Genomic DNA, 54,151 nt, shown 5'->3' with positions numbered 1-54,151 from the left:
CCCTTAGTCTGTTCCAGGACAACTTGGTAAATCTTGTGAAAAGTAATATAACTCCATTACTTATTAGTGGATAAGGATATACTCAAATACCAGAAGTAGTTTAGGGGAGCACAGATTGTTGTTGTGCAACTGCTATGGTTTCCTTCCAGTTGTTTTTTTCTTTCCAGGTGGTGATCCTGAAAGATCTCAAACACAATGATGGGAATTTCACAGAGAAACAAAAGATAGAACTGAACAAGGTAACTGTTTCATGTAGCAGCTAGACACTACAGAGTGAAGGAAACTAATTAGTGAACTCATACCCCCAAATCCATGTGTGTGTGTATGTCCATCCCACAGGCTACTGTTGCCTGAGGGCCCCTCTGTTTCTTATGGGGGGGGGGGGGCTTCTGTACAGTTCTGATTCTGCACTGCAAGTCATTGAAGTTGAGGATGACTGAGATCGCTCATGAACTTGATAGAACCTTGTTAATCCACATTTTTATAATCAATGCTAAAAATGATGCTCTCTCTTTCCTCACTTCATACCAATCATTTAATAGTGGAGTGTTGTAGTCAAATCTCCTATTACTAAGGGCTAAATGCATCTCCGCTGTATACAAATACATCTCCATTAACTTTCACAGAGTTATACCCTATATTAGGGTTTAATTTGGCTTTAATACTTCATAGTATATTTTTAAAAAAATTAAGCACATTTTTACATTAGGGACAGATACATTGTAAAGTATTATAAGTAATTTAAATGAAACTGCAATAGCCTAACTAAATGAACGAAGTACATACTATCATGCAAGATCCTCATATTTTTATTATTTGTTCATTTACTAACTAATTTGCAACATTCAGTCATTTATAATGGGTAGCCGTGTCCAGGGTGTGAAACTGTGAGGTTCTCCTGCAGAGGCAGTAATGGAGACAGCGGAGTTTGGAATACAGTAAACAGTCACTCCCCATGCTTATCTCCTAGATCAGAAGGCTCTGGAATGAGAACTACCCTTCAGCAATCACCCACTTTGTGCAGGTGTGTGAGAACCACAGAGAACCCACATATCATATTAGGTTCTAGGATTGAGAGCCCCTTCACAGCATCAGACTTAATTTTGGCTCCCACACTTTTTAATGGATACATTATTTTTGCTCTAGCTCCTCCAGATCGACTATTACAACCTGACAAAGTTCTATGGCACAGTGAAGATGGACACAATGATCTTTGGGGTGATTGAATACTGTGAGAGAGGATCATTGCAGGTAAATAACTGTGCAAGCCCCTCTTACCAGTTTGTAAAAGAAAATGCTAACCTGCCAGACGGCTGGGTCCTAGGACGAGAGAAGGAAGAGGAGCAGAAGTGAAGTCAGTAATATTACTTCATAGAAGTACTGAAATAATATCACTGACTTCTCTTCTGCTCCTCTCCCTTCTCCTGCCTGGAGTCGATCCTCAGCAGGTGTAAACTGGCATTGCTCCTGAGTCAATGGAAAGACTCTCATTGACTTCACTTGGCTTTGGATCACTCTCATAATTAAAGGATGCAATGACAGACAAGTCAGAATGTCTTGCTAGGTTTTCCGCAGTGTTCATGTAGGCAAACATTCACAGAGGCTCATTTTTGCTACTGGAAACCACAGTGGCTAGAAGTTAGATTCTCACCTTTTTGTAGTTGCTGTGTAGGACAAACTTATATTCCATTCCCTAGCCTCCAAGTGACCCAGTGTCTGTCATAATTTATGTACTTCTTAAGTAAAACAGAGGGGTACCCCTTTTTAGTCATTGGCCAAAAGGCTGTGTGATTCAGAGCTTTGTTAACATTACAAAGCTATGCCTTCCCTGGCTGTTTCCTTGCTATAGGTCAGCCCCTTTGTCTCCTTCTTGTCTTCCCAGGATGTCTTAAATGATAAGATCTCCTACCCAGATGGCACCTTCATGGACTGGGAGTTTAAAATCTCTGTCATGTATGATATTGCCAAGGTAAGTGAATTGGTGGCAATGAAGCATTTATAAACCTGTCCACATGCTATAAAACTTACATAGTGGGTAGCTATAGGTGACAAGGCCTAACATAATATATGATTTAGGTTACCAAGAGAAAAGGTGCGGTCTAGTGGCTAGAGAAGGGATTTAGGTACTTGGAGCCCTAAATTCTATTCCTAGCTCTGCTGCTGATTTATGGTGTGTGGCGTTGGGCAAGCTGCTTAAAGGAAAACTCCAGTGTTTGTTCAGAATGGTAGACTCGCACCATCTTGTATAAAAAAGAACAGAATAGGGTTTGTTTTTTAAATGAACACTGTAGTTAATCTTTTAAATGTAAATCTTTCAATGGCTATTAGCCAGGATGGCCAGGGATGGTATCCCTAGCCTCTGTTTAATCAGAAGCTGAGAATGGGTGACAGAGGATGGATCATTTGGTGATTACCTGTTCTGTTCATTCCCTCTGGGGCACCTGGCATTGGCCACTGTCGAAAGACAGGATACTGGGCTATATGGATCTTGGGTCTGATCCAGTATGGCCATTCTTGTGTTCATGGTAAAACTCACTACTAGTACTAGGTGTAACCATTTCAGGAAGTGAGGGCAAATTAGCCTGGGAAGAAATTCATCCTGCACTGAAATCAAGGCTGGTTTTAAGTAACCTTCACTACATACACTAAAAGCTGTGTTATCCGGCACCTTACCAGCCAGAAATTTCAGTAAACCAGCATTTCTGATTTTCACTGAAAGTCCTGTTTATAGTCTGGGTGGCGTGGGGCCAACAGGCTCCCTACCTGGCTCCTTGTGGCTCCCTGGAAGCAGCGACACATCCCTGCTGCTCCTAGGTGGAGGAACGGCTAGGCGGATCTGTATGCTGCCCCAGCCCCAAGCACTGGCTCCATTGCTCTCATTGGCCCACCTCTGCCCCGCCTCTTCCCGCCCCTGGCCATGCCCCCACTTGACCCCTTCCCCCAAGGCCTCACCCCCACCCCACTTCTTCATGTCCCCACTCCACCTCGTCCCTGATTCTGAGCGTGCCCCATCCCCGCTCCTCACCAATCTTCCCAGCGCCTCCTGCATGCTGCTGCCACTGAACAGCTGATCCACAATGTTCAGGAGGTGCTGGGAGGGCAGGAGAGGAGTGGATCAGCAGAGGCCGCCAGTGGGGAGGAGGGACGGAGCTTAGCTGCCGGTGGGTGCTAAGCACCTGCTAATTTTTTCTCCATGGGTGCTCCAGCCCTGCGCGAGCCCCCTCCGCCTGTGCGCAAAATATCGGGACAATTCACGTCCCGACTGAACATCGGTCAGGACGCGGGACAAACAAGTAAATAGTAGGGCAGTCCTGATAAAATCGGGACGTCTGGTCACCCTACCGTACACCACTCTGCTGTCATCACCTCACCTGACCCTCATGCACACACACAAATTCCCTACTTTTATCCCAACAGCTCCTTCTCTGCTTACATCCGTCTCCTGCTTCACTGCCTGCCACCTCCCATTTCCCTCAATACCCAGCTCATGCATCCCTCAGACCCAATTGCTACTTCCTGCAATTCACTAATCCAACACCCAGTTCTTGCAACCCTGCACCCTCCATCACCAGCTCTTGTTCCCCCGCAACCCAATTCCTGCCTCCCTGACTGCTACCCAACCTGTGAATTCTGCCTTCTGCTTTCCCAGCTCCTCAGCTGACCCTGAGAGCTGGTGCAGGGCCTGATGCCTCTTGCAGCTCATTGTTTCTGTGCCAGGCAGCTGGTGCTATCTTCACTGATTCCCTTCTAGCTCCGTCCAGAAAGAGAGCAGGAAGCAGCTGCTGCCACTGTAGCAGCCCCTGGCGGTGTGGAGGAGACAGTGCAGGCTCCAGCAGCAGAGGTAGTTTTGAGTCAGTGCCTGCTGCCTCTGCAGACTCATGACAGGTCCAAGGACTGGCACCTTCTTCAGCACATATCACAGAGCCCCAGGACTGGCACATCTATATTCTGTTCTAGCTGCAAGTCACTGAAAAGACCTGACAAAAGCCCTGATACAAAGAAATTACAGTCATTGAGCCTTATGGGCACAAGGGCAAATGTTGCTCTTGCAAGGCTGTTGCTTGTTAAACAAGGGGCATTGTTAAATAAGCTGAAGGATTGTGCAGCTGAATACAATATTTTTGTACCATATCAGAAAAATGGCCCCGTCAAAAGGGCTTGGTCAGAATTAAAGCTGAAGGATGGGATCTTCAAAAGTGCGTTGGAGCTATATTTTAAAAGGTATTTAGGTACACATCTACCCCGATATAACGTGACCCCATATAACACACATTTGGATATAACGCGGTAAAGCAGCGCTCCAGGGGGGCAGGGCTGTGCACTCCGGTGGATCAAAGCAAGTTTGATATAACGCCGTTTCACCTATAACGCGGTAAGATTTTTTGGCTCCCGAGGACAGCGTTATATCGGGGTAGAGATGTACCTAAAGATGCAGAGAGGCACCTACTTGGATTTTCAAAAGCTCCAAGCCATCTAACTCCCATTGATTTGTCCTTAAGAGATACAGCAGCACAAACCTCACTGAAAGTCAATGGAATTTGTGCTCCTAACTCACTCAGGCAATTTTGAAACTCTCACCCGTCTGCTTAACCAGGCTTTCTGCTTCCAAACCCACTTCCCCAATAAAAAGGATGGTGATGGAGGAGAAAGCCTTCTCAGACACACCAGCTCCCCAACTTGAAGACAAGGGAGTTCTGTTATCTGTAGACCACAGTATCATTGAATCATCTCGTAGGAGGCCAAAACTGGTGAGGAGTTTCTGCTCTAGTGTATTTGCTCCCTGGGTTGGTGTCAGCAGGAGTACACACGAGATGCAGAAGCAGAAAGTGGGCCCTGAAGCTTGCAGAAGGGCCTGCCATTGTAGGCTCTCTACACTAGGTGGTGTCAGCAAGGCTGCATGGGAGTAGCAGCAGCATTAAGAAGTGTTTCCTTTGGACACACATTATTACATATAGTCTCCACAGCTTCCAGCATGATATATGTATGCACAGGATAACCAGTTCCAATCACATTTTTAGGGATGCTTGCATCCCCCTCTGGTTGGGGTTCAAACATACCTCTGCTGTTCCTGTCTCAAGTGTCTCAACACTACCTGACTCTTCCCCTACTGTAAGCAAAGCACAGTTCTCTCTTGTGAAAGAGCAGCATGTCACACCCTGTGATTATGATCACTCAATTGGTATAATCCACATTCATGATTACCATCTGTCATCCTTGAGGATGACATTTGAATGTGGGCATAAGCTTTCGTGAGTAAAAACCTCACTTCTTCGGATGCAAAGTGAGGTTTTTACTCACGAAAGCTTATGCCCAAATAAATCTGTTAGTCTTTAAGGTGCCACCAGACTCCTTGTTGTTTTTGTAGATACAGACTAACACGGCTACCCCCTGATACTTGACATTTGAATGTGTGTGTTTAAAATTATGTGGCCAAATTCAGAGGGGATCTAAACTGATGTCATACACCTTCTAGCCTCCTCAGCATACCGATTGCATTTTATATATCAAAGGGCCAGAAGAGAGAGGTGTAGAAGGAAAAACCAACTATTGGGAACTGTAAATAGGTATAAATTGTACGCCACCTACTTGAATTTACACCTACCTACCAGTTGTTTCTCCTGCTACATCGCTCTTCCAGACAGATATGCCATCTTTGACAGTCCTAGACTAAGTGGGCCAAATTCAGAAGTGATGAATAAAGGGGTGCAAATTACATGTCTGCAAGTATGTGCGTCAGAGAAAGAGTTCAGGAAGCTGGAGTCTAAAAACATCTTAATTAGCTTAACCTGCATGCTGAGGGAACTGGAAGATTCACCTCTGAAGTTAGCCCACAGACTGCAGGTATTATGTATTGACTAGCGTATATAGATTCAAAAATTGTAAGATCATAAAGGACCTTTATGATCATCTAACCTGGCCTCCTGCATTACATAGGCCATAGAATGTCATCCAGTAATCTCTGCATTGATCCTTCAGCTGCCCTCTGCTTCGGAGAATCAGACCTTCTCAAGTGCTGCTGATTATGAGTCCCACTTGTAGATTTATGTCTACAGAAAGGAAACATTTCTAATACATTTGTCAGTTATGGGGATTTTTCATTTAGCTAAGATGCTCATTCTTTATAAAATAAAAAACTAGAACATTTCCCCAGCCACATTTTTAGGGTTGTAAAATACTTATACAAAACTGTAACCTTTATTAAAAATACCATAAAAGCAGTTGTTGCAAATTCAATGAACTTCACTTGGAGGAAATAAATTTCCCAAACACAGCAGATCTAGCACTGTCAAGAAGCACATCACAGTATCAGACAGCGTTAGTTGGAAAGAAGGATAGTCTGGTTAAGGCACTGGCCTGGAACTCTAGAGACCTAGCTTCATTTCTGAGCTCTACCACAGATATCTAATTTGACCTTGGAAAATCCCCTTTGGTAAATTAGTTCTCTACCTCATAGGGGTGTAGTGCGGATAAAATTCTTTTAATAATTGTGACATGCTCAGATACTATGCTGATGAGGGCCACGTAAGTACCTGGATATATTTCATGATGAACCTTCACATTCTTACTAATTTTGGTAGCAATCACAAACAGTCTCACTCTCTCTTTTTCTCACAGGGAATGTCCTACCTGCACTCGAGCAAAACTGAGGTCCATGGCCGCCTCAAGTCCACAAACTGTGTAGTGGACAGCCGCATGGTGGTGAAAATTACTGATTTTGGCTGCAATTCCATTCTTCCTCCAAGGAAAGGTATGCAAAAATAGTCCCAATCCCAATTCTTCACATCTTCTTTCCAGCCCTGGAATAAGATTGTGGGACTATTAGGCCAAACTACAGCATGTGGGGAAATAGGTTTAAGTGAAAGCAATATTTATGTTTCTATGCAAAAGTAAACTTACTGATTTGTCTAACGCATACTCAGTATAATGTTGTGGAAAGTTAGATTTTCTTAGTCCACTGAGACTTTTTAATGTTTACTCTCTAAAAAGCTACATGATATCCCGTGATCTATTATGTTTTAGATGTACTGAGTACAGAGAAATGAATGCATGACATGCAATACAACTTTATTTTGTATCGCACCCTTCATACAAACTGTGTCTGAAAACATTTTACTGAGTTAAATAATATAGTCACAGAGAGAAGTAATGGCAGAAGGAAAAAGTAAGCAAATGGTAAAAAGAAGAGAGGAAAGAAAGATATATTTTCAACTGATATTTGAAAAGCACGGGGAGTTCGTGAGAGGGCAAGACAGGAAGGTTGTTCAGATGGCAGGAACTACAGGGAAAAAGCTCTCTGACAGCATGTGGCAGGGTGGCCCCAGCTAAAGTGTCCCCTGTGGCAGACTGCAGCACAACTAGTTCAGCTACCTCAGTTTCTCCTGGTCCAGCCATACAAAAAACACAGTTTCTCCCAATGTCAAATTCAAAAGCCCACCTGTGGGCACAATGTATTCATGTACACATTCAGTAATCTGCATAACCCTCATGATAAAACCCATTCTCTCCAAATCCAAAGGTACAGCAGGTATAAACAAAACAGTTTTTCAGGTGCTCTTCAGTGATGTCATTTCCAGGTCACCCACCCAAGAGTCAGTCACCACTCTGTTCACAGTTCCTTTGCCCTTGTTCCAGGGCCCACTCTCCAGGCCATATGCTGGAGAGTTATCAGAGTTGCTTTTCTCCCACAACTCTAGTACCAGAGCCTTCCAAGTCAGGTCTTCCTCAAGAGAGCTCACTGCAGTGTTCTACTTCCCAGGCCTTCCTGCCTGTGAGTCCTATCCTGCTTAAGGAACATCTCTCCAGATTCAACCCTCTGTTTTTGGGCTTGGCTTTCTGCAGCCCTCCATTCAGGCCGGTAGAAGAGGGCTCCCTGCAATGTTCCAATTCCCCAGGCCTCTTTGCTTGTGAGTCCTACCCATGCTCCTGGGATCCACACTCCAGCATCAGCCCTCTTGTTTCATTCTCAGCTTTCCCTGACCAAGTTGATTTTTCCTCTTTGCCCTGGGGCTTTTGCACGAGCTTTCCTGCAACTTGGCAGGGCTCCCTAGCTCCAGCTGGGGCTCACTAACAACTTTCTTCAACTTCAGGTCTTCCCAACAGCCCTCGGTACCAGCTCCCATCACCATCTTTTCCCCCACCCTCCCGGTCTCCTGTAGCTCTCTCCCAGTAACTCTTGCCAGCTTTCCTCTGCTCCTCTCTGTCTCCAACAACTCTCCTTTGCTGCTCCTATCTGTTTCTTGGTCTCTCCTTTCTTTCTCAGGCAGCTCTCACCTGCCCTTTCTCTCTTTCTCTAGAGCCTCGCTGCCCCCTCTGAAACTCAACATGGAAGCAGCTGATCAGTTACAGTGCACTGGACCCTGCTCCTTCTCAAAGGAGACAGTCAGGGCCGCTGAGAGCGGGTTTGGGCCCCAGTGAAAAAATTTTTCCAGGCCCCCAGCAAGGGTGGACTGGTGAAACAGGGCCAACGAGAGGGGGGGAAGCCAGGGAAGCCGGGCACCAGCCCCCCTTCCGGACTGCCGGGCCCCAGTAACTTGTACCGGCTTCCCCCCTGTAGTAGTTCCGGGGTGGGGCTCGTCCCTTCCCGGAGCGCCTGGAAGCCAGGCCGCCCCGCTACAAAGTGAATAACAGTTAGGGCCCCGACCTTTGGGTAGGGGCTAAGCACACAATTGATAGTTCAGAGCTCAACCTTTGGGCAGGGACTGAGCACACAATTAACAGTTCAGGACTCAGGCCCTTACGCAGGGCGGGGCAGCAAACCAATAGTCAGTCAGTGGCCCAGGCCTTGTAGCAGGGGCTGGGTCAGTTTGGGTTAGCCCAGGCCCTAGGTCAGGGCGGGGCAGCCAACAGATAGTCTGTCAGAGGCCCAGGCCCCTTGGACAGGGAGGAGGAGAGACTGCCACCCGGCGCGGGGTGGCAGGGGGGAACACAGGCCCACCCACTCCACTGTGTTCCAGCCCGGGGCCCTATCCGCAGCAGTCCGTCTGCCGTGCAGTCAGTGGGGATCCTGACCGCAACACACTGACATGGGTTCGGGGTCTGCTATCCCCGGGCCACTTCCCATCTCCTCCTCCATGGGTACCTGCTCCTCCTGAGTTCCGTCTGCTGGGTCGCAGATCATGGGCTCCTCCGGGCCCCGAGCATCAGGTAGGTCTGTCGCTCCCTCTGGGCCCTCAGCGGGGGGAAGCTCAGGCCGCTCCTCGGGGTACTGGGCTCTCGGCAGGCTCGGCCAGTCCTCCTCGGGATACCGGGCTCTCGGCAGGCTCGGCCAGTCCTCCTCGGGATACCGGGCTCTCGGCAGGCTCAGGTCCGCGGGAGCTCGGGCACCAGCGTCTGTCCTCTCCCGCCGCCGGCCAGCTACTGAGCACTGGGGCCTGGCCTTTATACTTCCTGTCCCGCCCCTTGATTTCCGGAGGGCGGGGACAGGCCGCGGTGGCTCCGCCCACTCTGGTGGCTGTTCTGGCTCATCGGTTCCTGGGGCGCCTGGAAGCCAGGCCGCCCCGCTACACCCCCCTTTGTCGGTCCTGGAGACAGTCACTCTGACACACCAACAGCAATGAGATTGTGTGACAGGGCAGAAAAGAGACGAGGTACACCATGATATCATTGATCACAAAACAGTGGAGTGTCCACATGAAATATCACAATATATTGTGATGTACTATGATGTAATTCAAACATTAACATGTCATTTACATAGATTTACATAACTTTTACATTTTAAAATAATTCTCTAAAGAGATCCTTAATATATTATATTCTTTAGATGGAGTTCCTGTAAACTATAGGTTTCACTGTTTTCTTCATCATCTTTTTTCTATTTCTGCTAATCATCATGGGGTATTTCTGTATAAATAAGCATTCCTCTCTTCTCCCCATCTATCTTCTCCTCCCACTTGATTTTTGAGTGAAGATATAAACCTGAAATTGTGACACTGGAATCATTTGTATGATTACCAGCTGGAATGTCATAAACGCATATTGTATCATCTCTGATATGGAGACAGAAGAGAACCTGGGGCTGGAATGGCAAGAGAAAGTTCTTAGATTCACACACAAACATTTGCAGTAATAGAGGTAGGAATATGGAACATTAGTGGCTAGGAAAAGTGCACTGAATGTAAATGTTACACTCCTCCCGCTCAGGGTTTTCTCATTGTCCCATTTCATATTTATATTCATTTTATTGAAATTATTGGCAACAAAAATGATGAGGGGTATGGAACATCTTCCATATGAGGAGCGATTAATAAGAGTGGGATTTTTCAGCTTGGAAAAGAGATGATTAAGGAGGAATATGATAGAGGTCTATAAAATTATGACTGGTGTGGAGACTGGGAATAAGGAACTGTTTTTTACTCCTCCTCATAACACAAGAACTAGGGATCGGCAAATGAAATTAATAGGCAACTGATTTAAAACAAATGGAAGGAAGGATTTTTTTCATACAACACACAGTCAACCTGTGGAACTCCTTGCCAGAGGATGTTGTGAAGGCCAAGACTATAATAGGGTTTTAAAATGAACTAGATAAGTTCATGGAGCATAGGTCCATCAATGGCTATGAGCCAGGATGAGCTGGGATGGTGTCCCTAGTCTCTGTTTGCCAGAAGCTGGGAATGGGCAACGGGATGGATCACTTGAGGATTACCTGTTCTGTTCATTCCCTCTGGGGCATCTGTCATTGGCCACTGTCAGAAGACAGGATACTGGGCTAGATGGATCTTTGGTCTGACCCAGTATGGGCATTCTTATTTTTATATTAGTAACAGGTTTCTCTTCTTTCTCTGATAGCTCAGGGGGAAATGTTGTTACAAGCAAACTGAAGAATTATTGGTTGTTAGAATTCATCCCTTGAAACAAAGTTATTTCATCACAACAGGGTGGTGTTTGCATTGTGATTGCTATGTTGCAGCTAATAGAATGATTTTGCTTTACATTATGATACAATATCCACATGTCATGATAGGTTGGCACAGCAGAATAACACCACAATGTCTAGATATCATGGGGTGACTGGTGTACAAGAAATACACATGTATGTTGTTATCTAGCCACAGATGTTATGACACAATGATGTTGTCAGCCTCAAAAACATTTGGGGATTATTTTCATAGGTTCATGGAATTTAAGGCCAGCAAGGACCTTATGACCATCCAATCTGACCTTCTGCACAACGCAGGCCATAGAACCTCACCCAGTAATTCCTCCATCTAGCTCAACAACTTGTGTTTGAACCTAGGCATATCTGGTAGTCAGTTATCCAGTGTGTATTGAAGTCGGCCCTTCCACACAATAGCTGAACAAATATCTAAACAATACCAAGCTCTACTGGGGATGGGAGTAACAACAGTAAAAAGATAAAATTAAAACAATATGAAGGGGGTGAGGTTCTGAAAAAGCTCCCATAAATCAGTTTAATCTCTCTCTGTATCTACCACTTCTGGCTGCTCAGATCTGTGGACAGCTCCTGAACACCTTCGTCATGCTGATGTGTCTCAGAAAGGTGATGTGTACAGCTATGGAATCATTGCACAGGAGATCATCTTGCGCAGGGAGACCTTCTACACTAACTTCTGCCGGGACCATAAAGGTAAAAGACTTAAAACCCACATCTATCTTATGCTACAAATGTAACATTTGGATGTTGCGGCTGTGACTGTCACATTTTCCACAATTTTTAGTGAAAAACACTGTCTCTGTTCAGTACTTGAGCTGCTACTTTTCTCACTGGGCAATGCATAAAGAATCTAAGGGTATGTCTCCTAGGCCTCCAGCTTCTGTTCCATCCTGTAATGAAGTCAGAATCTTGTATTTGTGAAATCCCATTGAGATCACTGCTGTGGAGATCATTGCAATAAGCGGCTTGGTAATAGCCTCTCTCTTACTTTTTATATGTCTGACAAACTGGAAGATCAGAATAGCAAGAAAACAATCCAGGGGCTAGAGGACATGGTAAATGTAGGGAGATTTTTCAAAAATCCCATATGTCATTTGGCCAATTTCTGCAACTAACTAGAACTGGGTAGGAAACAGTTTTGCTGTCCTGCGTGAAATTTCATGATTTTGAAAAACTTCCCATGCTACAGTGGGACAAAACTGAGACCTTTGAAAATTTTTTGTGAAAAATCAGAATGATCAATTATAGAATAACCACTGGCCTAGTGTTTATGGCCTTCACCTAAGATGGAGGAGACATGAGAGACCTAGGTTCAAGTCACTGCTCTGCCTAATACAGAGCAGAGACTTGAACTGTGATCATCTACATCCCAGCTGAGTGCATTAGCTGCCAGGCTATTCTAAGGTGGATCTCTCCTGTTGAAGCTGTTCCACTTCATGTAAGTTAAATATTCATAAAGAAAGACTGACTCTATAGCCCCATGATTAGGGCACTCACCTGGAATGAGGTAGACCTGTATTCAGGTCTCTGCTCTGAATTAGGCAGAGCAGGCCCTAGAACCTAGATGTCTTATGGCACCTGCATCCTAAGAGAGTGCCATAACCAGCAGGCTATTCCAGGGTCTCTTGCTCTTTTATTTTGAGTCAAAATTTCAACTCAAAGCTAAGAAAATTTTAATCAAAACTGCCCTTTTGACAGGATTTGACAAATCAACATTTTTGGATGAAAAACTGTGTCAAAAAATTCCTGACCAGCTCTACAGCTAAGGGGGATATGAGAAATGTCTACAATTACATTAAGGGCATAAACACCACCAAGGGCCAGACCTTCACAGGTATTTAGGTGCCTAGGGGATTTTCAAGAGCACCTAAGCAGGTTAGTTAAGTCCCTTACTTCCATTGATTTGAATGAGTTAGCTGCCTAACTCCAGCGATTGTCTACACAATAAATCGACCCCCTGAGCGCTCTCCCATCGACTCCGGTACTCCACGAGGGCGAGAGGCGCAGGTGGAGTCAACGAGAAAGCATCCTAGTGGGCTTCTTAGTCACTTAGGCAGTTCTGAAAATTTTAACTTTAGTCCAGTTTTCATCTGATTGTGGACAATGCATGACCCTTCCTCATTTTATGAGCACAACTTTTAGGTCTCTATCTGCCTGATTTGTAAAAGACTTTGCCAAAAGCTTTGTAGGCCTGTGAGATAATTGTGTTAGGTTTACACGGATAGAAGGCTATACGAATAAAGGACCTACAATGGACAAAGTTAACTATGAAGAGTCTTATTTGCAGATATCGAAGATGTTTATTTTATTGGGAAGCCAACATTGTATTGTTCCTGAAATGGACAAATTTTGTTTATATGATGTAAATTCAATAATGCCACAACACCAGAATCCATCTATTATAAATCAGAATAATCACATGTATGTAAGAGTTTAGGATTCCCCAGACTGCATATTGATAACGAGTTCAGACACCTTTTCTACCTCTAAGTCATCCTGCCAAACCCTCCCTGTGTTTGTTTAAACACGTAGTACAGCAGCAACTCAGCCTCCCGATTAGCTTTTTCCCTCTAAACATGTTAGAAGAATTTCTGGGGTAAACTCAGCATGCTCCCTGCCCAGATCAGCCTTTCATTTGCTAACTCAATACAAATGAACATTTAAGAAAGCTCATTTTGGGGAGAGGGGACATTTCAGATTTACTTTTGGGTTTCTGTTTGCCTAAAAAACAAAAAAGAAAATCACCACCAATTTTTGAAAGTTTACAGTGCTCTACTTAGTTAGAAGATAGTGAATCATTAGCTAAACATACTATATTCACGGCATATTGGTCATCTTTATAGCCCTGTCCAAGAGCATACTGTGTGTCAAATGATGTCCGGTTCTGTGTGGGAGCACAATTGGGAGCAGAGAGTATAAGAAGTTTTATTCCTCCTTGTGCAGGGGGTAGGCTAGGGTTACCATATTTGAACATTGAAAAAAGAGGACACTCCACGGGGCCCTGGCCCCACCCCAACTCCACCCCTTCCCCGCCCCTGGCCCCAACCCAACTCCGCCCCTTCCCTGCCCCCATTCCAACCCCTCCCCAAAGTCTCCGCCCCCTCCCCTGAGCGCCCCACATTCCCCCTCCTCCCTCCCAGCCACATGAAACAGCTGCAGCAATTCTAGAGTCAGGCACTCCACTAGTGTAGACTCCCGGACGGGGGTTTGATTGCCGAAAAGCCGGACATGTCTGGGAAAAACCGGACGTATGGTAACCCTACCATTACACTATCTTCTGCCTGATGTTTACCGACAAGCTCATTGAACAAGCTGGTTATTTCAAACACTTCAGCTTGTTTTTATCAGATCCTTTTCTTGAGTTGTATCAATCTGATTACTGATCTCTCCCATCTGCTGAAGTTGCTCCCACAAAGGTCATCCAAGCAATAAAAGGAGACCGCCTTCTCCTCATTGTTCCACCACAACAAATATGCCTGAGCCAGCGCTACCGGCTTCATGCAGCCCCCCCGCCTCCGGACTCCGAGCCGCCGGAGCAGAGCAGCTGGAGCCGAGTAGGAGAAGTGCCTGGCCGGCGGCTCGGGGTCCGGAGGCGGGGGGGGCTGCCCGAAGCCGGTAGAGCTGGCTTGGGCAGCTTGGCTCTGAAAGTCTGAGAGGGGAGGAGCGGAGCAGCTCAGCAGGAGGCGGGGAAGGGAAGTGCCTGGCCGGTGGCTCGGGGTCCGGAGGCAGGGTGGGGCTGCCCGAAGCCGGTAGCGCTGGCTCGGGCAGCTCGGCTCTGAAAGTCTGAGAGGGGAGGAGCGGAGCAGAGCAGCCGCGGGAGAGGAAGTGCCCGGCCAGCATTTCCCCGGACATGTTTGGCTTTTCGGCAATTCCCCCCGGACGGGGGTTTGATTGCCGAAAAGCTGGACATGTCCGGGAAAAACCGGACGTATGGTAACCCTAGGGTAGGCACAATCCCAGTGAACACAAGGATTTGATAAGTGTAGTGTCACTACTGGCAAAGGACTCCACAAAATGGGTGGAGAGGGGAAAGGGATATACTCTCCCTTCCATACTTCAGCCAGCAGGGCTTGCTGCATGTGAGGGTGAGAGAGCAAGTTGCACTCTTTCAAAAGGTGATTCAGTAGCCATGTTCTTCCTGCTGTGTTGAAGGCACGATGCCAGCTCAGGCACAATGTTCCTGGGTTCTCACTGCCCGCCACCCCCACTTAGCTAGTGGCACTAGGGTCACAGTCTGTCTCTGTGTTGACTTTTACCTGTTTTATCATAAAGCTTCACCATTTTAGAAAAGTTTTTTGTCCATTCCAAATCACTTTAGTGTTTCCATCCTGTAGGCTTAGACCAACTTACTGACAGCTTTCTCAGCATCATGGAATGTAATCCATGTCTCTTGCAAGAGCTGGCTCACAGGTGACAGGACATTTAATAGTCTCCTAATATTAGTAATGGTTAAGTCTACTGGGCCTGAAGCCTCTTTGGCCACTCTTGATTCACCAAGTAACTTTTTTTAATTCTGTGGGCCAATCTTTTGTTAAGATTTTAAAGTTTCTCTTTAGCAATGAGATTACATCCACACTCCATGGAGCTTTTCCCTTTATTTTAGTATTAGGGATATATGGGTGGTTGATGGAATGGGTTCTGATATTGATCCTGATTTCAGAAGTTGGTTAAATAAGTTTAGTGTATATTCAGACAGCCAAGAGGTTAGGTTTTATAGTATTCTACCAAGAATCAGTGAGGATTGGGACTCACTATTAGGAAGGTTTTCAAAGCCCTCAACAGTTCCTCTTTTATAAATGTTTGGCCTAATTCATTAGCTAGGATCAGAGATGATAGGTAACAAATGAAGAATTTTTGAATTACACTTGAGTCATATTCTGCTTCTGAAATGAAGCATCTACCCTGTTTCCCCGAAAATAAGACATCCTCCGAAAATAAGGCCTACTTACAGTTTTGCCTCTCGTTGTAATATAAGGCATCCCCCCGATAATAAGACCTCCCCGATAATAAGGCATCCACCGATAATAAGGCATTTTTCATTTCTGAAAAATAAGACATCCCCTGAAAATAAGACCTAGCGCATCTTTGGGAGCAAAAATTAATATAAGACACTGTCTTATTTTCGGGGAAACAGGGTAGATACTATGAAGATTGGCATGCTGTAAATATTTTAGGCGGTGTGACAAAGTTCCTCCTCTATCTTGGTGGGTCCTGCGCTTATTGGAGAATTTTCTTGCCTCAAAGATTCACCATGTGGGTTGGGGAACAGCCCAGAGACCTTCCCCTCTGGGAGAACCTACTGTCTAGGTCAATTGGGGAGAACCCAGGCCCACCCTCTACTCTGGGTTTCAGCCCAGGGCCCTGTGGACTGCAGCTGTCTATAGTGTCTCCTGTAACAGCTGCATGACAGCTACAACTCCCTGGGCTACTTCCCCCCCCTTCTTTATTCTCACCACAGAACCTTCTCCTGATAACACTTGTGCACCTCAGTCCTCCAGCAGCACACCCTCTCAGCTCCTTGCACCTCTTGCTCCCAGCTCCTCACACTCCCACCACAAACTGGGGGGTGAGCTCCTTTTTAAAACCCAGGTGCCCTGATTAGCCTGCCTTAATTGATTCTAGAAGCTTCTTCTTAATTGGCTCCAGGTGTCCTAATTAGCCTGCCTACCTTAACTGGTTCTAGCAGGTTCCTGATTACTCTAGTGCAGCCCCTGCTCTGGTCACTCAGGGAACAGAAAACTACTCATCCAGTGACCAGTATATTTGCCCTCGACCAGACTCCTGTACCTCACTGGTCTGGGTCTGTCACAATGGATAGATAGAAGGACCAGTAATAGGCAAAAAATCCCCCTGCTGTATGTGTAGAATCATTTGTGATATCTCTTACAGAAGCCCTTTATATGGTTGGGTTAGCAGAACATTCATTATTGCATGTTAGGAAGCAAGCTAATAGTTTGTTGATGTCACAGTATGAATGAGTTTTGAAAACATGACCTGGATTCTGACATGTCCAGGAGTCAGAGAGTTTTGGTAGGATGGGACAGTGTCTTCCTGCTTATGGGTACAAATAAGACGACAAACTGCTATGTTTCAAAATTATACTCATATATATTAATGCTCTGATTTTTAAAGGGACTGAGCTCTGCAGCTCCAAAAGCCGTTGTGAGATTGTGCTCTGCGCTTCTGAAAATCAGGCCATAATATCCTAATGGGCTTCTCACATTGCCTTTTACTATGGGTACACCCCATCCTGAGAAAGGAACTAATATGGTTACTGCCCACTTGGGAAGTTGTCATGTCTATGTCTGTCATGCCCAATACATGCCCATGTACATTCCTGTTCCTTTCATTTCTCAGGTGGCTTCAAGTCACTCTGGTTTGGCCTTGAGCCTTATAACTAGAACCCCTCCCCCCCCTCCAAAAGTTCAGATCAAATAAAAAAACATGTGTGTCCAGAGCCATGCTTTTGCTTTGGACCCATCTCTATTTAGAAAACTACCTTGGCATACTGAACTCACCCAGAAATGCACTACCACTTTGTTGTTTAAATATTGCGCTTTTTTTTTTTTTGTTAGAGAAACTTTACAGAGTGGAGAGTGGCAAAGGAGTTAGACCCTTCCGCCCAGACCTGATCCTAGAGACTGCAGGAGAAGGAGAGCTGGAAGTAAGCCTACACTAAAGGAAAAGAGGAAATGCTTCTAGCCAGGCCAGAGATGGCTGGTGTGGAAGGATGAAGGCTATACACACTGTATGTTCCAATGCTGTGGCCTTTCAGGAAGAAAAAATGTCCCATAATTAACCTCATTGCAGTGAAATGTAATTCTCTGGACTTCTTTCCTCCTCACTCCAGTGCCCATAACACAGCATTTCCTTCTTCTGCACCTGGTGGCTTCCAACAACTACAACATGTGTTAAGGGTGGGTCTTTCTGAATTCACATGGTGTCCAGTGGGAAGCGTTTGCCAATCCACTGGAAAAGAAAAGGAAAAAAAAAAGCAAACAAATCACAGGATATTTTCCCCACTTTTAGAATTATTATTATTTTATTGCATTACATTTTTGATGCGAGATATGGGACAAAGAAGACCCCTTTTTCATTTTAAGGAACACATGAATGTTTAGTATGGCACAAGTGACTGTTCGTCCTGTCCAGATGCATCAAGGGGAGGGAGTTTTACCTTTGTCTGAAGCATCAGCTATTAGCCAATTCTGCAGGTGGGATAACTGGGCTAACTGATTAATCATCTGATTCAACATGACAAGAGCCCAGATACTGGACTTCATTAATGGATCATCTGATCCAGTGTGGCAAATCCTATATTCTTAAGTAGAGTGATTTATGGGGTCTATGTAACTATTTGGGAAAGGGCTACTCTTATCTTTTGACAACACTTTCAAACAGTAGTACAGTATTAATTTCTATATTACAGTAGTATGTCTTTAAAAATGTTGATATTATTAAACCACAATAATCATTAAGCACTAAAGTGGATATCTCAGAGGACTGGTAACAGCATGACTTTTTATCTCTGAGTCACCAGTTCCAGCCAGGACCCAAGCTCAGGGAATTGGGGATGGAATTACTAAGGCTTTCACTTCTAGGTCAATAATTACAGTCTGGTACCAGGTTGGGGGATTGGATCCTTTCATTTGGCTTTCATTTATGGACCACTGATTCAAATTCTGTTCAGGTTGGTAGCCATTACTGAAGGTCAGTATCATCTGGCTGCTGACTAGTGGCTAACGTGAAGTGAGTGTTGCTGTAAGGTGCCTATAGTGAATTCCCTGGTCACAGATTAATAACAATTGGTCACATTTTAATAAGTTACTGGCCAAAAGGGATGGGAGAGGAATTCCATATTGACTAGTGAACAGATCCTGGTCTTGCTGTTTAACCCTATTACCATTCTTTGCAACTACTCACCTGAATTTTTCCGGGGTTGTACATTCTCAGGTGTGTATGCTTGTAAAAAGTTGCTGGGAGGAAGATCCAGAGAAAAGGCCTGACTTTAAGAAAATTGAGAGCACTCTGGCTAAAATATTCAGGTAAGCACTGTGTTCCAAACTCCCAGCTACTTGGATGCTGATAGTTATAGGTGTGTATTCTGATGCAACATGACTCAATCAGTGAGAGACAGAATCCACTGACTGGGCCCTTCCTCATCCTTTGACAAAAGGGCAGGTGTGGGTGTGTGAGAGAGATGATCACCCAGAGCCCAAATTATTACATTGTGTAAATAGGGACTACCCAAGTGTCCGATAATGGGTCATGATGTCCAGATTTCAGGAAATTAATGGAGTTGGATATTCTGGGGATGAGATGATTAGAAAGTTTAGATGACTTGTTTTGGTGATATTAATGGATTCAGATGACCACAAAGTGAGGTGATTGAAAAGATCAGGTTACCCAGAGTAAGGTAATTATAGGGTTTGAGTGAAATGAGTTCCCTGTCATACTTTTTCTAATCTAGTTATTTAAAAGTCCCAAGCAATGGGTTTTCAGCCATTTCCCTTCAGAGACCATTTCACAACTTTTAAACCTATCCCCATAAGTCTGTCCCACCAGCCACATGCTTATATTTTTGTTGCTCTTCTCTGAACTTTTTCCAGATTGTCATTATTGTTCTGATAATGTGGTGTCCATAACTGAACACAACATTCCAGATGAGGTCACACCAAAGAAGTGCAGAAAAATAGTTAGATTCACCTCCAGGGGCATGGAGGAACACACAATTCATGCCCAACAACTGCAGCAGTTGCATTAGAGGGAGGCTTACCGCAGGGGAGGGCAGTTGGTTCCACTGCCACCTTAACATGGATGTTTTGCTTGGGGAAAAGGCAGTTTCCATCAGAATCCAAATTATTGGATCTTCCAGCCATCTTGGCCCCATCCACTTCATAGGCTGCATCTGCTAGCTCAGGACCCCAAGTGAAGCAGAGATTATGATTGGCTTGTGCTATATCATCTCTGCTTCTGGCAGATGGTCCATTGATGGGAGTCTTCAGTCCAGGTTCCACCAGTGGAAACCAGCAGATCTCAATGAGTAAATAAGTGAATGGACCCATAGCCTCTTACTTCCCCATTTCGTGATAAGGCAACCCAAAATTGCATTGGCTTTTTTTTTTGGTGCTATGTCCCACTGCAAATTCATATCTAATTTGCTGCCTCCTATCACCTCTAGCTCCTTCTCAGGATTCTCGCTTTCCACGGTACTCTCTCCCATTGAATATTTGTGTCTCAGGTTATTTTAAGTGACCTGAAACTATGGAGATTAGCAGGGCCAGGAGAACTGGGGCTCAGAAAATTAGCAAGGCAGGGTGACCTGGGTGGGCCTCAGGCCTTTATGCCTTAAGAATAAGACCTTTGCTAAATGGTGAAATTATGAGCTTTGAGCAATTTCCATTCTAACCGCAAGGAAGCCACACTCTGAAATAACCTTCTGTAGCTCACTTTTGCCCTTGTCCTGCCAATGTGCTTTCTTCATCCTTTTCCCAACCACTGTTCCCAGTAACTACCATAGTCAGACCAATGAAAGCTACATGGATACCTTGATCCGGCGTCTGCAGCTGTATTCCCGGAACCTAGAGCATCTGGTAGAGGAGAGGACGGAGCTATACAAGGCAGAAAGGGACAGAGCGGACAGGCTTAATTTCATGCTGCTCCCACGGTGAGTATTGACTAGGAGGGGTTTCCATGCAGTAGGAAGCGTTCAGTATTGACTGTGAGACCCACTGGTGTGTAATGCATCAGAATCATTGTGGAAGGCTCCAACCACAGTGAGCATGAAGGCGTGAATAATATTTGCTCCACAGTTCACAGTGCTTGCCTCCAGAGATCCAGGTCAGACAAAATGGGCTAAATTATTCTGTGAGTTATAACAAGTGACTAAAAGCAGAATTTGGCCCATTTTCATTCTTTTTTGCCTATGATTGGTATTATCACCTTTCAAATGGGCTGTAGAACTTAGGTCCTGAACTTGTAAGGTAATTAAAGATCCCATGTCTTTACCATGTAGCCTTTAATGACTATTAACCCACATTAGGACAGTCCTCTCCTCTTGGGGTGATGGATTTGGTTTGGTTCTGCAGGGCTCTGATTGAAAATGCTGTTTTGCCAGCAGACCATAATATTCATGGCCTGGTTGAACTTTATAATGATTTTTTTGTCCACAGCTATTAATATAGTTTGCCCAACATGCTCTTTCATACAGTTTTTTCATCTCCTACGCTGCCATGGTTTACAGATGACTTGCAAGAGGGGAGCAAGTGGGGTGACTGCTAGAGCACTTCAGGAGGAAGTTTTGTGCTAATTAGACTAGCTGGAACATTAAGAACTTTTACAGTTTTATGATGCCGTGGCTGTGCAGGAGGCAAAGAAAGATTTGTTTGTGGAAAGCTAGCTGAGAGCTAGCTGGCTGAAGCATCACAGACATAAGATTGAAGTTGAGGTTGAGTGGGTTGAGGGAAACTATCAAAAGAATTTGCAAAGATTATATCAGATCCCCAAATGGACCAACAGCCATTTATGGAACATGTTGGTAATATGGGTGTTTTGTTAGACTGACGACTGCTCCAGGGTGCTTTGCTAGAAGCTATAGCCAAGAGTCTTGTATCTGGTGAGATGAATAGGACAGTTTCTTTCAGATGCAGGCAGACTTCACCACCATTGTTCATGCTTCTCTCACTTTCAGCCTAGACTACTCTAATGAGCTGAGATCACTTGGAAACTGAAGCTGGTGCAGAATGCAGCTGCCTGCTTAGTGAGTGGAATTTCACATTAAGAGCACATAATGCTGGTGCTCTGGGATCTGCACTGGCTGCCTGTTGGGATCCAAGTGGAGCTGAAGGGTTGGGTTTCACCTATAAAGTACTAAATAGTTTGGGACTTGGTTGCCCATAAGACCACCTCTCTCCCTAAACTGTACTGCTGCAATTGTGGTCAACAGAAGCCCTTGTTACAGAAGAAATGGGGCTGTCAACAGGTCATTCTCTGTGAAGCCTGATCTGCTCTGGATCATGCTTCTCACCTGGTCTGCCAGATCAGCTAGCTTTCCAGAGAAGCTCTGTCACAGCTTGCCAGGAGCAAGGCATCTTGTGCCGTATGCCTTTGCTAGATGAGTAACAGTTAGTTGAAATTAATTTAAAGAAATGGCCACCTGGGCTTTTAAACTCTCAATAAAAATGAAGAGTTTGTTGCATGCTTAAACTGAAGGTAAGGTCAAATTGTGAGCCTCTGACCTGGTCATGGATGGTTTGGGTTAACACTGGGGAGCTGCTCTCCTGCTCTAGCTTCCCCCCATGCTCTCTCTTAGCAGAAGCAGACAGGTGAGTCTGATTGTTGACTGCCTCCTCAGGGCTCTTCTAACTACTGAAGGATCAAGTCTTATTGGTTCTGCCAGTACCAGAGCCTGAGTGGCTTCTCTAGGCCATGCTCAGAGATCTGCACTCATGGCCCCACTTTCCCAGGTGACACTCTGCCTTTGGGCAGATTTGCCAGGGTGGTGAAACATCCAGCACGGGGGCAGGGAAGGCCTGGTATACCTCATCACATGCTACAAGGTCCATTTGTAGATGAGGTGGATGGAAAAAGTGAGAGCAATGTAATTTATGCTTGTATTTGATATTGTGATTTTAATTTGTTGTGAGGACACTCAGAGCTTTAAATGTGTGTCTGTTGGTATTAGAGTTATAAATCAAAGTAAATTCATAAACATAACTGAATGTCACTGTTTACATGAATGGGGATGTGGTCAGTGTTGGTGGTCCTAACAAATTCCAAATTGGAGAATTATATTCTGCTAATCTAAAATCAGCCTGCAGTTTCATTTGGAGAAAGTCTTTGTTCTTTCTAAAATGGAAGCATTGTTTTCCTTATCTGCTACTAATGAGTTGCCATATTCTGTCCCAGAAATAATTGTATTTAGTAGTGGATGAAATAATCCTTATATCCACAGTGTGTAAAGTGCTTTGGGATCCTCCAAGATGAATGACTCTAGAGAAACCTAAAATTATTATCATAAAAGTCGTCTACCATTTTGCAAGTTCTCACTTGCGGTTTATTTAAAGATATTCGCTCTCTTTTAAAAGATGGAAGTTATCCTAACACTGATCCTGTATTTCTTTGAATCAGAGAATCAAAGGCTGCTTCCACTTTTCCTCTGTTCTATTTCCTCCATCTACCCAGCTCAGCAGATGGTAAATTTGCAGGGCTTCCAGTTCCCTCTGCACTCTACTCTTTTTTTCTGATTCCCCATACAGGATATTTGGGGAAAATGTATAGCAGAGAGGGAAAATGTGACATTGTTTGCACAGACAGAGATTAAAAGTTTCAACAGAGTTTGTCAGCTATCTAGGAACTGCTCTGACCGGCCAGTGCCCAGGAAGTCCCTGTCTAAGGCCCCAATTCAGCGTATCACTTAAGCACATTGTTAAAGTTAAAATTATTTGCTAAATGAGAGCCTTAACTAGGAAGTACCTGCAGAGGCTCAAAACCCCCCAGATCTGATCTAAAATTAAAATACTGCTTAATGATTTAAAAGATGGGAGAAAAAAATCCAGGCTTGGTCTACACTTAAAAATTAGGTTGACATAGATACATCAGTCAGGGGTGTGAAAAAGCACCTCCCTGACCGACATAGCTATAGTGACCTAATCCTCAGTGTTGACACAGCTATGTTGATGGAAGAATACCATTGTTTAGGGAACTGGTATTCCTACATCAACAGAAAATCCCCTTCAGTTGGTGGAGGCTGCATCTACGCTACAGGGTTATGCCGGCATAGCTATGGCCATTTAACTATGCCGATATAGTCTCCGTAGTGTAGTCCTATCCCAATTTCTTATCTGTAAAGTGTGGTTGAGTGGAGAAGGGTGGTATTGTGGCAAGCCCTTTCTAATTCACCTGTAGTTAAAATTTGTAACTGAAGTATTTAAATTTGTCTTGCAATAGATGAGCACTTTCTAGCTTCTGCATGTCTCAGCATGACCAATAAAATAACTGATCTATTTGAATGCTAATGATGTTTAAGAGGGTTGTTTGCCTAGAATTGGCCAAACCTGTCCTCCTCAGTATATCTAGGTGTCACATCTGAAAGACTTACAGGAGGATTCTAGAGGGAGACCTGTAGGTGCCATATGCGAACAGAGGGCTAAACAATCTGGAGATAATATGAAACATCATGAATTTCCAGACTTCATGTAATCATTATCCATGATGGACAAACTGATTGAAAAACTAGCTTGAGGATGGAATGAGGTCCTTGGGAGTACAGTGAACAAACATTTCACAACATTAATTTAACAGCTATTTTTAAGATGACTTTTCAGTTAATGAGGTGACATAACCAGTGAATTTTGAATGTAATGTTTACATATCTTTAGCTCCTTTCATCCTCAAGGATCCTGAAGTTTTTTACAAGCTTTACAAATGATATATATGGGAATCAATTCACCTTCTACAGAAATACAGCCACCTCTGTGGTGGCATATGGCAGCAGTTTTAACAGCAAACAACAACACTAAGGTCTTGTCTACATATGGAATTTAGTGTGGAGAAACTAGGGTGTGAATTTAAAGCACACTATCTATTTTGGTCACCGTGTAGACACTCTTATTTTGCACTAAAATGGTCTGTGTGCTTTAGTTTAATATACTTCCAAAGCTCTAGGATGTGAAGAATGACAGACTGCCATTGACAACTGAAATGGGAGTGGGAATTCAGGGAGGTAGAATGTAATTAACCAACATGGAATTTGGCCAGGACACCAAGCCAAACACCCCCAGTCTTGTCAAGAACAAGATGTACAGGGAAAGTGTATGTGTACAAAAGGACATTGAAAACTGGATTCAACTTCCAAAGCTGTCAGATGCTCACCAGACAGATTGGAATGAAGTAGAAAGCAGTATGGCTATGTCTATACAGCCCTGCAGTTTGCACGATGAGGGTGTGAATTGAAGCACACTCTAGTGTGTTTTGCTGTAACTTCTCCATATGGATGCTGCAGGCATGAACTAACTACTTCACATTAACATAGTTCTCTTTAAACAGGACTTACTTAGTACAAACTAGATACCTTTTAGATTGCACCCACAGCATCCACACAGGGGAATTATAGCATAGCACACAAGTGTGTGCTGCAATTCGCACCTCGATAGTCAAAACTGTGGGGCCATGTAGACAAGCCCTGTGTTTCCTTGGCTTTAGTTTGCACAATTTCAAGCTAGAAACTTGAGAGCAAGTCTTGGGAGGAGATTGCCTGCCTCATCCAGTCTTGTTTCTGGATTTTCTCAGTTGTTATGTATAGGGAGGCATAGAGATGCATAGCATTTTACAAAAATATAAGAAAAGTCTCTTCCCCAAGGAGTTTACAATCTAAATAAGAGCTCATAATCTAGAAGGCTCTTGTAGCCAGAAATGCTAGTGTGTCAGACTTTCCAAGTGCCTGTTGAACTCATCACCAGAAGGTTGGTTTGTTTACTTATCAAACTTCTGTTTCTGGAACACTTACTGCTGTCAGGTCTAGGAGGCTGAGTTGTCCTCTAAAGCAGAAGGTATATTTATCTCCATTTCCCTTCCACCTTTCTTCACAGGCCAGTGGTAAAATCTTTGAAGGAAACTGGGCGGGTAGAGCCAGAGCTGTTTGAAGCAGTCACCATCTACTTCAGCGACATTGTCGGCTTCACCACGCTATGCCAATACAGCACCCCCATGGAAGTAGTGGACATGCTCAATGACATCTATAAGAACTTTGACCACATTCTCGACCATCATGATGTTTACAAGGTGAACAGAGCCTCACTTACACTTAAATAATAATCAGGGTACATAAAACATCACAGACAGAGTAATTGGGAATAGAATTTGGTAACAAAGGCTCAAAACCAGTATGCTAAGTAAAGACAAATGAGAGAAGTACAGGGCAAGATTACATCTCTCTAATGTGCTTCACACAGCTCTCTGTAAATGGTTTTTGATACCAAGTGGTCCCAGATTTATTACCTAGAATGCTGTGTACTGAGCACTTCACTACCAGAAAGATGTCATCTAATTGGAAGGAATTTGGCAACCCTTCATTTTCAAAGAAGAGATCAACAAGATGACTCTAAGAGGCCTTTTCCATCTGCAATTTATATGTATCTAACAGTAACTGGAAATTGTAACTGTTAATCGTGTTTCCACAGGTGGAGACCATTGGTGATGCATACATGGTGGTGAGTGGCTTACCAAAGAGAAACGGCAACCACCACGCAGTGGACATCTCTATGATGGCACTGGATATCCTTAGTTTCATGGGGTCCTTTGAATTACGACATCTTCCAGGCCTGCCTGTTTGGATTCGCATAGGGATTCACTCTGGTATGGGGTCATGGCATCTGAACATGAATGACATAGCTATTCTATCTAGATCAAAAAGTAAACAGTGATTAAAAGTGCTCATGCTTCACTGTTCATAAATTGATTCTCTGTGAGGACTGTGGTATAGCATGAGACACAACTGGCCAGAAGCACTGTCAGTCGCCTTCCTCGAAAGCATCAGGTATAAAAGACCGTTGTTGGAGGAAGGGCAGTGGACTTAAATAGACTATTGGCTTGCTCCCATACCATTTAACAACCCCATCTCTGTCTAGGTTGGTAGCTGAGCAAACGAACCTCTGTAGTTCCTTATGAGATTGAGTTGGTGACATTATACCCACCTGAGTCCTTAGAGACCTTTGCTCCCCCACTGAAAAGCAGGCCTACATTAAATACTTTTGAGGCAAATGTTCTCACCAGGCCCACTTGAGAATCAATTTTTGAATTACTTTATTAGAGTGGCATTGTGGATAATCCAAAGAACCCAAGTACTTGGGGAAACTTTATCTTTTTATTTTTGCTTGTTTCAGTACTCTGTTGTTTATGTCCACCACCAGAGAAGGAATATAATAATTCATTTATTTGGGAAGGCCCTAAAGACATAACCAGAAACTTCTCCATAATTAAGTTAATTCTTTCCAACCCCTGCTTCCGGAGCTGTCACTTAGGAATTATGCTAATACTTCTGCATTTTTGTCTGTACAGAAATATATTCAAATAGTACTTTTAATATATTTAATACATTTAGTATATTTTACAAGCTGAACAGAGACAGGCCTGGTCTACACTTGGATGTGAGATCTCCAGACACTGTACAAAGTGATGTAGATAGTGCTTTCAATCAGTGCTGACCCCAATACCCCTGCTCTGCTACTAGAAGTGCCATCTTCCAGATGAGACCACTCACCCACCCCAGGACACTAACAGATAACTCCCATAGTTCTGTTGGCATCATGCTAATTCCTAAATTTCAGTTTCTTTCTGGCATGTCTGAGACCTCAAGGGCTTCTCTGAATCCCCATGGAATAACAGCCTCTCTGTCTTCCTCTTTCCCTGCCCTGTCCTCTGCTTTCAGGTCCATGTGCTGCTGGTGTGGTTGGGATTAAGATGCCTCGTTATTGTTTATTTGGAGACACAGTTAACACAGCTTCAAGGATGGAATCCACAGGTTTACGTAAGAATTGAAGCTCACCTCTCTGTGTAATCTGGCAGTAGGCTAGTTGTGCGCTCAAATCTAGAGTTCCTTCTCCAGCCAAGAACAACTTTATCATCCAAGCGTAGACGTTTACTGATAGAACAGCAGATTGTTCATTCCTCCACTCCACCCTGGAAAATGCAGGCCTATTCCTAGTTCTTGCTTCCTAGTTGATGAAGGAGGTAGGTGCCTGACTGGCTCAGTTCCTGTGGAACTGGTGATTTTAATGCTGCTGAGATTTAATTTAACTGTATTTATTACATAATTGATTATGTTTGGGCGCCTGGTGACTTGGATAGGCATCGTTATTATATTAAATATAAATAAATAAATATCCCACAGTCTAATAGTTTTGCAACTAGGAATGTTTCCTGAGAGCCAGCCTAAATTTTCTTCCCTTTGCTCAGTTTCTCCCCATTCCTTCCCCTTCTTGATATTTACCCCTCCCCCACAAATACTGTTATCACTTCTATCCTGAGGCATTGGTTGGTCCAGCTATAATTATTTAGTAGTTTTAGTCTTTCTTCATATATAATGCTATGTGATGGAGTAGTTATTTTTGGGTTCAACAATATATGGGTAGCTTTAATGTCATTTGCTCACAGAATGAGTCCTAAGGCATCAATGACCATTAGATACACCTTTGCCATAGCACAGGTTTTCACAGAAAATGAACAAGTTCATGCATTGTTTCCGAATCAAACATTTGTTGCTTGTTTGTTTATGTTTAGCTTTACGGATTCATGTAAGTGGGTCTACTATTGCCATCCTGAAGAGGACAGACTGCCATTTCCAGTATAAAGTGAGAGGAAAGACTTACCTGAAGGTAACGTATACCATGCCTACAAACACACAGGAATGAAACTTCTTCTTCGAGAGATGTCCCTGTCGGTGCTCCACTCCAGGTGTTGGTGCGTCCCTGCGCCTTTGCTCGGAGATTTTTGCAGCAGTACTCATAGCGGCCACGCATGCTCAGAGGCTGCCCCCCGCTGTGAGTCTAGGTTGATAGTATGCATGCGTGGCCGGTCTCCTCAGTTCCTTCTCTACCGTCCCCGGCCTGAGACGGAGCTCATTAGACTCGTTAGGAAATCCCTCACTCTTGCTACAATTACCCTTTTAGTAACTAGTTTGTTGTCTGTTCTTTGTTAGTGTAGTTAATTACCTCGTTTATCTGTTACAAAAAAAAAAAAAAAATTCTGTCAGCCGCGGCCGCTTCGGCCATGCCGGGCTCCACAGGCTTCAAGCGCTGTGCTACATGCAAGGAAGCTATCCCGCTATCAGATGGCCACTCAAAGTGTATAAAATGTTTGGGGGAAGCCCACATTCCCCAAAAATGTGCCCACTGCCGTAAACTCAGTTCCAGGGCACGGAAGGACAGGGAGCTTAGACTTAAACTGCTCCTCCTGCAAAAGTCTATCGGGTCAGTTTCAGACCCAGGCACTGAATCCGGCTCCACTACCCGCCACAGCCCCCCTGCCTCAAAAAAACTGAAAAAATCTACAAAGAAGGGGCAGCCTTCTTCACCAAAGAAGGTTATGAGGCACAAGGTTTCTCCAGGCAGATCAACGGTCTCCCTGCCTGTGTTTCCTCGCCTCAGCAACTTTGATGAGCCGGGCTCCTCAGGAACCGCACGAAAGCCACCTGAGGCTGCGGCGGCGGCGCGAGGTTCCGGTGCCGAGGCATCAGGCTTCCAGTTGCGTGCCTCTATTATGGCACCGTTCGGCACCGCGACGGACGCGGTGCCGACATTTTACAACATGCCTGATCCCCTGCAGGCTGATGTTGCCTGCCCGGCACCGACCGCAGCACCGACCCCCGCGGTGCAGCCTGAGAGGGAGGTCACAGGCAAAACTCCTGCTCAGAGGAATGCTCCCGCACGGCAGCCTCCCCCTGCTCAGCTTTCACCTCACGCAGGAGCCTCACCATTTCAATTTACTCAAACAGCAGATCTCCTGGTATCACCTATCCTGCAGTCTCCCCTGATGAATGCTCTTCATGTTCAAGAAACATGTTCTTCTCCAATGCCTGAGTCAGGATCTGAGCAGTCTTCCTCCAGTGAGGAGGAAACTGATCCACAGGGAGTTTTTTCTCCATATCAAGACTCCCACTCCCAGACCCCAGGCAATAGAAGTTATAAGAAAACTACCTCATCCTACTCTCAGGATCCTGCCTCCTGGGGGGTGAACCCCTGGATGGCACCACCTATGCCCTACCCACTACCGTGGCAATATTGGACACCATGGGCATCGTACCCTCGGGAATACGTGCGCTATGGCAATTCAACCAGGAGCAACACCGGTCCAGCGCTGCCACCTGACGAATATGCCAGTGACACGAGACACCTGGCAGCACAGTCACACTTCCAGGATAAACCTAGCCCTGCTCCTATTCCAGCAGAGCCGGAGCTAACACCTGAAGAAGCATTACTTCCCCTTCTTCCGACACCGTCGGATGACTATGCAAAATTCCAGGACCTCTTTAAAAGAGTTGCCAGTGACTTGAGAATTAACTTGAAGGTAGTCACTGAACAACAGATGAGCTAACGGACATCCTACAGCCCCCTTCTTCCTCCAGGGTGGCATTACCAATTAACGTAGCCCTTTTAGAACCCGCTAAGTCCATCTGGCAGACTCCAGCTACAAACCTACCTACCTGTAAACAAGCGGACAGGAAGTACTTTATTCCTCCAAAGGGTTCTGAATTCCTTTTTACTCACCCGGCACCAAACTCATTGGTAGTAGACGCCGCGAACCAGAGGGCTAAACAACAGTATTCCCGTTCCGCCCCAGCCAACAAGGACAGCAAACGCTTGGACCTCTTTGGTCGTAAAGTATACGCATCCTCGACCCTACAATTTTGTATAGCTAATTATACTGCAGTGCTTGCAAAATACGACCACAAAAACTATAATAAATTCATGGATTTTATTGATGACATTCCAGAACAGAAAAAACAACAGTTCACAGCTCTGGTTTCCGAGGGACAAAGCATATCACGCACCGCTCTTCAAGCGGCCCTCGATGTAGCCAACACTGCAGCAAGATCGACCGCGACAGCAGTAGTCATGCGACGGGGTTCATGGCTCTCCTCCTCTTTTTTTCCTCGAGAAGTTCAGAGCACCATTGAAGATCTTCCCTTCGACGGTGACAAACTTTTTGCTTCTACCACGAACGATGTGCTTCATTCAATGAAGGACTCAAGGGCAACCCTCCGGTCTTTAGGTCTCCAGACACCTATGACCAGAAGACGGCAATATAGATACCAACCGTACCACCGTCCACGCTATCCCACATTTACACAACATTCCCATAGACAGCAGGAACAACAACAACAACAACAACGTCAAAGATCAAGATTCCAGCGCCATCGTCCCAAATCTGCAGGGGCACCTCAACCCCCTCCAACTAATAGGCAGATTTGAAGCCTTGGTCAAGGGCTTAGAAAACAGCGTTCCCACTTCAGCCAACACACCTATCTTTGGACACCGCCTACGACCATTCTCCCACCAATGGAAGAACATTACCTCCGACAAGTGGGTCATAGAGGTAGTTACAATTGGATACACCATCCCCTTCCTCTCCTTGCCTCCCTCCCACCCACCCTCCCTGTCCCTCTTCAGGGACCTTCTCACGAGCAGCTACTCCTCCAAGAAGTGCAACATCTCCTTCATCTGGGAGCAGTAGACATCGTGCCAGAACGACACAAAGGGAAGGGTTTTTACACCCATTATTTCTTAACAGAAAAGAAAAATGGGGGATGGTGACCAATCCTTGACCTCAGGCAGCTCAACAAATTTGTCAAAAAGCAAAAGTTCAAGATGGTTACCGTCACTGCCTACCTCAGGAAACAAGGGGTCATAGTATTCCCTTACCTCAACGATTGCCTCCTCAAAGCCTCAACGTTCGACGAGGCTCTCCGGTTCACGCGACCCACCGTCGATTGTTTCCTATCTCTTGGCCTACAAATAAACAAAAACAAATCCACATTACGCCCCACCCAGCACCTGGAGTTCATAGGAGCAGACCTCGACTCCCGGACGGGGTTGGCATCTCTCCAACCCAATCGCTTCAACTCCATAAGCCAACTGGCCACAATAATTCGCAACAGTCCCCAGGTGACTGCCCGAGACTGCCTACAAATACTAAGTCACATGGCCTCGTGCACTTTTGTCGTCCAGAATGCACGTCTCTACATGAGGTGCTTCCAAGCATGGTTGGCCACGGTTTACAGACCGAATGTGCACTCTCTAAACAAGACTCTCTCCCTACCTGTCCGAGTCAAAGATTCTCTACACTGGTGGACAGTTCACTCCAACCTCTGCTCTGGAGTCCCGTTTCTTCAGCAGGCTCCATCACTCATCCTGACCACCGATGCATCTCTGACAGGCTGGGGTGCACACATGTCTCACCACACAGTACAGGGGCTATGGTCGTCAACCGAGACCTCCCTGCACATAAATGTCCTAGAACTTCGAGCTATTCGCAATGCGTGCCGTCACTTCCTGCCACTAATCAAGAATCACCACATACGCATAATGACAGACAACATTGCATGCATGTTTTATGTAAACAGGCAGGGAGGAGCTCGATCCCATTCGCTGTGCACAGAGGCTATGAAGCTCTGGAATTGGTGCATTGCGAACAACATCCGGGTATCAGCCGCCTATCTTCCCAGGGTAATGAACACCACAGCGAATGAACTAAGCAGACGCTTCCCATGGGACCACGAGTGGGAGATAGACGAGAAAACCATTCACAATGTATTCAGCACTTGGGGTTACCCAACAATAGATCTTTTTGCAACTACAAAAAAAAAAAGAAATGTCCCAATTTCTGCTCCAGAGCAGGACTGGGCAAACATTCCCTGGGAGACGCATTCATGATCTCATGGCACCGAAACCTACTCTATGCGTTTCCCCCGATACCAGTTCTCAACAGGGTCCTGATAAAAATACGAACAGACCGAGCCAAGGTGATCCTCATTGCCCTGTCGTGGCCCAGACAACCGTGGTTTCCGTTCCTCACCAGAATGTCGATTCAACCACCAATCTCCTTGCCTCTCATTCCGAACCTCCTATCACAACAACACGGCCGCTTTCTCCACCCAAATCTGTCCATGCTTCACCTCAAAGCCTGGTTCCTACATGGTTTTCCCAAAGCGAACTAGATTGCTCTGAACAAGTTCAAAAGGTGCTCCTACATAGCAGAACACAATCTACTCGCACGACCTATCTTCGAAAGTGGAAACGATTCACACATTGGTGTTCCGCTAAACACCTTTGTCCCACGTCGGTATCTCTTTCGCTCATACTTGACTATCTATTGGGCCTTAAGCAATCCGGCCTTTCTTTCAGCTCCATCAGGGTCCATTTAGCTGCTATTACAACTTTTCACGACAGAATTGATGACACGTCTGTTTTTGCTCATTCTATCACCAAGCGTTTCCTCAAGGGACTACAAACCCTATACCCAGACATTAAACCACCTACCACCCCTTGGGACCTTCGTCTAGTACTGTCTTGCCTAATTCAACAACCATTTGAACCCCTAGCCACGTGCTCCCTTTTACACCTCTCGATGAAAACAGCATTTCTAGTGGCAATTACCTCTGCCAGACGGGCAGGAGAAATAGCAGCTCTTATGGCAGACCCACCATATACGCTATTTTTTAAAGACAAGGTTACCCTCAGATTACACCCCACATTTCTTCCAAAGGTGCACTCGTCATTCCACATTAATGAGCCAATACACCTACCGACTTTTTTTTCCGAAACCACACGCGAACTCGTTCGAAGCCTCAATGCATACACTAGATGTACGCCGAGCCTTGTCCTTCTATTTGGATAGAACCAAACCTTTTAGAACTTCTTCCAGACTTTTTGTCTCCGTTGCGGAGCGCTCCAAAGGTACGCCTATTTCTACCCAGAGACTTTCGAACTGGATTTCCCAGTGCATCCGGTTGTGCTATCAGATGAAGAAGGTTACACCTCCAGACGGCATCAGAACACACTCCACTAGATCTCTGGCTGCCTCTGTAGCATTCTTACACAAAGTTCCCCTGGCTGATATTTGTAAAGCAGCCACCTGGTCCTCGGAGCACACATTTGTTAAACACTATGCCCTTACTCAAGGCCCTCTATCTGACGTACGTTTGGGCAGGGCTGTACTATCCACGGCGTTCCTATCAGATCCGAAGTCCCTACCTCCTTAAGATACACGGCTTTTAAGTCACCTGGAGTGGAGCACCCACAGGGACATCTCTCGAAGAAGAAGAGGAGGAGTGCAGTAACTGACGTTCTTAGAGATGAGTGTCCCTGTGGGTGCTCCACTACCCACCCTCCTCCCCTCTACTTCGGAGTTGGGGTAGCCTCCGTTGTAGAGAAGGAACTGAGGAGACCGGCCACGCATGCGTACTATCAACCTAGACTCACAGCGGGGGGCAGCCTCTGAGCATGCGTGGCCGCTATGAGTACTGCTGCAAAAATCTCCGAGCAAAGGCGCAGGGACGCACCAACACCTGGAGTGGAGCACCCACAGGGACACTCATCTCGAAGAACGTCAGTTACTGCACAGGGTGAGTAACCTCCTCTTATCTAAAGGTATCATACACCTTAGATGTTCACCTATCTTAAACAAACAGCAGGAGAGAAAGAGAGACGTATCTGTTGGTAATCCAGCCACAGGGTGATGGAGACACCACTCTAGAGTTAATATAGCCATTGGAAAAGCATTTGAAGCATAAGTCAAGGCAACACAGATGTCCTGGAAGTACTGTAGGTGAAACATATCATTGGTAATAAAAATGTGGAGAGGAGGCAGTGGTGAATGGGCCTGGTGGGAGAGGCCTATTAATTTGCTCACCTTTGCTTTGTTACATTTATTTGTTTCAGTTTATAAAATTTGATAGGTGCCCATCCTATGCTCTGTGTGCCTATTACATACAGTAAGCAAAGACAATACAACAATCATATAATACAGTATAACATAAAATATATAAATCATATATTGTGCCTATCTAATCCCTAAATTGTGCTTCTTTCTTCTCTGACATATTAGGGCAAAGGAACTGAGATTACCTACTGGCTGACAGGGGTGAAGGACCAGCAGTATAATCTCCCAACACCTCCTTCTGTGTAAGATGTTCTTTATTTGTGGGAAGGGAGAAAGAAGCTCTCAGGCCTTGCACTTCAGTCTTCACCAAAAGTGCTGAAGTGCACTTCTCCCCTCAGAATTTTTAACTTACTATACTTTTTGCTATTCCTTGGGCTCATGTCAAGGACATAGGCGCCAACTTTCTGCGGCGCCGGTGGGTGCCCACACCCCTCCTCCCCCGGCCCTGCCCCAACTCCAACCTTTCCCCGCCCCTGGCCCCGCCCCCATTCCAACCCCATCCCCACCCCCAAAGTCCCTGCCCTAACTCCGCCCCCTCCCTGCCCCTATTGGATCCCTTCCCCAAATCCCCGCCCCGGCCCCGCCTCTTCTCCCAGCACGCTGCATTCCCCCTCCTCCTCCCTCCCTCCCTGCCCAGCGAATCAGCTGATTCACAGCCCAAGTGCTGGGAGGGAGTGGGGAGAACCAGGACGCAGCAGCGCGCTCAGGGGAGGAGGCGGAGGTAAGCTGGAGCGGGGGGGGCGGGGAGCTGCCGGTGGGTGCTGAGCACCCACCAATTTTTTTCTGTGGGTGCTCCAGCTCCGGAGCACCTACGGAGTTGGCGCCTATGGTCAAGGACAGAGCAGTGTATGTGCATATGAACACATGCAAATATACATAGCTGTGATGGGTCAAGGCCAGATGGCTATAGGAAAGTAGTGAGAAACAGGTATGTTAGCCCCAGGCTAAACAAATCCCTGTTACCATGGTAACCAAATGGCAGTTACTCCAGGTTTATCAAGACACCTGGGGCCAATTAAGATCCTTCCAGAAAGCAGTGGAGACAGCTAGGTTGATTGGGACACCTGAAGCCAATCAGGGGCTAGCTGAAACTAGTTAAAAACCTCCCAGTTAGTCAGGTGGGTGTGCATGTCAGGAGCTGTGGGAGGAATTTGTGCTGTTGGAGAGACTGAGCAGTAAACCCCATATCAGGCACAAGGAAGGAGGCCCTGAGGTAAGGGTGAAGTGGGGGCTGCTGTGGGGAAGTAGCCCAGGGAACTGTACATGTCCTGTTTCTAAAAGGTCAGCTACCATAGCTGATACTATTAGGGTCCCTGGGCTGGAGCCCGGAGTAGAGGGTGCGCTTGGGCTCCCCCATTTGCCCCCCCTCCTTGATTAATCACTGAGACTGGGAGACAACAGATCCTGTGCAAGGGAGGATAGCTTCTCCTCACCTCCCTCACTGGCTTATGATGAAAATGGCTCGGTAGGCTGTGACCCTTGTCTCTAGAGAGAGAAGGGCTACGTGGAGGGTCACAGTGAGGCTCTGAGGCTAGTGAAATCCGCCAGGAAACACGGGACCCCGGAGACAAGGACAGAGCTTTGTATGTGTATATGAACACATGCAAGTATACATAATAGCATTAGTTCTGGGATTGCTAATAGGCTTACATACTTTACTGGATCAGGGCCTTGGATGGGAGACATTCAAGGAAAACGCACCAGAAAGGGGTGTTGATTTAGTAGGTGCAGGTTCAGATTGGGGGGGAGGGGAAAGAGTGGTGGTAGTCTCCCAAACTTTACCCCCTGTCCGAGCTCCAATCACTTTTAATGCTAAAATGAGATGCCAATCACAATAGAATGTGCAGATTTCATTATGTAATTTCCCTTCTTTTTTTCTTGTATGATTTGATCAATAGTGAAACAGTTAATAACATTAACATTAAACTGTCATCACCAAGCTTCAGACTCTATACCAAAATGAGATGAACGAGAGCAGTTCACACCTCTTAGGGTACATCTACACTACAGGGGGGAGTCGATTTAAGATACGCAAATTCAGCTATGTGAATAGCGTAGCTGAATTCGGCGTATCGCAGCCGACTTACCCCGTTGTGAGGACGGCGGCAAAATCGACTTCTGCGGCTTCCCGTCGGCAGCTCTTACTACCACCTCCGCTGGTGGAGTAAGAGCGCCGATTCGGGGATCGATTGTCGCGTCCAGACGGGACGCGATAAATCGATCCCCGAGAGGTCGATTTCTACCCGCCGATTCAGGCGGGTAGTATAGACCTAGCCTTAGTTACCATTTTAGGTTGCCTGCAGACTCAGGCACCTCTTTGTTTATATTGGGTTCTCATTTTAAAGATTAACTTCACAAGCATAAGATCTAGAACAGTGGTCCCCAACCTTTTTCGTCTAGCGGATGCCAGATGACGAGCCACGGAGGACCATGGCGGCGGATGAGCATCCGCCGAAATGCCGCCAACAAGTGGCAACGTCAATAGGCGTCGTCGCCGAAATGCCGCAGAGAAGCAGTGTCATCCAGAGGCGTCGCCGCCGATTTTCGGCATTTTGGCGGTGACGCCTCTGGATGACGCTGCTTCTCGGCGGCATTTCGGCAGATGCTCGTCCGCCGGCCAGTATGCGGGTGCACTTAGACGGCATGCGCCATGGCACCCACAGGCACTGTGTTGGGGACCCCTGGTCTAGAGACTTAATTTTTAAAACCTTCTAAACAAAACTTCAGTTTCTGGAGCATAAGAGAGGAGTTACCAGGAAAAAATACTAGGTTGATGTCCTGGTTTAATCAGACCCAAGTAGGTAACAGTCTTCCTTTTGAATTAACACTGAGTCAGTTTCCAAAGTAAAGGGGTGTGGTGACAATGAAGTGCTGCCTTTCAGAAGTGACATAAAATTGAGTTCCTGACAACTTGTGGTAATTTAAGATGTTCTTTGCTCAATACAAAGGGGATTAGTTCCAGTGACATGATCAAATTCAAGTCTGGCTGATTACATTTTTCCAAATTAGTTTCAGTGAGTTATGGAGTTCTTCTTCTTCATTTCCTATCCTAACCCATTGTGTAGTGTTGCTGTGTTCTATTTACGCAGCTGTTGTGATCCACCTCAGAAGTGACTGGGTTTCAATACAGATTGAAGTAATTCCTTTACATACTGTATATGGTAGTTTGTAAAACACATTGGGAACTTTTGGGGTGAAAGGCACTAAATAAATGTAAGATACTATTTATTATTTTTATTGCAAAAGTTTTGAGAATTAAGTCATGTCCCATTGCACAAGTTCAACACTCCTCCGATTCATTCATATCTACCTGAAGCAGAAGAGACTGCCCTTCTCTCAGGGTAAGAGGTGATTTTTGTCAGGATCTTTCTAGACCAGAGAGCATCCAGTTTTCTGAAAAAACAACAAGGAGTCTGGTGGCACCTTAAAGACTAACAGATTTATTTGGGCATAAGCTTTTGTGGGTAAAAACCTCACTTCTTCAGATGCACAGAGTGAAAGTTACAGATGCAGGCATTATATACTGATACATGGAGAGCAGGGAGTTACTTTGCAAGTGGAGAACCATTGTTGACAGGGCCAATTCAATCAGGGTGGATGTAGTCCACTCCCAATAATAGATGAGGAGGTGTCAATTCCAGGAGAGGAAAAGCTGCTTCTGTAATGAGCCAGCCAGTCCCTATTCAAGCCCAGATTAATGGTGTTAAATTTGCAAATCCAGTTTTCTGGATAGTTTAAAATCCCACGCACTCTTGAGAGACTTGTTGTACAAACATTCATCTCTGGGCTTGGGAAATGATATTCCTGGCCTACTTTCTTCAGTACATTTCTTTTCTAACTAGGCACTTTTTTTAACCTAAAGAAATTTTTAAAAGAGCAGGTTTTTTAATTGTTCTGCATGGGACATACCTGTGAAAATCATACATGTCCCATGAATTTCTGGCAGAGTGGCAATTCTAAGAATACTGCCACTATTTTGAGAGACACCTGCAGCTGAATATTACAGATATTTGGAACTGGGTCTGGTCACAGAGTCAGAGCCATAGTCCATTTCAACTGGGTTTGGTTCAGGTTTTTCTTCTCTTCATTCCAAGTGACTTCACGGACTCTAGAGGTGGGAGATTGTGATTCTAAAGCAAACTTCCTTGGCAGAGATAGTAACCCATATTGTCAGGAACTGTCACAAGTAGGTCCTGAATTGGATTTCTATGTCCAATTAGAATTAGTTCCATCTCATTAGTATATTGAGGGCTTCTGGAAAGATGGCAGAATAGAATTGTCTAAAAATGGCTTGTGAACTGAGGATCCTAGTTACCTGTACTGCATGAGTCACTGAAATCTTTCCTCTCCTGCTATTTCCAGGGAGAATCAGCAGCGGTTGCAAGATGACTTAGCAGGGATGATAACAGAGTCTCTGGAGAAAAGGCAATCTGAAGGGGTCCTGGTGCGTGAGCCTTCCCGGGTGGCGAGCTACCGAAAAGGCACCCTAGAGTACCTGCAGTTGGCCACCACAGAAAACTCCGGCACCCATCTGTAAAACTAGATGTCTAGTGTGACATAAAAACCATGTACAGGCTACAGAAGATACTACATGGAGGCTGGAGATTTGCATTCTCAGGGAGAGCTGCGGGGAAAACAAGACTGTTCTCTCTTTGGGAAATGTCTCTACCACTTGGCTTTTTAATCAGTGAATCAGATAAACCCTTTGCTGTGGTGCCAAAATGTAGTTGCCTCTATGCTTGCTGCATCTTCCCAATCACCTGATTGCTTCACCCAGGCACATCCACCCTGATTTGGGGAAAGAGAAAATATTGTCTAATATTTTTAAAATGTGATCAGCTGTTCAGTGACCCATTTCCCAAAGTCTTCTCTGTAGAGTCTTAATTTATCGTGATTTTAAACTTAGTGTTTAACTTGTTGTTATACTAAACAGAGATTCTTCCTTAGCTCAAGTGGCAACAGACTATGTTTTTGGAGATAAATATTATGGGTTCCATCCTCGATGCCTTTCATGTACAGGTTAGCACAGACCCCATATTTGCAGCCACCAATGTATTACATTTACAGTCCCTGAATGCAGTTTTTATTAGACGTTTCCTCTCCTGCATGGTTGGGGTCATTAATTCCTGCATAAGTCCTTTTATTTAAATAGTTACACCACGGATGAATCAGTTGGCATGTGTTATTGTTTGTCTCCTGTCCACATATTCCAGTCCTGTGCATTTCCTTTCTACCTATAGCATGGCAAATTCATATTCATTTACCCTCACTTAAAAATATGTACTCTGTTTCTAAGTTGAATTTATTTAGCTTCAACTTCCAGCCACTGGATCTTGTTATGTCTTTGTCAGCTAGATCAAAGTGCCCTCTACTATCAGAAATCTTCTCCCCTTCTGCTATTTCAATCCCAAATTGTTCCTGCTTGTTTTAAAAACAAACTGCAAGGCATTGCATTCCAAATGGCTTAGTGAGACATACTTCTGCCCCCAACTGGAGAAGATTTTGGTTGCACCTTTCACTTGCTCATTTGAAGTCATCTCACCAAATACAACCTACAGCTGTCTTTGATCAGAGTATCAGAGTGGTAGCCGTGTTAGTCTGGATCTGTAAAAGCAGCAAAGAGTCCTGTGGCACCTTATAGACTAACAGATGTATTGGAGCATGAGCTTTCATGGGTGAATATCCACCCACATGCATCCAATGAAGTGGATATTCACCCACGAAAGCTCATGCTCCAATACATCTGTTAGTCTATAAGGTGCCACAGGACTCTTTGCTGCTTTGATCAGAGTGAGAGCCTTGTGTTAATGAGTTATCTACATTTCCTCCTACTGAGTTTGTACATCTGCACTTCCTGTTCATAACAGCAATGCTTGTCTGTATTCCCTTTCCGTTTGTTCATGTGCCTGCAATCCCGCTGGCCATGTGCATCTCTGCATACATTCTGTGTTATGGCATATCTTCATGGATCTTCTGTGGTGGTGTTATGTAGCTCTATAGGTAATTGATTCCAAACATATCTCAGCACAACTAATGTTAGAACACAGTGGCTTCTTAAACATAATACCTTGGTAGGGGTTTGATTAGAGTAAATGAGGAACAAATGAATATCCTGTACCCAAGACATCACTACAGGACCTTCACTTGGAGATGCTAGAAAATACAGGGAAACCAAAGGAAAGACTAAAATTTGAAATGTTTTCCTTGCTAATAGAACTGCACTAACTTCTTGTGTGACCATCTGAGAGGAATGCAGAGAGAGGTGTTGAGAGGAAAGAGCAGCTAGACTCAGAGGGTCCTTTATCACCCTGACGATAGTTCCAACCATGTTTAAAAACTTTTCTGCTATAACAATCAGCTGTAAATCACATATTGGAGCTAAATAGAGAAATATATTTAACTCATTTAAATATTCTTTCCTGGTCAGTAATGTCACATGGAGAGAGCATGTGCTAAAAGTGAAATTTTCATTTTATGAAGCATGTTTCATAAATGAAAAATCATGAAATATTTGTTTTCAGGCAAACCTAGCACTTATGCATTCAGCCTTAGACATTAGAACTCATTTTATTGAAGGAGGAATAGTTAGCCACCGCACTGGGGTTTATCCTCACATCTTTTTAAGAAGTACCCTGGGACCTTTACCTTTCAACTAGAATAGCAACAAGAACAAAACAGTTTTGCACAAGGATGGTATATTTAGTAATGCTGCATCCCTGCTACTGCTACAGCACAGCAATATGAGCTTTGGGCACAAGCCAAAGCCTTGGTGTGTGACTTGAACGAGTGATCATCTGACCCAGATATGAGAGAGCTACCACACGAACTACAGTGACAACCTTTAAAAGAGTCCTGGTAAGAATGGTAATATTGATTTAGAGCAATGGTCCATCTAGTGGCCAGTGCCAGATGCTTCAGATGGAGTGAACAGAACAGGGCAATTTATAACGTGATCCATCTCCTGACATTTTAGTGCCAGTTTCTAGCAGCTAGAGGTCTACGGACTCCCAGAGTATGGGGTTGCATCCCTGACCATTTTGACTAATAGCCATTGATGGACCTATCCTCCATGAACTTCTCTCTTTTAAAAACACAGTTATACTTTAGACTGTCACAACATCCCCTGGCAACGAGTTCCACAAGTTGACTTTAAACCTGCTGCCTCTTAATTTCATGGGGTGACCTCTGGTTTGTGTGTTAGGCAAAGGAGTAAATAACACTTCCTTATTCACATTCTCCACACCGTTTATGATTTTATAGACTTCTATCATATGCCCTTCAGTCATCTCTTTTCTAAGGTGAACAGTCCCAGTCTTTTTAATCTCTTTTCACATGGAAACTGTTCCATACCCCTGATAATTTATGTTGCCCTTCTCTGTACTTTTTCCACTTCTAATGCATCTTTTTTTTTAAATGGCGGCAATCAGAACTGCATGCAATATTCAAGGTGTGGGCATACCATGCATCAACAGCTGCTTGAGAATATCAGGAGGAATACCCAAAATACGATAAGAAATTGACATGACCTACAAGTAATCTGGATTGCAGGGGGCAAAGGAGGGATGATGATGCTTTATCATCTCGCCTTGTGAGAAATGAGCTTGTTGGACGTATTTTTTCAGCAACATAAGGAACTGGTCTTTCTTTGATGCAAAATGTGTGGTCTCATGGGCCATGGCCTCATTCTTGTAATAAATACATTGTTTTATTGCGTGCTTTTCTGACAAACAGCCACTTTGTGATTCTTGAACGTACCTGAAAACTATTGGTTAAAATGGCACCAGTTGGAACTAGGCGCTATGGGCCACTGGATGAACCAGCAAGTCTGAGGCATAATAGCATGACCCCCGCAACATACAGGAAATTGCTGCTGTGATGAACCTGCCTCTGGCAGGAAGAGCAAGGATTTAGGAGTGGAAAATAAGCATCCATAGGAGAAGCTGAAGAGAGGCCAGTCCTGATCCCAACAGTGGGAAGAATGGTATAGAGAAGGTGTTCTCAACCTTTTTCTTCCTGAGGCCCCTCAAATGCTATAAAAATTCCTTGGCCTGCCTGTGCCACAACTGTTTTTCTGCCTATCCAGTAGCTTAAAAGCCAGGGCCAGCATTAGGGGATAGCAAGAAGGACAATTGCCTGGAGCCCCATACCACAGGTTGTCCTGTGAAGCTTTGTTGCTCAGACTGTAGCGTCAGCCCTGCACCAGGGGGCTCAGGCTTTGGCTTTATGCCCTGGGCTCCAGCAATTCCAATGCCAGTCCTGCTCTCTGGTTTATTTTGATGGACCCCCTGAAACCTGCTCATGGCCCCCCAAAGGGGCACCAGACCCCAGATGGTGAACCACTGGTATAGAGTAGACAACAGGGCATGGGGGGAAGCGGGAAAGACAGGTGATCTTGTTTCATTTCACAGGTCAGAGGCTTCCCCTGTGACCTTGGGCAAGTAGATTCACCCTGTACCCAGCTCCCACTTGTAAAATGGGAGTAGTTCCACCCCCCGTGAGGTTAAGTCCCTTGCTGACTGTCAGGTGTGAGGAACACACAAGCACCTAGGTAGAGAGACATGAATGTGGGCAGGGGCTGGTGGGTGGCGCAGCCCTGGGGCTGTTGCTGTGCTGATGGGCTTGTTTGGGTGGGCTTTATGGGGCACAAGGGGAGCGAGCCAGGGGGGCGGCAACGCCTGCCCAGCCCCGGTGTTTGGTGGGAAATGCTGGTGACGTGGGCTCGGGAGCGTCCAGGTGCCGTTGCTGCCCAAGCCCTCTAGTGAGTTGTCTAAATAGAACATGGATTTTTTATGAATTGGTTCACTATTCAATATGAGTTGAAGTAGTTTGTTAAATTTCACTCCACAATTTGGGTGCTGTTTATAAGGAGTATTCGATTGATTACTCTGTATTCGAAATTAGCAATTTAAGATCTCTGATTAGCAATGTCACTTAAATCAACTGCAGGGCCGGCTCCAGGCACCAGGCAACCAAGCACATGCTTGGGGCGGCACCTGGTAAGGGGCGACCAATCTTGGGGTGGCGGGGTGCAGCACGGCACTCCGCAGGGGGGCAGTGCGGGGCGCGGCGCTGGGGGGTGGGGGATCTGGCGACGCGGCGCTCAGCGGGGTGGGGGTTCGGCGGCGCAGCACTCAGCGGGGCGGCACTTTTTTTTGCTGCTTGGGGCAGCAAAAAAGTTAGAGCCGGCCCTGCTCCAGGCTCTCAAGTCTGGGAGGGAGGGGGAGCAGCGGCGTGTGAAACGGCCGCTCGGGATCTCCCCGTCCCTCCCAGGTTTGAGAGCCTGGGAGGGAGGGGGAGACCCTGAGCCGCCGCAGCGCGCGTAACAGCTGATTCAAGCGCCGCTGCTCCCCCTCCCTCCCAGGTTTGAGAGCCTGGGAGGGAGGACAGGTAGCGGCACGCGAATCAGCTGTTTCGCGCGCCGTGGCAGCAGCAGTGGAGGTGAGCTAGGGCAGCCGGGACACATTTTTAGGGGTGGCATTCTGGCGCCAGCCATGCCGCCCCTAAAAATATGTCGCCCCAAGCACCAGCTTGTTTTGCTGGTGCCTAGAGCCGGCCCTGCCTGGGAGGGAAGGGGAGAAGTGGCGCCCGCGCCGCAGCCACTCGGAGTCTCCCCCTCCCTCCCAGGCTCTCAAACCTGGGAGGGGGGGGAGACTCCAAGTGGCCGCGGCGCGGCGCCGCTTCTCCCCCTCCCTTCTTCCCTCCCTCCTAGGCTTGAGAGTCTGGGGGGGGGGGGGAGGGGTGGGGGATTGGGAAAGGGGGGGGGGTTGAGGCGGGGCGGGGGGGTGGGGTAATTAAATAAGTGGGGGGGCGGCCAAAATTGGTTTTGCTTTGGGTGGCAAAAATCCTAGAGCCAGCCCTGCTCAGGAGCCAAGAAGGTTTTGGAGGAGGGAAGGAGTGCAGCCAATACTATTTTCTCAAGAGAGGAAGGGGAGGAGAGAACAAAAATTGCCCAGCAGCTCAGGGTCCCTGCTCCCTCCCTTCTTGTGAAAAATGGGTCAGTCTTCTCTCTGCTCCTCTATCCTCCCCTTTCCTCTTCTATAATGCTGCCATCCTCCTGGGATGGAGGAGAAGGCGGCCCTCTTGGAGTTGCCCTCTCCCAAGGCCTGCAAGGGGGTGTTTGTGAAGATCCACTGGAGCTGCCCCTCCTCCCAGGTGTGTGCGTGTGCACGCATGTGGATCTCTCTCTCTCTCCCTGGAGCTTTTCCTCCAACTAGGTCTAGATGGGGATGAAGAACCTACACAGGAGGAGCCTACACAGGAGGTTGGGAGTAAGGGGCACATATGGGTTTGCGAGGCAAGAGGTGTGCAGAATTGTTGTGTGGCTGGGTGTGTGGAGTTGATATGTAACTGGGATAAGTGTGAGGACTGGGGATTTGTCACAAAATAAGTTGTTTTGGGGTTGGGAGTGCAACGTTAATGTGGGGGCTGGGACATAAAATTACTTGTGATGGCCAAAATTGTATTTCTCACTGTAAATTGGCAATGTGAATTGACACACACATTGGAGGCGGACAGGGGAAGTTAAAGTCAGAAGACAGCTTAGTAATCATTAAAATAAAAAAAAAAACTTACAATTTATGAGACAACCTCAAAATTTTGGGGGTTCTGACTCCTGATTTTTGAACTTTTGGTGTTTGCGGTACTATGCAGGTATCTTGATGGGTTGTGAATGGAGACCTGATGTTATCAGATCCCATGTCATTGAGGGCTGAAAGATGAAGGTTGGGATTTTCAAAAGTATTCAGTCTTGGTCTTTTGCCACTGACTTCCTACAGAGCAGAGTTAGGCTAACTCTGAGCACTTTTTGAAAATGCCAGCTGAAGACCAGCATTTTGAGTTGGTAGACTAAGTGAATAGGGACAGGTCATGGAACAACATTGTGATGTGCTCTTGGTGTCTTTTCCTGTATTCTGTACAGTTGAGTTTCTGTGCTGCCTTCACCTTCAGCCGCTGATCCAGCGATTTAGAATGGCCCAGTCATCATCAGTGGGAAAGTGCATTGATTATATACGTTTTGTGGGAAACTGGATGAAACAATCCTCCTCCTTTCAGTCTTGTGACTTGAAGAAACTGTTCTGAGAAACATCCATGTATTTGTATACAAGACAAGAGTGAACATGGTGTTGAAATTTGAGACCATCAGTCTAACTTAAGTGCATTGATGTTTTAGTAAGATTGCTGTTTTAATTAATGTGATTTTCAAAATGCTAAAGGAAATAAGCTTGTGTTTTTTCATTATTATATAGAAAAGCAAGATGAAATCTCAAGTTCTAGGGAGCCAGTATCATAATAGCTTGGGTTTACCTACCTGGATTTGAGGTGCAAAGCAGCTATCAAGTGGCTCCTTCACTATTAGTTATACAGGAGAACTATTGGAAAAAACCTTTGCAATCTTCTGAATCTCAACTGGAAATCAAAGTTGATGATGCCCATGGCACTCTGTTTGTAAATTGTTTTCAATATCTCTCTTTGTAGGATTTCTTCTGGGTCAGGTATGGGAGCATCTTTTTTTCTATATCAGGACTCAACCGTGGTTGAAAAGATTGTGAACATAGTTTCCTGCAAGTGATATAGCACTGTGCACATGGTCGCTAGAGGGTTAGAGGGTTAGTCTTAATACAGTCACAGTTTGTGCAGCTAATGTGGTATGTTTCTATCTTTGGAAAGGCGGTAGGAGAGTTTGCTGTAGTGTAAAATGTGTTCACTTTAATTGAGCGAGTACTGGGTGGAGCTTTTGATTAAAAAAAAGTCAGTATAATTATTTTGAAATGTGCCAGAATTTCAGTCCTGGAAACTGAGGATGTCCACAGGTCAAATATGAGACAGGAAGTGGCTATACATGCTTCTCCCTGTCTCTGCCCTACCAATGAGCCTGACCTTAGCTCTGTTCCTCAGGGGCCATCTCTAGGCCTGAGTAGGTAGTCTGTTTTTTGTCGCTTTTCAATTTTTTCCCCCTTTAAGATTGTGAACAGAGGTGTCAGATATGGTGAACCAACCAGTCTGTCCAGTTGTCTGTTACTTAAGTCAGCAAACAGGCATCTGATGACAATTATTCTAGGTCATTAATATAGATTGATATAGTATTAGTATTAATAATTAATAATAGTATTAATATAGATTGATACTAGTGACCTAGAATTGGTTGGCTGCATAAACTTCACTACAATTGTCTGATCCATCTAGTTCTCCACAAGGGATAGAGTATCTCAGTGGAATGAGGTCTCCACACTTCTTATTGCTGGAAATATGTAATACAATATTCTAACTTTCTCCTCCTTGGTTTTTGTTTTCAGAAATCCGCTATGCAACAGTATATTTGGATGAAAACTGAGAAAACAATCCAGGTCAAAGATATGCCTCCTTGGACAGGAATGGAGATGCCTATGGCTTTTACAATGACACCATACAATCAACAGGGTGCAGGATTCTGGAGATCAGAGCAGGCTATGGGAGTCAGTCCATAGGCAATGAACGCCTCATGTATGCAGCTGGCTTTTTCCAGGGCTATCTCACAGCACCATAAGTACCTTTCAAGTTAGCTTACTCCGTAAGTAACTCATTTCAGTGCATGAAACTGCCAGCTATTTCTTCAGGTCTCTTTTCTCCCTCTCTATTTTGATGCATATAAGTTAACTATAAGCAGGGCCAGCTCCAGGCATCAGCCTAGGAAGCAGGTGCTTGGGGCGGCTAATTCAAAGGGGCGGCACTCCGTTCGGTATCGGGGCAGCATGTCCAGGTCTTCGGCGGCGGGTCCCTCATTCCCTCTCTTCCTCTTTGAGCTGCCGCCAAATTGCCGCCGAAGAGGAAGGGAGGGAGGACCCGCTGTTTAATTGCCACAGAAGAAGCGATGCGATTGAGCTGCCGCCGAAGTGATGCTGCTCTTTTTTTTTTTTTTTTTTTTTTTTGCCGCTTGGGGCAGCAGAAAATCTGGAGCCGGCCCTGACTATACGTGTGGCAGTTCAAATATTTGTTACAATATTAACACTTATCACTTTTCATCCAAAGATTTAAAAGTTAGTTTGTTTTTTAACAAAGAGTCTCACAAGAACTTGGAGAGAGAGAGATGAATATTAAACCTATTTTACTGATAAGGAATTGAACCACAGAGATTAAGTAGCTTTTCTAGAATTCAACAATTGGAATGCAAGCCAGGAGTCCTGTCTCGCATTTCCCCCAAGTAGATCACAAATGGATGAATTAGTCATTCTTTAAAAATAGCTCTTATGGAGGGATACGTACATCTTCCCTTCCTTTCCTTGCTCAAATGCTGAAAGAACCCCAGTTAACATAAGGCAGTTGTTCTCCCTTGGGACATGTGCATAAATCTTCCATGTTGAAATCTGAAAACAAATGGGGGCATCTCAAGCTGTACTTTCTTCCCCATCTTACTGCCTGCCACATTCATCTCTGTGCATTTGGAAGGTCTGTTCTCCAAGAGCCAGCATTGTCTGAATTTTCTCCAATAAGAGATAAGTAAGTCTCTTTATGCCCTTATTCTCTCCTTTTGCACACAGCTTAACTGCCTCTTTTAAAGGCTCTCCTCTTCTGATAACAGCAAGTAGAAAGCATAGCAGTCTGTTCTGTCAGGCATCAGGCTACAGCAAAATAATCTAAATAGACTGGCATGCTCTATTTCACTCAGGAGCACATAGGGAGGTTCTATGTTTCAGAAAACTATTTCATCATATTTTTTTTCATAAACTCAGAGGTGCTGATGCTCTTATATTATATCTTATCCTTTACTGTACAGACTAAGAAAGTATGTGTCCTGCTGTGCTTTTTCTTAACTTGTTTAACTTGTTATAAACAAAATGACTTAAAGGAGAATCACCACTTCATCCCCTCTCCCCCACATACACCCCTCCACTCTTAAAAGGAAATAATTTGGTTATTCCTGTGTTCATTTAGTACCCTGGACACTGATTAAAATGAGGACAATTTTTTTTTAGCATTGTGCCCAAAAACTGTGCATTACCTGGTACTATGGGGAGCGAGGGAGGGACGGAGGGACAAAGTAGTTCCTTTTATAATTGCTTTTGGATTTTCAAAATTCACAGTTCAAATTCGGTGGGCACTACCAGTTAAATTTCTTAATACTAACTAGTTGTATTCAGACTGGGATAAAATCTGTCATTGCTTGGCACAGAAATGGCTCCGAGTTCTTTCAAAAACCCTTGTTTTATAAATGAACTGAGAATTATTGGCCCAGATCTTCAAAAGCAGGTGCCTGAAGATAGGCACCTAAATCCATATTTAGGCAGCTAAATAAATGTCCTGACTTTCAGAGGCACTGAGTGTCACACTTACAGGGCAAGCTGCATCTCAGAGCCCTTCTCTGGTCTCTGAGTGCACCCACACAGGTAATAGCCCTCATGTCCTTACCTTTTCCAGGGTGGAATCCTGCAATGCTCGCTTAGACACGGTCCTGGGTTACAGTATCTGTAGATCAGCTGCACTTACCCCCGCCGACCTGACTGGGTTTGGGTCTCCTCGTACTTCCTTTCAGTGGCAGACTGAGAAATAAAATTGAGAGGAGTGCTAGGCCTCACTTTGCTCAGCCAATTACAGACCAGCTCCAAATCCATCACACTGAGCACCTACGTTGCTCATTTATTTCAATGGAACATGATAGGCCCCAGAGAGGAAACTGTCAAATGTCTCTCTGGTATGATCTCACCCAGCCTGCATTCTGTCAGTGATGCTCCTTTTCATTTAAAGAGGTAAATTGAAATTCTCCTTTGGAGTGTACCTTGAGATTCTCAGTCCGGTTTCATGATTGCCTTACATTTTGCCCTAGGTAGAATAGAAAAGCTTTAACTTAATCTAATGAGCTGATTACTGCTTGAGTATGACACCATTATAAAGCATGAAGGACTTAGACGTTTCATTAAATATCATAAGGCAATTAAAAAAAATCACTTGAGTCCCTGAACTCCTTCCTCCCTTGTATCTGATCTCTGATTTGTGCAAGGAGGCAGGGCCTCTCAAGAAGCTACAAGTCCCTGATTCTGCACTGGCTTGGTCAGTGAGTAGCCTAGAGATGCCACTAGTGTAAAGTCTGCCCTATGTTACTGGACATTCACTGGATGTGGCAGATAGAGGGGTCTGTCAGGGGGCTGGTTACAACGCCTTGATTACCTGCCCTGGCCCAAGCACTTATTAGAGCAACCTGGGAGCTTCTCTAACTTGCTTATCTGGCTATCATCCCCAAGGGACCATCTGCACTCTGGCCATTCCCCTTCCCTGTCCCCAGCATGCCCCTTCCGCTGGGGACTGAGGGGAAGGACTATGTAGGGGCCCACTCTGCTCGTTCTCTGCCTGCTGCGGGAATCCCCAGAAGGGCAGTTAAGGTGAGTCTCTGTTTCCTTTGTGCCGCCTGAGTGGTACAATGAGAGCAGAGCAGAGATGAGAGTTTTCTGCTTACAAGGGGCGTAAGTGGTGCATAGGCCCTCTGCACAGGAATGCATTTCACCCTCGGAGAGGAACTGGGAATAAGGCCTGCAGATCTTGCAAACCTATTTCTCCCAGTGAGGGTTGCCCTCATGGTGAAATGACCTAGGATTGTCACAGGCTTTAACAGAAAGAAGTCTGGCCTTGTGACAAGTGCTCAGCATGATCATATGCAACACAGGTTACCTACTTGGCTCTGATGTATTGCTCTCAATTCTAGGCAGGAGCTCCCTACACGGATGAGTGGCTTAGTTCTGCTCACTCTGGATCCCAGCAAAGCTCTTGGCAATTAGGCCAGAGAGAGTCTTTGGTGCTCTGAAAGTGTGCAGGACCCTTTCTTCCCTCTCTAAATATACCTTTTTTGCTTAGATATTTAGCTAATCCGTTGAGGAAGAAACACTTGGTTAATTGGTAAATAAAACACTGTTAGATGTCAGTTGAGTTTTTCACAAGCTATCAAATCAGCATCCACCTGATTGCTTTCTTGATCCCAAATGGGATCATCTTCCAGTAAACCATTTGTGTCATACTTTCAATTAATGTGCTAGGACAGCCAAGATCAGGGCCGGCTCTGGCTTTTTGCCCACCCGAAGCAAAAAAAAAAATTGGGCGGCCAGAACGGCAAAACAAAAAAAAACTTGCGGTGTGGCCGGAGCGCGGGTACAGGGGGACCGGGCGGGGGAGGGGGAGGGGGAGGGAGCGAGCGGGAGAGAGAGAGAAGGGGGCGGCCAGGGCTACAGCAGGGGCGCTGCCACGCGGCCCCTCCTGCTGTGCCACCTCCTGCCGCCTACCGCGAGGGCTCCGCTACGGTTGGCGGGGAGGGAAGGAAGAGGACTGCCCTGCAGGGCGCTCTGGTTCTCTGTGCCGCCACCCCCTACAGGGCGGCCGGAGCGGAACAAGAACAACAACAACAAAAAAGTGGCCATGCCGCCTCCAACAATCTGCCGCCCCAAGCACCAGCTTGCTCAGCTGGTGCCTGGAGCCGGCCCTGTCCAAGATGCTACTGACCTAAAGCATGCTTGAAAACAGAAATTTCATTATAGGGATACTTTAATCTCTCTCACTCATCTTTTTCCATTGTAAGACAGTTTGAGTGGGTGGTAAGCGATGCCATTTATACTCTGAAAATTCTCTTCTTATTACATGCATCATGGTTTGTCTTGCACCAGAGATGCGAAGCTAATACTGTGATAAAGAAACAGCTGACTTGCAAACTGTGCTGCTTATCTGTTACTATTCGTGAAACCAGGATTGAAAGAAATGAAGGGAAAATGGCAGAAAATAACTTTTGACAATTATTCTTTCAGGGGTATGTATGACCATACTTCAAATCTGTATCCGCAACTAATTAAGAATCCCATCGTTCTAAGCAGAGTTCAGGAGTTTATGGGGTATGTACTGAGTTACTAGAAATGTGATTCTTGCATTCATGGCTTAGAAATAAAAATATGATGGAATCCTCAGGTCTTTTAGCAGAGTTTGTTGATCTTGTTTGTGTGCTAAAGAGGAAGTATAGACTCCTTCTGTTATGATTATGTACCTAACAAGAATAAGAAGTTCAAACATATATTAAGAAGGGAATATGCCCTGTTCCCCATTCTGTTCCTTCAAAGAGGCATTTGAACTAGCACTGCAAACAGGTTTAATTAATGCCAACTAACTCACAAGCTTACTGTATTCAATAACTTTATGGACAGGCTTGTGTACTGAATACCACATTGGACTATCTCTTGGCACATGTAATTTTTCCATATATATTTCCCGCTGTAGACATTTTGTATAGCGTATATTCTATAAGGTCAAGTACTTTGTATGTTAGTTACTAAGTGCTGGAATCTCTCACTTACACCTGTGAGAATCAGGAGTGACTTTGTTCAAGTCAATGGAGTTACACTAGTATAAAACCGGTGCACATGGGAAGAGAACCAGGCCCCAAATTGGGAGGCTCAGCATTTGGCCTACCTTATTTATTTCCTTAGGTTCATGTGTTGATATAATTTCTATTTTCTTTCTTCGACTACAAATATTTCTGCAAAACCTCAGCCATTTCTGTAAGCTGTGCCTTTTGCCCATCTTGATGCTAGGAAGTGATGGCTCCACGGGTAGCATGCTTTCAGTAGTTCTGGACCCCACACTAGGACTTGTGCTTGTGGCTCATGCTGTTATTGCTGCACATATAAGTACTGATCCCTCTCATAAGGTACTACATTAAAGGCATTTCTTTTGGCCGGTTCAAGCAGAAGTTAAGGATCCGAATGCTTCTTTACTACCCCTCTAACTCCCAGCCCACCTTTCCTCAATGAAAAGAACAGCAGACAATCACTATGCCCTGGCAAACATTCCAGGTGAAGTTTTATGCTGCATCTCCAAAGAGACTGAGCACAAACTGAGACTCAGATGCAGGCCAGGGAAGTGGAAGTGGATGGAGGTGAAAGTGGCTTTATATCGCCATTGCATGGCCCAGGGTATGGATTGCTGTGGGAACTGATCTGCTTTACAGCAACCTTTGCTGGGCTGCTTATAGGCTGCTATACAGTACAGAAAACCTGTAGCCCTGAGAGCTATGACCATGTCCCCAAATGTTCCCAGGATGCACACTATTCCTGAGCCCATGGGGGCGGGGAGGAATGGGGGCATCATAGAGCCATTTATGTCAGCCCTACCCTGCACAGCACCGGGGGAATTTGGTTGCAGTCATTTTACACTCCTGTATGCTTACCAGACTTGGATAAAGGGGCCGGAGCAGGGGCCAGAATTTGGTCTGGCCTGTTTTAACAAAACATTGTGTTTTATGTTCTAAGCTCTGTCTGGGAAGTGGAGGGGGGAGAGACAGCTATTGCTGAGCATCATTATCACAACTATATTTGCCCATGGTTAATCCACTCTATTATTTAGTTAATTACGATATAAAGTGTTGTTCTTTGTAGGATACATGGAATATGAAGAGTGCTCTGTAAAACCAATTTTTTTCCTTTTCAGGAAACAGGATAAATGGACCAGACAACAAATCAAAAATAATAAGGATGACCCCTTCTGGAGGCATGCTGGCTATGTTATTGCACAGCTGGATGGGCTGTACATGGGAGCCCAAGAATGGGCTAAGCACCACAAGCAAAGAGTAAGAGTGATGAAGCTCTCTAAGTGATTCTAGGGGGAGAAGGGAAGGATAGGGTAATTCAAAGTCAAAGACGTAGAAGATATTTAAAGACAAGGGTCTCTGCTTACCTATTCAGCATACAAAGCTTCCATTAACGTTAGTGGATGTTCAGTATGGATGATGTAACAAACAAATCTGCAGTGCAGATCAGAGAAGTGTTCTCTAAAACTAATTTGCAACTCTGTCTTCTTGAATGCTGGTTGGGTTGGGAATGATTTTAGAACGCACACTCAGATTGGAAGATTGCATTCTTAATTGGTTTGTGGGCAAATAATTCTTGGGTGTTCAAAGTGGCAAGAATAGTGTGAATAAAAAACTGGGAGGTCACTAAAGCTTTCACCTTTATTTTCAAAGGTAACTTTAAAAAAAAAACCTTGGAAGCCCTGGATTTTTTTTTTAATTAGTCTTTCATTTTAGAGTATGTGTGACAATATTATGGCAGAGTTGTTTGTGATTCATATTAGAATTTGTATTGGAAGTATCATTACCAAGATCCAGATCATCAGCTGGTGTAAAATAGTGTAGCTCCATGAACTTCAATAAAGCTACAATAATTTACGATGACTAAGGATCTGTCCCAAAATGTCTAATGCATTTCACACAGTGAAAGCAAGGACTTCAGTAACTGATTTTTTTAATCTTTGCCTAAGAACTGCAAAGAAGTGGGGAGGTTGGGGGTGGTGAACGGCAAAGCAGAAACATTTAAAATAGTAAAGCCCTTTTTTTTTTCTGTAGAATTTGCTTTGGGCCTTTATTGCAGAGGAGGCCAGACAGTGAAAGAGAATAAGGACAATGTCCATTCCAGAATAATGGAGAGAGACTTCTTTGTAGGCCAGAATTTTTGAGATTATGTTAAGAAAGCTTGACTCTCAGACAAGAGTGCACAAGCTTTCATAACTAGGCCCTACCAAATTCGCGGCCATGAAAAACGCGTCACGGACCATGAAATCTAGTTTCCCCCGTGAAATCTGGTCTTTTGTGTGGTTTTAGCCTATATTATACAGTTTAAATGGGGGAGACCAGCGTTTCTCAAATTGGGGATCCTGAACCAAAAGGGAGTTGCAGGAGGGTCACAAAGTTATTTTAAGGGGGGGGTCGCAGTATTGCCACACTTGCTTCTGTGCTGCTTTCAGATCTGGGTGGCTGGAGAGCAGCAGCTGTTAGCGGGCCACCCAGCTCTGAAGACAGTGCCTTGCCAGCAGCAGTGCAAA

At 45.2% G+C, this 54,151-nt stretch overlaps 2 protein-coding genes across 2 annotated transcripts in view; both read left to right on the top strand.

Moving 5' to 3' along the window:
• The first annotated feature begins 6,634 nt into the window (after positions 1-6,634).
• Positions 6,635-39,942, top strand: LOC117879505 (heat-stable enterotoxin receptor-like). Its single transcript, XM_034774747.1, has 11 exons — positions 6,635-6,748; positions 11,453-11,590; positions 17,473-17,561; positions 18,851-18,942; positions 20,406-20,564; positions 25,486-25,678; positions 26,077-26,251; positions 27,324-27,422; positions 28,175-28,269; positions 34,499-34,575; positions 38,696-39,942. Exons 1-11 carry the CDS (start codon positions 6,694-6,696, stop codon positions 38,868-38,870), a joined length of 1,347 nt encoding a protein of 448 aa, XP_034630638.1. The 5' UTR covers positions 6,635-6,693; the 3' UTR covers positions 38,871-39,942.
• A 6,692-nt stretch (positions 39,943-46,634) lies between these two features.
• The window catches only part of PLBD1 (phospholipase B domain containing 1), a 133,855-nt gene continuing 126,338 nt past the window's right edge, over positions 46,635-54,151 (top strand). The window contains 4 exon segments of the mRNA XM_034774735.1: positions 46,635-46,692; positions 46,695-46,867; positions 51,091-51,174; positions 52,763-52,901. Of these exon segments, the coding sequence (XP_034630626.1) occupies positions 46,636-46,692; positions 46,695-46,867; positions 51,091-51,174; positions 52,763-52,901 (453 nt within the window). The 5' untranslated portion in view covers position 46,635.

The sequence above is a fragment of the Trachemys scripta genome, chromosome 1, assembly GCF_013100865.1.
Source record: "Trachemys scripta elegans isolate TJP31775 chromosome 1, CAS_Tse_1.0, whole genome shotgun sequence".
Taxonomy (NCBI): Eukaryota; Metazoa; Chordata; order Testudines; family Emydidae; genus Trachemys; species Trachemys scripta.
This window is presented reverse-complemented; position numbering and strand designations above follow the sequence as displayed.

Bases quoted from the DNA above. Each gene is read 5' to 3' on its own strand.
- LOC117879505 (XM_034774747.1), top strand. From the start codon at position 6,694: ATGGTGGTGAAAATTACTGATTTTGGCTGCAATTCCATTCTTCCTCCA. The intron at 20,565-25,485 runs GTGAGTATTGAC...CTTTCTTCACAG, and splicing joins AATTTCATGCTGCTCCCACG to GCCAGTGGTAAAATCTTTGA. The intron at 34,576-38,695 runs GTAAGATGTTCT...TGCTATTTCCAG, and splicing joins CTCCCAACACCTCCTTCTGT to GGAGAATCAGCAGCGGTTGC.